Source organism: Podarcis filfolensis, assembly GCF_964270895.1.
Source record: "Podarcis filfolensis genome assembly, chromosome: 6".
Taxonomy (NCBI): domain Eukaryota; kingdom Metazoa; phylum Chordata; class Lepidosauria; order Squamata; family Lacertidae; genus Podarcis; species Podarcis filfolensis.
This window is the reverse complement of record NC_139609.1, coordinates 93,233,698-93,304,702: the sequence shown is the minus strand read 5'-3', so window position 1 is coordinate 93,304,702 and position 71,005 is coordinate 93,233,698. Positions and strand designations below refer to the sequence as shown.

General features: G+C 46.2%; 2 protein-coding genes across 3 annotated transcripts; one reads left to right on the top strand and one right to left on the bottom strand.

Annotated features, from left to right (window-relative positions):
• Positions 1-13,382: 13,382 nt before the first annotated feature.
• On the top strand, positions 13,383-47,705 carry PRPF6 (pre-mRNA processing factor 6). 2 transcript variants are annotated; one of them, XM_083618457.1, is made up of 21 exons: positions 13,383-14,009; positions 16,054-16,222; positions 16,404-16,522; positions 16,724-16,802; positions 17,137-17,313; positions 19,056-19,211; positions 19,952-20,046; positions 20,930-21,086; positions 23,959-24,121; positions 29,710-29,828; positions 31,153-31,371; positions 32,134-32,256; positions 34,164-34,285; positions 35,278-35,416; positions 37,588-37,707; positions 38,407-38,583; positions 39,194-39,327; positions 39,428-39,519; positions 42,235-42,349; positions 44,725-44,851; positions 46,110-47,705. In XM_083618457.1, exons 1-21 carry the CDS (start codon positions 13,783-13,785, stop codon positions 46,260-46,262), a joined length of 2,982 nt encoding a protein of 993 aa, XP_083474583.1. In that variant the 5' UTR covers positions 13,383-13,782; the 3' UTR covers positions 46,263-47,705. The 2 variants fall into 2 exon arrangements, 1 of the variants encoding a protein (XP_083474583.1); XR_014549164.1 differs by having other exon boundaries at positions 13,613-14,009; positions 44,725-45,429; positions 45,963-47,705.
• A 12,762-nt stretch (positions 47,706-60,467) lies between these two features.
• On the bottom strand, positions 60,468-70,150 carry LOC310764807 (ammonium transporter Rh type A-like). The gene is given in 4 exon segments (XM_083619306.1): positions 60,468-62,260; positions 65,618-65,626; positions 65,628-65,693; positions 70,038-70,150. Coding segments are annotated over 4 exon segments (1,620 nt in total). The 5' UTR covers positions 70,134-70,150; the 3' UTR covers positions 60,468-60,811.
• Between the last annotated feature and the right edge of the window lie 855 nt (positions 70,151-71,005).

Sequence of the window (71,005 nt, the reverse complement as noted above, 5' to 3'; positions counted from 1 at the left end):
GTAGACGGCGAATAGAGAGAAAAGAAACTGAATGATACTTCACTGAGGTGAACTGAACAAAAACAGTCTATAACTTGAAGATAATCTTATTTACAGGGCTCACTGAGACAAGGGAAACATAATTAACCACACATACTGGGGTGAAACCTCCTTCCAGAGTATTTTCCCCTTCACCTCCTCTGACTGTTAAATTGCAACCAACTTAACCATCACCCATCACAATTTTGGATGACTCGGAATGTCTGTCACCCAATTTGGCATGATGGGTTGCAGTTGTGCCAATCTGGATGACTCTCAGTATATTGTCACCAACTCAGCATGTGAGTTCCTGACGTGGAGGCGGTATCCTTTGTCTATGTTTGGGCACCGGATGCCATTTTGAAGCAAGATGGTGGGTGAAACGTTACTTTGGCATGACTTTGCCCTATTTCCCGAGGTGGAGTAAGAGGGATTTTGCCTACTTTTGCATGCCTTCGGATGCTGTGAGCCATCAGTGTGTGAGCATGTGTTGCGCACACACACAGCCCAACAACTCACAACTCACACCATCCGTTTTAAAATCACAATTTGTTTAGGTTCCTTCAAATTCCTGGGAAGAATCAGAAACAGAGAAGAACCCACATTGACAGAATTGCCCATCTCCAGTACAGTGGTACCTCTGGTTGCGAACGGATCCATTCTGGAGGCCTGTTTGCAACATGAGCAGAATGCAACCCGCAGCGGCGCATCTGCGCACGTGCGGGTTGTGATTTGCCGCTTCTGTGCATGCGCGTGACATCATTTTGTGCATCTGTGCATGCGTGAGCGGCGAAGAGCGGCAAAACCCGGAAGCAACCCTTTCCGGTACTTCCGGGTCGCTGCGGGACGCAACCTGAAAAAACGTATCATGAAGCAAATGTAACATGAGGTATGACTGTAGTAAGAAAGTCACAACAAACTCAGGTATGGAAGACTCTGAGTAAAAATGAGAGGCACAAATACAAGATGGGTGACACCTGGCTTGAGAGCACTACATGTGAAAAGGATCTAGGAGTCTTGGTTGACCACAAACTTGACATGAGCCAACAATGTGACGCGGCAGCTAAAAAAGCCAATGCAATTCTGGGCTGCATCAATAGGAGTATAGCATCTAGATCAAGGGAAGTAATAGTGCCACTGTATTCTGCTCTGGTCAGACCTCACCTGGAGTACTGTGTCCAGTTCTGGGCACCACAGTTCAAGAAGGACACTGACAAACTGGAACGTGTCCAGAGGAGGGCAACCAAAATGGTCAAAGGCCTGGAAACGATGCCTAATGAGGAACGGCTAAGGGAGCTGGGCATGTTTAGCCTGGAGAAGAGGAGGTTAAGGGGTGATATGATAGCCATGTTCAAATATATAAAAGGATGTCACATAGAGGAGGGAGAAAGGTTGTTTTCTGCTGCTCCAGAGAAGCGGACACGGAGCAATGGATCTAAACTACAAGAAAGAAGATTCCACCTAAACATTAGGAAGAACTTCCTGACAGTAAGAGCAGTTCGACAGTGGAATTTGCTGCCAAGGAGTGTGGTGGAGTCTCCTTCTTTGGAGGTCTTTAAGCAGAGGCTTGACAACCATATGTCAGGAGTGCTCTGATGGTGTTTCCTGCTTGGCAGGGGGTTGGACTCGATGGCCCTTGTGGTCTCTTCCAACTCTATGATTCTGTGATTCTATGAGTAATCTGAGAGTGAGTAGGGATGCTCACACTCCTCCAAGCAGTAATATGAGAGCCTGTAAGGCAGAGAAGACTTGTACCTTACATTTTCCATCTACATCCAGCCGGATTTCAGTCCTGCAAGAGCATCTACATGCAGAAGCATCTGTCCACAGACAGCTCTCTCTTGCTGTGCTGAGAGCAACGATGGTAGAGGTGAGCTAGAGGGCTCACAGATTCCTTTACTGCTTTATGAAGTTGACGCTGTTTTATGACTGACACTTCTGTGTCCCAAAGCATCTTCCTCACGCCAATCTCTTTCCTCTTTCCTAGGCCTTCCAATGCCTCCAGCTCTCTGATGCAGGAAATCTCAGATACTGTTATATGTGTCCTTCTTTTAAATGAGGTCTGCCCCATCTGCCCCATGTCTTAATTGCAAATGCAGAAAAAGAGCAGGCTTTGTAATTAATCAGCAAAAAAAGGGGGGGAGGATCTTAAGTTATTTAAATGCATGTACATGCTTTTTGTTCTGTCTGGGATGAATCTATTAGGATTCTCCCCACTTCCTTTGTCAGGGAGAAAATTGCTGTTTTTCATGGGCCAGATCTCATCTGGCGCTAAGTGGCATCACTTTAGTTGATTTAATGGAAGCTTTCCTGTTTACAAAGAGTGGGTATCTGGCCCTTTGCATCTATTTTCCGGTATTGTGGCTTTGTACGATGCAAGCTGCACCGAGAACAAATTTTTCTTATCAGATCCTGCCTGTCACAGGACTCTTGTTGTTTTCTTTATGTTAAATAAAGCTGTTGGAAAATTCAAAGTTTGATAACTATTAGGAACATAACCAGGGCTCCTCACCCGTAGCAAATGTCCCTCTCCCGCAAGTTCATGAATTGCATTAGCAATTCTGTTGACCTTGGATTTTGGAAGGGCCCACCAACACAAATGAGGAACAATCTTCACTGAGAGTTTTGCCAATCTTACCTCCACACAGGTTATAATGGAGTTGGTATATAGGCAAAACACAAGTGCAGCCTGCAACAAAATGTTGCAGTGTGTTCTCTTTTCTAACAAGAGGGCACTTCTTCATGATGCCAGCCAGCCAGCCAACCATGCCATCCTCCAAGAAATTATATGAAGGATAGTATCTCTGGTGGGGACACATTGTGCTCCTTCCTGGGTCCACCTTTGGTCCCCACCCTGAGCTCAGCTCTCGCCTGTGGCTCCTAGAAGCTGTCAGCATGTGACAGCAGCCACACCCTGGGAACGGCTTTGACTGGCTGGCTAAACCAGGTGAGGGTAGCCGATGGGTCTCAAACCCTCGGTGAGTTAGGGACTCACCCTGCATGCGAAGACAGGCTCTGATGAATAGAGCAGAGCAGACCAATAGCAGGTCCAATAGTCAAGAAGGCGGTTTCTGCACATGATGTGGAGGAAGGTGATGGGCACATGGGGCTTGTCAACCTGGGAAGGTAGCCCATCTAGGAGAAGGAAACTCTGATTCCGTTGCCTGGTGGGATATCTGGCTCCTTTTGGCTCTGCCTCTCATTCCCTGGCTCCCATAACTTTGCTGAGATGCCCTTGAGCAAATGTTGCTTTTGAAATCTAGGCCACCACACCCACTGTTTTCCTAGCATTTAGATAATCAGTAGAGAAGGGACTAGGACAGGCCAACGGTGGCGAGATGCAAAAGATACTAGGGCACCCAGCATACCCCTCAACTGCCCTGGCTAAATCAAGACATCCTGTTTTTAGGTGCCATGCTCTCATGTAGGGCATATGACTAGCATGGGCGTGTGGCCCAGAAGACATGCTCCCGGTTTTTGGTGGCAACCAGGAGAGGGTATTTCAGCACATGTAGCTTGCATGGTAAATGTGCTGAGTGCTGACATTCCCTCTCTGGTGCATCCATTAAAAGGAGTGGGAGCTCCTGCACATTTGACCACTTCTAGCCAGGTCAAGGCATTTCCAGACAATGGTGATGTATGCCTATTTCCTATTGCTGCCTCATCAGCTCTCGGGATTGGACTTTGCCAATATCTGAGGGTGGATGTTTGGCAGGGTATTGCATAGTGCAGTGGTATCTCGGTGTACATACGCTTCAGGTTACATACGCTTTAGGTTACAGACTCCGCTGACCCAGAAATAGTACCTCGGGTTAAGAACTTTGCTTCAGGATGAGAACAGAAATCGGGCTCCGGCGGCGCAGCAGAAGCGGGAGGCCCCATTAGCTAAAGTGGTGCTTCAGGTTAAGAACAGTTTCAGGTTAAGTACGGACCTCCGGAACAAACTAAGTACTTAACCCGAGGTACCACTGTAGTTATTTTATTATTATTAAGTTTGTATATAGGGACGCAGGTGGTGCTGTGGTCTAAACCACAGAGCCTAGGTCTTGCCGATCAGAAGGTCGGCGGTTCAAATCACCGTGACAGGGTGAGCTCCCGTTGTTCGGTCCCTGCTCCTGCCAACCTAGCAGTTCAAAAGCACATCAAAGTGCAAGTAGATAAATAGATACCGCTCCGCCGGGAAGGTAAACGGCATTTCTGTGCACTGCTCTGGTTCGCCAGAAGCGGCTTAGTCATGCTGGCCACATGACCTGGAAGCTGTACGCCGGCTCCCTTGGCTAGTAAACGAGATGAGCACTGCAACCTCAGAGTCGTCCATGACTGGACCTAACGGTCGGGGTACCTTTACCTTTTTAAGTTTGTATACTGCCCTACACCTGCAGGTCTCAAGGCGGTTCACAAGATAAAATCACGATATAAGAACACAAAATACATAATTTAAAAAACCCAAAAATAATTCAGTAACTTCCCCCCTCCAACACATTTTAAGTTATAGCATTTGGGGAAGAGAACCAAAAGGACAGCCTGCTACAAGAGCTGCAACAGGCACCCCATAGTCATCAACCTGTTTTCTCCTGCTCCAGAGGGCAGACCCTGGGCCAACGGATTCAAGTTACAAGATAGTTCCGACTAATCACCAGGAAGAACTTTCTGGCGGTAAGAGCTGCTTGACAGTAGAATGGACTCCTTCGGAAGGTGGCGGCTTCTCCTTCATTGGATGCTTTTAGGCAGATGTTGGATGGCCATCTGTCACGGATCCTTTGGTTGGGCCAGATGACCCTTGGGGAACCTTTCCAACCAGGGCCGTCTTTATCCGGGGGTGCAAGGGGTGTGGGGCACCTGGGCACCAAATTCTGGGGGGCACCAAATGTATACTTACTGTATACCGGTCCCTCTCAATTGGCGGCAGTGAAAAGCAATGGAGTGAAAGCCCCCACCCCTCCATTGCTCTGTTACGCCGTAGCACAAAATATTCCCAACGAGTCAGGAAACAAAAGCAGTCTTTCTACTGCGTCGTTGTTACAGGTGAGCGATTTCTCCCCTAAAAGAAGGTCAACAACTTTGGCTTCCCCCCTCCCAAAAAAAGCTTAATAAAAGTTAATTTGGGGACGCTGGGCGGATCTTTGCACCCTGGTGGCACATATGCTGAAGATGGCCCTGTTTCCAACTATGACTCTGTGGCTGGAACTGCCCAGCATTCGCTTCCTCCATGTTCGTCATGTCTTGCAGAGTCTGGGCATGAGAAGAGGCATCATACCGACTTTGCAGCAGGCCAAAGCTGTACAGGAGAGAGTCCTCTGACACATGTGGAGGTCCCAGGGACAGGGCAGCATACGAATGCTGGTGGAACTCGCAGTTCTGGAACAGACCTGCTGCAAAATTATTTTCCTGGGAGAAACAGTTGAACTGAAAACCTCACCACGGTCCCTCTCCGCATCCCATCTCTCTCTCCAGCGCTTGCGGGGTGGGGGAGAATGTCACTTGTTTATTGATGTTCCAGGTCTTAACACATTGGCTGGAAAGTCCTGGGCGCTCTGCCAGCACTGAGCAAATAATAATGAATAAGAATGTCACTGATTTCAGCCGAGAACAAACGAATTCTCAGAACCACTCAGAGTCCTGAGGAGGGAGCCTGGACTCATTACTGGTGACATTGAAACCTCCTTTGATAGCTGTATGGCATTTTGAGTCATTTTCTCGCTCTCCATCCCTACGGGTTTGGTGATTAAACGGGGTACCATTCCTTTTTCTTGTGGTTGTTGCAAAACTTTGGAAGCCAGAGAGATTTTCTAGGCGCCAGACTTGGGGTGTGGAATATTATTCCGCCCCCACCGTCCCTGTTTCATTAATCTATTTGTTTTTGTTTTTAAAGACCTCTCACATTTATTTCATAATCACTTAAATAATATTTGTTTCATTACTCGTGCCGGTTGTCTTTTGGCACAGACTAAGTTTCTTCCTTTGACCAGCAATTTGGCTAACTCCTATGGCAGATACTAACAGACTAGTTTTCTGTGGGTGCTCCTGGCAGCTGCCATTTTATTTTCCCCATAATTCCATGGAAGTTGCATTGTTCTGGGGCATTCTGGGGAGGGGGCTGGCAAGTCTGCACTAGCAGCTGCCATATTTGAGCAGCTGCCATTTCGCCCTAGGAATTTCCCAGAATGCACAAGTTGCGCCATTATGCAGAAACACAAACTCTGGAGCTACTGACAGGCAAAGCGGTCCTCGCGCACTCCTAGAGGCAGCATGGTGTTGTGGTCAGAGTGCCGGACTGGCACCTGGGAGACCAGGGTTTGAATTCCCACTTAGCCATGAAGCTCAGTTGGTGACCTTGGGCCATTCAGTGCCTCTCAGCCTGACGTACCTCACAGGGTTGTGGTGGGGATTAAAGGCGGAAGCGGAGAACCATGTCTGCCACCTTGAATTCCCTGGAGAAAAACGTGGGTTATAAATGCAATATAATGAATAAATGAGATGAATGACAAATGAGTGTGGAAAAGACATGGGCCTCTCATATCACTTTCTCCAGGAATAAGAAAGCAGCTGGGGTGGTTGTGCTGAAGGGGAAGGCAGTTGGGGAAGGTTGAGGAGAGAGTTAAGCAGCCTTCCTCTTGCTATTCTTCCATTCCTAATAACAATCTCTGATGTTGCTTTTTAGCAATAAAGCAAAAACACTGGAAGCCTATTTATGCATTGCCAGCATATGGTCAAGTCTGGCCCTTCAAGGGGTACTTTATAACAGAATATTTCACACAAACAGCTGGTGTCTGATGTGTAATGATTTTTTCCCCAACCACTGAAATAGCTCAATATAGCAAAATCATTTTTTTAGGGCATTCCGTATGCTTTGGGGTGGGGGAAGAGTCTCATATGAACACATCTGGCCCACCTCACCTCCATGAGCCACATGGCATCTGTGCATGGTGTGAATTAATGCCTTGCCTGTCTGCCTGACAGAACTGAAGACTCCTCAGAGGTGCAAATAAGGAATGGAATGATGCAGAGCAGTGAATTCCTGTTTTGCACTCAAGCATGGAACATTGTATGGTGAAAGGTGAAAAAACAAAAGGCCAGAAGGTGACAGCAGCCTGGCTTATGAAGCTACAAGAGCCAAATAAGTCAATAAACGTAGATACTGTTTATTAAGAACAGGGGTCAGTAAACTTTTTCATCAGACCTTGTCCCTCAGACCTTGTGGCGGGCCTGACTATATTTTGAAAAATATAAATACCCTGCAAGCCAGTCTCTCCAGCTGCCTCTGGACCTGGAGGAAGAACACATTCTGCATGTGCTCAGGAGCGCATCTCAGTGCCTCCCACTTACCAGCATTGTTGACGAGCAGCAGCCGCTCCATTGGCCTATCCCCTCGGAGCTCCCAGGCGGTGTGCACCACGTGCTGTGCCCCGCCGCCTGAGACCAGGTCGGCAGGCAGGCAGTGCACGTGGAGTGCCGGGCAGGCGACGCGCAGCTCACCCTCCAGCTGTTCCAGTGCGGCTGCCAAGTGCACCAGCAGCAGCAGCGCCGAGCTGGGCGCCAGGCGCAGGGGCAGCAAACACACCAAGCTTTGGCTGAAGCCCTGCGACACACCCGTCACAATGCCCATGGCGCGGCCCAGACCCGCCACCCGCCCTCTGGCCTTTCCATCCATGGCAGCGCCGGGTTTACCTCAGCCACGGGCAGCAAGGCTTCAGATTGGCTGCAGAAACTTCCTGCAGCCAATACAAAGCCAAGCCAGTGTCACCGCCGGCCCAGAAGCTGTGCCAGCGTCGCGGAAGACAATCCCCGCGTGGCGAGGTGTCCGCAGCACGAGGGGACTGACCAAGTGGGCAGCAGGGTCCGGGGGCCAGACTTACGAGCCTGGAGGGCTGTATCTGGCCCCCAGTTTGCCGACCCCTGATTTAGAGCATTTGTACCTTGCTCTTCAGCCAAAAAAGTCTCCCAGATTGGCATACAGTCATACCTCTTGTTACGTTTGCTTCAGGCTAAATCTTTTCAGGTTGCGTCCCGCGGTGACCCGGAAGTACCAGAAAGGGTTACTTCTAGATTTTGCCACTCACGCAGACGCTCAAAATGACATCACGCACATGCGCAGAAGCGGTAAATCACGACCCGCGCGGACGCAGGTTGCATTCTGTTCATGTTGCGAACGGGGCTCTGGAACAGATCCCGTTTGCAACCAGAGGTACCACTTTACATACAATCAGTTGAAACAAGGCAGTCCCTGACTGCAAGGCTACAGTCAAAAAGTAATATGTAGTTATGAACCTGACTGTCCATACATAGACGTAGACATGACAGTCATTTGGGGAGCATTGATCACTTGGAAAAACAAAGATGGGGGAGGAGGAAGACAAACTCTCTTGCAACTTTGTAAAAAAGAAAAAAAGAAGCTTCTAATGCCTGATCACCTAGAGGCCATTTTCACTCACCACAGGTGACCAGACAAGTGACTGTTTACAAAGAAGCCTAATTAGGACTCTTAAGATATATTATTATGCCTGTGCTGCTAAGGTCCCTTTAGCTGCCATTTATACCTCCTTGAAAGCTATTAGTGCCCCACTAGCAGTCTCTCTTTCTCTTCCAAAGTAGAGCGGAAGGACTGAAATCTAAAAGCTTTGCAAGCACCCCGTGGCTCCCTTCAAAGTGCTATTTTGTGTGCTTTTTGTCTCTGGAAAATTTAGGGTAGCTTTTACAAAGTTTCCTTTGAAGAAGAGAGCATAGGAGGCTTCCCCTGTGTGTTTGCAATAGTATGCCTGTTTAGAAATACACACATTTGAGCAGGCATTGTAAGAGGCACAGAAGCCAGCACACAGGCAGACAAGGGCAGGACAGGACATCAGCACTGGGCCACAAATTCTGAAACCAACTCCCTGCAGGCAAAAAGCCTGAACATGCTCTCTCTTTCAACTCCCTTTTTTGAGCACACATTTGCTGTTTAGACAAATGCGGTTTTGGTCTTCACCCGACCAGTTGTCTCCCATCAACAGCCGAGATTGGTCTGATTCAGCAGAGTTATTATGTGTTTATGAATTTCCATGAGCGTGGAATCACAGAAGATGAAGTAGATATAACTTCCAGAGGAAAGAAAAAGGCTAGCGCAACTAGACCAGTAGAGAAACCTTTCTTGAAACAGGAATATATCTGTGAAATTGCTCTCTCATCTGACAATGGTATCAATTTTCATGGCTCCAGAGCAGTTATGATATATAAATGGAGTTTGCTGTCAGATTAAACACCTTTGCTCCAGCATTTAATGAAGAACAGGCTTGGTTTACTGCTCTGCATCACCTGAGCTATGGATATTATTTCTTAAATAAGCAAGGCCAGGGGGAAAATCATCCACACAGATTAAATTTAAACTTCATACAGAAGAGCTAAAATATATTGATTTTCTCATAAAGGCCACATAGTTGAGAATCCTCCCCAGTTACTGAACAAAGCTAGGCTAAGATTGCTCGGTTGAAAAGCGTATAGTATTTTACTCAAGCTGTGAAGAACTTGCCCCCTTGAGGGCTGAATTAATTTCGGCCAGAGGTTTTTAAAAGAACAAATGGAGAAAAAGAAAGAAAATAGAAGAAACGGGAGGTAGGGGGGAGAGGAGAGTATGAAGCCTTCACATCTTCTGCTCTGGAAACTGGGGCAGCATCCTAAGTGAAAGTATCAAAAAAGTAACCTTTAGCTTCCTCTGCAACCTCCTATGGAAAAGGTTATTTAGGGGGAGAGGGGCTTTGTTAAGTACAGTACTCCATCCGGCAGAAAGCAGAACAGAGATGCCTGCAAACCTTTTTGTGCAAAATGCCCCTCTGAGTTTTTATACGTCCTATGGTGCCTTTTACACCTGACTGAAATGTTTGGCAGTCGGTCCCCAACAAGGATGTTAGCTCTGCTCTGCAAGCAAAAGGTCCCAGGTTCAATCCCAGGTAGGTAGGGATGGGAGAGACCCTTGCCTGAAATCCAGGAGAGTCGCTGCCAGCCAGAGTAGACAATACTGAACTAGAAGGACCAATGGTCTGACTCAGTATAACGCAGGATCCTGCATATTCCTGTGTTCATTTCAGGGGGGTGATGGGCCTTTAATTCACTTTTTACTGTGCTCGGGAGGGCAGAGAATGTGTGTGCTGTGCTGTTTAATTTCCACGCTGAAATTCATTTATGCACACTAGCCCAAATGCAGATGTTTGGATGTGAATAACAGAATCAAAGAATTTTAAGAGTCAGAATGGGGGCTACTGTTCAGCCGTATGACTCTTCAAACTGATGCAAATTGCGTGCTGCCTGGGGAATTTCTGATGTGTTCTAGAGGGCAAGGCTAGTTAGGCTGCTTACCAGCCCTTTCACAGTCTGGTGTCCACTGAATGATAATAATAATAATAATAATAATAATAATAATAATAATAATAATAATATTTTTTTATTTATGCCCCGCCCATCTGGCTGGGTTCCCCCAGCCACTCTGAGGAATACAGGGCCCAATCGGCATTTACACATTTGTAAGGATGCAATCCTGCGCATGTTTACCTAGGTGTGAACCCACTGAGACATACTGACGGTAGCTTGCATACATGCAGAAGGTTCCAGGTTCAATTTCTGACCACTCCAGATGAAGTACAGTGGTACCTCGGGTTACATACGCTTCAGGTTACAGACTCCGCTAACCCAGAAATAGTGCTTCAGGTTAAGAACTTTGCCTCAGGATGAGAACAGAAATCGTGCTCTGGCGGCGCGGCGGCAGCAGGAGGCCCCATTGGCTAAAGTGGTGCTTCAGGTTAAGAACAGTTTCAGGTTAAGAACGGACCTCCAGAACGAATTAAGTACTTAACCCGAGGTACCACTGTAACTGGATGCAAAAGATCCTGGAGAGAGCTGCTGCCAGCCAATGTACAGTACTGATTAGATGAATTTTTAGGGTTGTATTCTGCTAAGTTTTACTCATAGGCCTATTCCAGTCTATGGATCTAACTTAGTCATGTTCTGTAATTTCTACTCTGAGCGAAACTTAGATGACTACCACCCATTGTCTTGATGTTGTGCAAGGCAGTTTATGTCATTAGCTCAGAAGGTTTGGAAAGAGGGTTAGGCAAATTCACAGAGGATGAATCCCAGCCCGCTAACAACCATGATAGCTAAATGAACTTCCATGTTGAGAGGCAGTGTACCTTGATCCAGATGCTCCGATTGTATATTTTATCTTTATGAATGCTGTTTTTATTGTGTTATGTTATATGAGCTGGTCTTTGACTGTAATAAATAAATTACTGTAAGATGCTACTGGAAGGAATTTTTTTATTTAGCCCAAAGGCTATTCATCAGTAAATAAGGATTTGTTTTAAGTTTTTCATGTATGCTAAAACTCAGTCTGTTTTTTTAAATCGTTTAACCACATCAGTTAACAAACATGGATACATATGCTATAATGTTATTGTTTTAATTAAATAAATTGTTTAAGTTGTTATTAAGGAAATGATTATTTTTCTCCTTCCAATAAAGTACAGCAGAAAAGTTGTCCAAATATAAACAATAATTTCATTATTATCTGTCTATGTATTTCTAACAGTATAACCAAATCAGTATTTTTTGATATAACTGTAAAAACTACTCTGAAAATTTATTATTCCAAAAACGAAACCTTCATCTGATTGTAAATATTAAGATTATACCAGCAAGAATGATTCTTTCTGTAAAAAAATGGTTTAAATCAAGTCTTATTGACTAGGGATTTAAATTGTAATTTAAATCAAATCCACCCTGCAACTGATGGAAACAGAATAAGACGAAAAGATGGATTGGTTCATCAAGTCTCTTCGTTTCCTTATTTATTCATTTTTATGTGTTCTCTCCTCCTAGTGGTGCAGCAATAAAATTGCTAGCACATTTGCAAAGCTTAAGCAGGGCCTGGTATGGATTCAAAATAGATGGAGGTCAGGTGTTGAGAAATGCAACTTTATAATTCTACAGTAAAAATATTTATATAGCACTGTATCATTTAACATCACAAATACAGCATAAATCATGTAAAATAATTAACACAACAATAAAACAATTATAAAATATAAAAAACTATTAACAAACTAAACAATAAGCAAAACAGCAATTAAAAAATAAACTAAATATCACAATTACAGCAAAAATGCGCTTTCCACTTTTTTGCTGCAATCTGCTTTTAGCTGTTTGTGCATCAGATGTCAAGGAGATAAACAGCTAGGTGATTTTTAAAAGGCACCTGAAGGTTCAGGAAAGCTTTTCCGTGTTTGATACTGTATTGTGTTATCACTATTTTCTGTTGGGCAGCCACCCAGAGTGTCTCAGTCAGATGGGCGGCATATAAATATAAAACAATAACAACAATATATTATTATATTACTATACTATATTGAATATCAACATATCATTATAAAAATGCTGTTGTAATAAAATGTGCAGGTGCCAAACATTAAAATATCAGTTAGGACCAACACCAATATAACTTTCAGTATCGACCAATAGGGATATTTCAATATGAATATTACAAAAATAAGCAAAACAAAATAAAACAACCATATATTATTATATTACTATACTATATTGAATATCAACAAATCATTTTAAAAATGCTAAAAAAAATTTTCCTTCCAGTAGCACCTTAAAGACCAACTAAGTTAGTTCTTGGTATGAGCTTTCGTGTGCATGCACGAATTAGTTCTAGTTAGTTCTTGGTATGAGCTTTTCGTGTGCATGCAATGTCCTGGGACATTCTATACAAGATCTCAAAGTAGCTGTATTACTACAAAGGAATTTCAGAAATAGACTGGAAAGAGAAGCTGCTGAATTGCAACTCATTACCAAACTTAAAACCATGGAGAGACCTGGTCTGAACAAAGACATTGGATTCTTATCTCATTATACATGACAAAGCCATTTTTCACCTTCTCACCCCTTGCTTTTTCCTGTAAGACCTATTGCAGTCGTTAAGAGTCGTCAACAGGCTCATCACAGCTATCTGCCAATCACCCATTCCCACCACCCTTCTGAGTAATACCCCTCCCCACCTTCTCACTATATAGAAGGATCTGGCAACTTCTGTTTCAGTGTATCTGAAGAAGTGTGCATGCACACGAAAGCTCATACCAAGAACTAACTTAGTTGGTCTTTAAGGTGCTACTGGAAGGAAAAAAATTTTTTGTTTTGACTATGGCAGACCAACACGGCTACCTATCTGTAACTTTAAAAATGCTGTCGTTGTAATAAAACGTGCAGGTGCCAAACATTAAAATATCAATTAACATCAACACCAATATAAGGTAACTGTCGATATGAATATTACAAAATAAGCAAAACAAGAGAATAGAAATATGCCAACCATCGCCAATGACAGCAAAAGGGCGCCTTTCCGCTGCTGCTTTGAGCGCGGCAACTTTCCGGGTGTGTGGGAAAGCGGCGTACAAATAAATAAAGCACCTAATAATAATAATAATAATAATAATAATACGTAATAATAATAATGACGATGAATTAAGTAATAAAAAACAGCGGCGGCGCCCTGTTTCCCTCGCCGGCTTCCTTCCCTCTCGGCGCGGCGCCGCCTCCCTCCCTTCCCGCCCTCAGAGTCCCCCGGACGCGACCGAGGCCCAGCGAAGCTCCCGCCGCCTGAGGAGAAGAAGCCGCGAGCCCGCCTACCTGAGGCCGCCCCTCCGCGAGGGAGGCGGAGCAGGACCGGCTAGGCCCGGCCTCCTCGCCGCCCTCTTCTCGCTCGCCTCCCGCCGCGTCTTCTCCTCAGCCGCCATCATGGCTGCCGCGGCCGCTTCTTCGTCTTCGTCGGCCTCCTCGTCGGCCTCCGGGGCCTCGGCTCCGGCGGGCTCCAGCGCGGCGGGCTCTGGGGGTGGCGGCGGCGGCGGCGGAGGAGGCAGCGCTTCGGGCCTGACGGCTTCTCTGACGGGCACCATGAACAGGAAGAAGAAGCCCTTCTTGGGGATGCCCGCGCCGCTGGGCTACGTGCCGGGCCTGGGCCGAGGGTGAGTGGGCCGAGGCCGGGCGCTAGAGTTGGGCAGCGGCCCCGGGAAGTGGGGGCGGCGGCGGGTGGGCCTCGGCCCGGCTGCCTCCTCGAGGCCTCCTCGCGCGGGCCCTCCTCGGGTCAGGCTTTTCCCTCGCCGCCCTTGCAGCGTTTCTTTGCTCGGCTCTGAGGTGCCCACGTTGCGCGTGGAAGGTGCCTCTGACCATACGCAGAGTGCCTTCTCCGCAGACCAAGGCGCGCGTGTTTGCGTGGGGCCTTTAAAAGGCTTCAAGGGCCCGACGCCTAGAGCATGTGCAGAGTTCCCTTTTGCTTCCCGATTGTACCCATAGGCAGGGTGATTTCCTCCTCAGAGCAAGGCGTGTCTGTGTAGCCTTTGAAAGGCTTCAAGGGCCCGACGCCTGGAGCATGTGCAGAGTTCTTTTGGCCTTCCGATCCCTACATTGCAGGGGGCTGGACTAGATGACCCTCAGGGGTCCCTTCCAACTCTGTGATTCTGTGAAAGGAAACAGCACCCTTCCCTGAATAGTACTCTTTCCCCCCCATTTTTAAAAATTGGCAAGTTACGAAAGATAAGGAAATAATGAAAACATGCTGTGAACTGCCCTGAGATCTGTGGATGAAGGGCGGTATACAAATTTAATAAATAATAATAATAAACTCAGCCTATGGCTTTATTATTACTGTATTACTACTACTACTACTAATGTATTTGCCTTTCATTTTTTGGAAAGTCTATTTATGTATATTTTACTTTTTTGCGTTTATAACCCTGCTTTTGGGAGAAGGGTGTTGTGTCTCCTCTTTCCCCACAAAGCTCAGATACGCTTTGCAACCTAGGAAGTTTCTTTTAACACTAACTCAGCTAACTCCATTGTGCCCCAGTGCAGGAAAATGTTCAAAAACAAAGCCATGTGCTTTGTGTCAGAGGACGGTGACTCAGGTCTCCTTCCCTGGATAAGTTTTTGTTTGAAAATCCATATTGGGCATCTATTTATTTATTTTTTTATCCTGACATGTTAACATTGGCTGCAACGAAAAGCACCACAGCAGCAAAAATTAGCAGATTTCTTGGGATATTTTCAGTCTCAGAAACATTTTTGGTTTCCCAAAAGCAAAAACAAACTTAGTCTAGGCACTTAAAGTTGCCTCAGTTGCCCATGGGAAGCCGAGTTTGAGCACTACAGTGCTCTCCCTACTTGTGATTTCCAGCAATTGGCATTCAGAGGTATGCCAATATAGGATGGTCATCTGTTATAGATGCTTGAGTTGAGATTCCTGCATTGCAGGGGGTTGGACTAGATGGCCTTCAGAGGTCCCTTCGAACTCTACAGTTCTGTGATTCTATGGGTGCCAATATTGTGCAGGGTTAGACACTCACTGAAGACCTGCTTCAGTATTTTATATTCAGTATATGTACGCACTTAAAAGATGTCCTAGTGTTTTAAAAAGACAGCAAAATGAATTGGACTCCTTGGCAGGTTTTGAATAAACATACACAAACTTATTGATTGATAACATGGTAGATAGATAATATAAGGATTTATATAATTTTATAATATGCAGAGAATAACATGTGTTGAGAAATGAGAGAGAGGAGCTGAGGGAAGAGTCTGTGGGGGGGAGGCAGGGTTTGATGGGGAGTGGGGGGAAAGGGGAAAAAAATAATGAATATGATATGTTTTGATATATTATGTTGAAATTCTTAATAAAAAACTTTATAAAAAAGAAATACGTCCTAGTGTGATAAAAAAGGTGATAAAAGTTCAAACTATATATATATATATATATATATATATATATATATATATATATGTATAATTTAAGGCACACTGGTAACCTTGGAAAGTAAAGATTAGCTTTTAAAATTTGCAGATGTTTTGCTTCCTGAGCATCCAGGGACCATTCTCCCTTGCTACAGTTGAGGGGTTATTGGCAAGCCTGTTGTTTAGGTAGGACTTGGAGCAGGGTTTCTGAATTTGAGGGACTGTTGCCCAGTCCCTTGTCTGCATTCCCTCATACTGAACTGGCTGCTTTCTTCGGTCTAGTGCTACAGGTTTCACTACCCGCTCGGACATTGGCCCTGCTCGGGATGCAAATGACCCTGTGGATGACCGCCATGCTCCGCCAGGGAAAAGGACCGTTGGGGACCAGATGAAGAAAAACCAGGCTGCGGATGACGACGATGAAGATCTGAACGACACCAATTACGATGAGGTGATGCATCTTTGGCCTTACTGTCTTGATGGACATTAATGGCAATGTACACATAAAGCTACATTGTGCTCAGACCATTGCCCCCTTTGGCCTGTCTACTCTTACTAGCTGTGGTTCTGTGGGGTGTGCTTAGTGGATAACGGGGTTCTTGCAGTTAACACTACCTTTTTGTCATTCGCAGTTCAATGGATATGCTGGAAGTCTGTTCTCCAGTGGACCTTATGAAAAAGATGATGAGGAAGCTGATGCAATTTACGCTGCTTTGGATAAAAGGATGGATGAAAGGAGAAAAGAGAGAAGGTAGGAGGTGATTTTTTTCAGCATTGAGATAAATGCTGGTTGTATCTGGGGCCTCTGCACTGGAACCTTGCCTGTTGCTTCTCTGGTTATATGTTTGGCCTGAACATGGGGTCCTGAAGTATTAAAAGTACTTGCTATCTCCCTTTTGGAAATAGGAATGGGTGCCTGCATGGTTGACTCCTGTGCTTTTTTATTTTTTAGAGAACAGCGTGAGAAAGAAGAGATTGAAAAGTACCGAATGGAACGGCCAAAAATTCAGCAGCAGTTCTCAGATCTGAAAGTAAGGAGAGAAAAATGTGTGTGTGTGTGTTCTCCAAAGGTGAAATCAGAAAATTACGTTGGGGAGGAGGGGAGTCAGAAAAATGTTTGTGTAGCATGTGTTGGATATCAATTATTAAATCAAAGTGGACCAGTGAATAACATAGGACTTCAGCTTGGGAGACCTGGGTTCAGGTACTGACTCTCCAGACCACTTGGAGTGTCTATTCCTCATTCACACACCAGGAATAACTTTTAAGAAGTTGCGGATGAAAAAGAGGGAGAAATCAAAACTGTATTTCAGTGACACACTGATTTCAACTATGGCACTGTAATTTTGTCTGCATTTTTTGTAGAGAAAACTAGCTGAGGTCACTGAGGAAGAGTGGCTTAGTATCCCTGAAGTTGGTGATGCAAGGAACAAACGCCAAAGGAATCCACGTTATGAGAAACTGACTCCTGTTCCTGACAGTTTCTTTGCAAAGCACTTGCAGTCAGGCGAGAATCACACATCTGTGGATCCCCGGCAAACGGTGAGAAAGCGGGGGAGGGATACAGGTCCACCTGAGAGAGGTTTCTTTTGTAACATAGTTTTTGTTCATTTTCATCTTTAAACTGTTTAACTTGGTTGCATTGAGAGCTGTCTTTGTTTACATTAGAGCATATGACATGCAACAATTACATAAAATTAAAATAAAAGATAAAACAACAATAGGCACTTGGTCAAACATTTCCGAGTATATTAACAAAGTTGCGACAAGGTGTTTATACCAAAGTTATTACAGATAGGAAATAATGTATAGTAATGTTTTATTGTTTAGATTGGTGATCATAAGTAAAAAAACATTTTGTCTCAATAACAATTAGAATTTATAGGAAGGGGGAAGGGGAAAAAATAAAATACAGTGGTATCTCGGGTTACATACCCTTCAGGTTACAGTCTCCGCTAACCCAGAAATAGTACCTCGGGTTAAGAACTTTGCTTCAGGATGAGAACAGAAATCATGCTCCGGCGGCGCAGCGGCAGCGGGAGGCCCCATTAGCTAAAGTCGTGCTTCAGGTTAAGAACGGATCTCCGGAACGAATTAAGTACTTAACCCGAGGTACCACTGTATGTGCTTCATGCACAGCAGACTGTGCTGTAAACTGTGGATACTCTTCCATCATATGGCTCATTATTTGTGTAATCATTAAAGTCACACCAGACTGCATAAAAATTGTCGTAGCAACTTTAAAGTTAATGCCTATAAACATTCCTCTGCTTATGGGAATGGAAAGGAATTGGCTGCTGCAGGTCAGGGACATTATTTGCATTGAATTCTTAATTCCATCCACCCCTGTGAATCCAACATTTTAATCTGGACACTGTCTGGTTTGGGCAACCTATGAAGGGAGGAGAGCCAGTTCCCTTCAAATCCTCAGTGTGATCAGAAAGATCATGTGCTGCAGCTTTGCCTACCTTTTCGGACTTCAGGTGGGGTATTGTTTATTTGTATGCTCCCCTGAATGAAAAAAATCCTCATACTGTTGGCCCAGTTCTATGGAATGATCTTTCCCAAGAGGTTCATCAACGTTCCTCTGTTTTCATACTGCTCATCTACTATTTGCTAGTGTGGACGTAGGAACATATCCTGGATAGTTTTACCATTTTGTTTGTTTCTGCTTTTCTAGATGTGTCTTATGGTGAGTTTTTATGACATTCTTTAAATTGCATTCTATAAATTACATTCCATAAATAGCAATGAGCCACCTTGGGTGATTGTGGGAAGGTTTTGTGTGGAATCAGTGTTGCTTCTAAGTGGATATCATGGTTCCAACTTCCTGTCTGATATATAAGGATAAGCTTAGAAAGTTCGCTAACCCTTCAGTCAAATTATCTTTAATATATAGCTAGTTGACTAGTTTCTGCTAATGCAGCAAAATATGTCTGTGTAAAAGCCAGTTTCCAACATTCTGTCATGTTTTAGCCTTCACCCCAGTGATATGTTCTGGTGTCCTGCTTTACTTTCTCTAGTACAAGTGAGAAAACTAAAGCCCTGATCATGGAGGCAGTAGTACAGTGACAGCAAAGCTTTCTGTTCCCCTTGGTGACCATCATTTTGTAGTGAGCCCTGGCAGTATATAATCCTGTACACAACCCACTTACCACAAAGATGAGCATCCCCTCCCCTCCCACTAAAACTGATGGCTAAGATTATGGTGGAGACTTGGGTGTTCTTTTTGCACTAGAGACTTTAACTTATTTGGTTTTGCCCCTTCCTTTTTTAAAAAACAGCAATTTGGTGGGCTGAATACTCCCTTTCCTGGGGGCTTAAACACACCTTATCCAGGAGGAATGACACCTGGGCTGATGACTCCTGGGACAGGTGAGCTGGACATGAGGAAGATTGGCCAAGCTAGGAACACCTTGATGGACATGCGACTCAGCCAGGTAAGCATCAAGGAACAAAGTGGATTTTTGTTGCTTATTAAACCTGACAAACGAAATTGGGCCTTAGAACTGTCAGCTTTGGCATCCAGAAAAGTGAGTGCTTGCCATTGAGAGGTTATTTTTCAGGGTTATTCTCCCCAACCCCAACCCCAAATATAGGGTTGTTGGAACAAAGAGTGTAGGGGGGGGTTCCCAATTCTGCACAACAAAGTGATCTTATTTTCTGAGTTTCTTTTAAGTCTGTTTGTGTGCACGTTAGTGAGGCTTGAGTGATAAACTTTAATGACGCTGGCTACAAAATCTGGGCCTGCTGAAGAGGCCAGAGACCATCTTGGCAGTGGATCCTGGAAGACCTGCTCCCTGCCTTGCTGGGCCTTTTCCCTACCTGTCTTGGGAGGGCAGGGCCTTGATTGACTCCAGCTACAACAGCTGTTGAAAAACCTCTTGGGCTGTGTTATTGTCTAGAGTGTTTTGTTTGGGTTTTTGTTGTTGTTAATGATACTCATTTTTGCACCTTTGTTTTTAGATCTTATTATAATTTATGCAGAAATTGTTTCAGTTTGGTTGTGTGCTTTTTGACGCTTTTTATTTGTTTATGGTTTTTGTTATGTTTGTGATTGTGTAAATCTTGTCATGTTGTAAGCCGCCCTGAGCATGGTTTTAACTATGGAAAGACACCATACAAATAAAATGATGATGGCGATCAAACACTTGATTAATCATTGGGTTTACATCTCCAGGTGTCTGACTCTGTGAGTGGCCAAACGGTGGTGGATCCCAAGGGCTACCTCACCGATTTGAATTCTATGATTCCCACACACGGTGGAGATATCAAGTAAGTCAGTGGGTGCACTGATTTGGCTATTAGATTTTCTCGTCACGAGAGCTGGGTTGGTGAGCCTGTGGCCCTCCAGCTGGATGTTGTTGAACTACAGCTCCCATCTGCCCCAGACAGCATAGCTAACAATCAGGAATGATGGAACCTGTACTCCAGCAACATCGGGAGGGCCATAGGTTCCCACCCTTGGTGCAAGAAGGCCCCTTTGCTTTGAGTGATCTGCACATGGTTCAGGGTCCAGCCTTTGTTTGTGACACAGAATGCAGAAACCACTAAGGTGGGAGGTACCTGACAGAACGTCAACCCCCCCCCCCAATCCTGTTTCCAGAAGCAAGGATTCAAAGGACTGTGTGTGTCCCGTAGGTCCTGTTTGGCCATTGCTTAATGGGGCAGAGTTGACTAAAGTGGGATGTGCAGGTTTCCCAGAAGTTGGTGCCAGCGCATAGGCAGACCCTGCTTGCACACTCTCAAGTTGCCTCTACCTGGTTTGCCTCCAAGAGAGCATCTTTGACTCTTACAGATTGGCAAATCAGGTAGATAATAATACATGTGAACATATACCACTCCCTTAGTTTGCTTCAATCCACACCCGTGCCTCTTTCTCCTCTAGCCCCTTGTCTTTGTTCTCACAGGCAATTTTTAAAAATCTCCTATCCATTCCACCATCTTCCAGACTCTGCTTGCTAGCTCGCTTCCTTTGTTCCTTTGCTTCAGTCCTGTAACCTTCCCCACAAACCGTGGGCCCTGTTCTGTCCTCACCACTTTTATACCTTTGCCATATGATGACATTTATTAGCCAGGAGAAGTCTGTAGTGTCGGTGAATTGGTGTGATGTAGAAGCATGCCAAATTATTCTCGGTTCATTTTCTTCCCTTGCCAGTGACATCAAGAAAGCACGTTTGCTTCTGAAGTCTGTGCGGGAGACAAACCCTCACCACCCACCAGCCTGGATTGCTTCTGCGCGCTTGGAGGAGGTGACTGGAAAACTGCAGGTAGCACGGAACCTTATCATGAAAGGGACAGAAATGTGTCCCAAGGTGAGCATTCCATTTTCCAGGACTCCTCCTTAAGTACCTGCGCTGGTTTCTTGTCACTTTGCACACAAAATAAATTATCTTGATCACTGTGACTTAAGACAGTGGTGGGAACCCTTCATGCTATAGGCCTAATTTGGCCCATGAGGCTGTTTACCCCAAGCTACACCCCCCCAGCCCCACACCTGATGTCATATGTGATATTGGACATGGCATAGGTAAAGACGGGGATGCAGGTGGCACTTTGGCCTAAACCACTGAGTATCTTGGGCTCGCTGGTCAGAAGGTTGGCGGTTTGAATCCCCGCGACGGAGTGAGCTCCTGTTGCTCTGTCCCAGCTCCTGCCAATCTAGCAGTTCGAAAACACACCAGTGCAAGTAGATAAATAGGTACTGCTGCGGTGGGAAGGTAAACGGCGTTTCCGTGCGCTCTGGCTTCCGTCACGGTGCTCTGTTGCGCCAGAAGCGGCTTAGTCATGCTGGTCACATGACCCGGAAAGCTGTCTGTGGACAAATGCTGGCTCCCTTGGCTTGAAAGCGAGATGAGTGCCACAACCCCATAGTCGCCTTTGACTGGACTTGACCATCCAGGGGTCCTTTACCCCTTTTTTACCTAGGTTAAAACACAACTGTAGAGGCAGAATGGGGAGCTTAAAGTCTGCTCCCAGTTGCTTCTTGGCAATGGGAATGGGAGCTTACTTGACAGCCCCTGTCAGCTGATTGATATTGCCAGTGCACCCCACCGGGACTGGAGGCACTAGGGAGCTCCCAGGCGGGTTTGCTCCATTGAAGTTTTCCATTTGCTGGTCTACTGCCCTTAGTACCGCAATATTGTTATGAGAGCGCTTGGACTAAAATTGTCAGCCAAAAACTTTAATTTTCTGGTTTATCACCACAACAGTTATTAACACAGGGCTTCAGTAAAGCAAATAATTTAATTAGACAGTGCCTATATCATATTGAGCAACAAAATAATTTGGCCACGGTAAGGAAATTATTTTCCACCTAGTCATTTTGACGCGTTGGCACCCTATTTGCAAAATTTAACAATCCCAAAATGCAGACACGCTTTCACTTCAGCAAGATTGAATATACTGCCTTCGGCTGTACTTGAGGGTCGCTTTCAAAAAAATTCCGTTGGAAAATCGGTTATGTCCATGTGGAGATTGGCAGTTCTGAGTCAGTGACTCATGTGCTTCTGGCTTCCACTCTTTATATAAAGATTTGAGGAGTGAGGTTATTACCCCTCTATTATTGTCCATGTCAGGATGCTCAACCATTGCTACTGTGTCCTTCTAGCAGATCAAGATAACCAGGTGACAGCAAAAACTGCCAACATTTTAGCAGGGGCAATTAGAATAAGATCTATTATTTGATTATTGATGTAAACCCCCAAAATGTTTTTTGTATAGTTAAGTTTTTATCTCTATCTTCATTACATTTTATTTTATTTTATTTTATTGCTATGGCCAGTGGCTGATGCAAATAAAGATTCTTCTAATCTGGTGCAATTTATTTTTTTTAATCCACTTGGGAAAAGCAGCATTGTGGCTCTTCCTTACAGCTGCTTTTACATGCTCTGGGGAAATGTCAGTGGTGATTAGGCAAACACCTTAAGCATTGTGATTTGAGGTTCCCCATCCTGCTTTCTGGGCCCTCATTATTCTTTCTGCTTATTAACTATTTTGCTCTGCTTGACACATCTTTACTTTCTGTTTTCCTCCACTCTGTGCCACCTTCTGCACTGGCTCTGCTACCACAGATGACCAAGGCAAAATGTGTTTGGGGCTATTTGGATTATGGCAGGGGTAGGGAAGCTGTAGCCTTCCAGATGACGTTGGACCACCAGGTCCCATCATCCCTGACCGCTGGCCATGCTGCTTGGGGCTGATGGGAGCTGGGAGTCCAGCAATATATAGAGGGCCATAGATTCCTTGTCCTTGGTTCATGACGGGAGAAGATGGGGGTTGGAGGGCATGAAAGAGGACTCTGCAAATTATTGTGGCCTTATTTAGTTTGATGAAGATGTGGACCCAATGTGCGATGGCAGTGGAAAGGGCAAATCCATGCTAGGGATAAGTGGAAAAGGAATTGAAAATAAAACTGCCAGTACAGAATGTTACGATCAGGGAATCTAGAATACTGCCACCTGAATGAATTATGCCAGTACATATTTAACTGTATAATTCCATCCTGCTTCCAGAATCTAGTTTTCAAAAGAATTTCGGATTCATTCCATTGGTCAGAGCCAGCACACACAGGCCTCTGGTGCTACTGACAAGAACAAATGCCCGTGTTTGCTTTTTTCCTCCTCCCTGCACAACCCCATGCCTTTTGTGTCCTGACTTCTAGATTGTAAGCCTGTAGGCAGGGACTGAATTTTTACTGATTGCTGTAAACTGCTTTGGAAGCCTTTTTTCTTCTTCATCTGAAGAGTGGGAAGAAAATCACTTTAAATAAATAAATATTTTGGGAAAGCGTAAAAATATATATGCCAACATTGTAATGCCTATTATGCAAATCTGTGGTGCGACCGCATGTGGAGTACAGTTTGAAAAGGTTCAGGAAAGGGCTGGTGAAATGATCAAGGGGATTAAGCAACTCCCCTATGTAGAGAGCCTGCCACATTTGGGACTTCTTAGTTTGGAGAAATGGCAAGCAAGAGGCATTATTGCAAGTAAATGACACATTCCAGCCAGACAAAAGACTCTAGGGTGGTGCAGACAGAGCAGGGCCAGTGAAGAGTGTGACTTGGGGTGAAGGCATAGGAAGGGTCATTCAGGCCAGGTAGAGGCCTGGAGGCCCACCTTGAGCTTAACCTTCTCCATCCGTTGCTTAAATTGCAATCCAGTGTCTCTTTCTCCTGGTTGCCACAGAGTGAAGACGTCTGGTTGGAAGCTGCCCGCTTGCAGCCGGGGGATACTGCTAAGGCTGTGGTGGCCCAGGCCGTTCGCCACCTTCCACAGTCAGTCCGGATTTACATCAGAGCAGCAGAGCTGGAGACAGACATCCGAGCAAAGAAGCGTGTCCTTCGGAAAGGTGAGAGAGAGAGCGCTGCCTTTGAAGTGCTGCAGGGTTCTTCCTTTGAAGACAAGTTTGGAAAATACTTTTAGTTCAGGGTGCAGCTGCTGGGCTATTTACTAGGACTGAGCAAGGGGACTGCATCTCGCCTGTATTGAAACACATGCCTTGACTCCTGGCCTGTTTCCAAGCTCACCTCAAAAAGTGTTGGACGGAAAAGTACTTGCCTTTTTAAAACTTATGCCCCGAGTCCTTGTTAGACTGTTTTTACCCCACACAACTCTGCTCAAGTCACCAAGATCATTAACTGGAGGCTCTCCTCTGTTTGCTCCATTCTTCGGAAGTATGTTGGCTGCCAGGTAGGGAGAGGACCTTTTTGGTTGTGGTACCTTTGGAATTCCATCTCTGAGGTAGCTCACCTGAGACCTGCTTTAATTTTTTTGCTGCCAGGTGACTCTCCCAATTCATTGTGCTTTCATCTGCCGGCTCTTTTTTGTCTCGGTGGTTTGATAGAAGGCCCCTAGGAAGTAAGGGATGGAAACAGGCAGTCATAATGTACAACCTAGATGGCCCCTTGAACAAGATAGACACACAGATTTTTTTTTTTAAAAAAAGCTGTCATGATTTCAGCTGGGGATCCGCAGATAGTCCTGGTTCAATACCATGCTTGTCCCTTCAGGGTGGTAGGATGATGGTGGTTGTGGGGTGTCTAATCTCTGCTACTCGGCATGGCCCGTATCCAAAGCCAAAGGTGCCGCCTGCCCCTTGGAACTTGGAAGGCATGAGTTTGCTTCTACTGCACTGAGCTTGCTAGAAGCAACTATAGTAGGTGAACATGTAGCCCTCTGGTTATAGATAGGCGCTTGAAAGGAGAATATACAAAGACCAAACTTTCAAAACTTTTGTAATTAGTTAACATATACCAGAAAATGTTGGACTATGTAAGTACGTATTTACATAGAACACTAGTAAATTCTTACTTTTCACCCCAAAGGCAGTGGGGGAGGGGAAACCTTAAGTTGTATTTTACTCCTTCTAAATATTGTGCTGAACCTTAAGCTTCCATTGTTCTCAGGAGTTAACAGAGTCTTAAGAAATGCTAACCTTTTTGCTTGAAGCTGCTTTTACGTATTCTGTAAGTTGCTCTTCAGTGGCTTGGAGAAATTAGAAATGACTTAGCCACATGGGCTGGACCTGCTTATATGGGTCTTTTATCCCCAAAACTGGCACCTTGTCTCCCTGTGGAGTGCTCACCTGTGGTTGAAAGGCCATCTGGTTAGGCCATGTAAATGTCAGCCTAGCCGTGCAATGGGTTACTCAAAAGCAGGTGCTTTGTGTCTTGATGGCAGGTGAGAGTAGTAAGGGTGGTCTCTGGATCGGGTATTCATTTTGTGTTACCTGGGCATATGTGATAAAGCCACAGTATGTGAGGCGTTCTTCCTGATGCGTGGGAATTGAATCCTCTCACTGCAAGAACATGCCGGTTCCTGCTGGGTAGTGTTTCAGAACATCAGGGCTTGTCATCAAGCATTTAGGGAAGTGCTTGGAGAGAGCCCCCTGCTGCGACTATAAACATGATGAAGGACGGCAAACATCCAACTAGTCAGAATGTTGTCGCAGTAAATTTCCAGGAAGCGTCCTCTGCTGTCTCAGAGCCTGAGGAAGATGCAATCATTATCTCTTGCGGGCTGCTGTGGGTGTAATTAAAGAGCCAGCACCAGCTTGATGTTTTGAAAAGGTTTTGTTTCTTAGTGCATCAAGGCACCAGTCTCTTGCAGCTCTTCTGTCTCCTCACCCGGCTTTTTCTGCCGCATGTGTGAAAGACCAGTTGTGATGAATGACCCACTTCGAAAAGCGTAGTCAAGATCAGGAGGTTCAGAAACCCAAGCAAGACCAATTTCTGTAAAGGCTTACAGTGGTAACTCAGGTTAAGTACTTAATTCGTTCCGGAGGTCCGTTCTTAACCTGAAACTGTTCTTAACCTGAAGCACGACTTTAGCTAATGGGGCCTCCTGCTGCTACCGCACCACCGGAGCACGATTTCTGTTCTCATCCTGAAGCAAAGTTCTTAACCCGAGGTACTATTTCTGGGTTAGCGGAGTCTGTAACCTGAAGCGTATGTAACTTGAAGCGTCTGTAACCTGAGGTACCACTGTACAAGAAACTTTATTAAAAGCCAAAGTCTATAAAAAGGAAAAGCTCCAAACAATTACACAAATTAAGACTGCTCAGAGGCTAAAAAATAACAAAACTGTATTATCTAGCTAGCTGACACTTACACATAAATCTTAGTAGGCTGAGGCAAAATACCTTCTAAGGTCTGAACAGGCGCTGACCTTCCATGATCAGATAACTGCTTATGCTCACCCCAATCCCATTTTTAAGGGAACACTGACTATGGGAGTTCACCCTTTCCGCCCAAATAAATCAGCACCTGCTCCTATCATGTGTCTGTGATTACCGTTCGATACTGGCGTTGAGGCCTTAATGAGAGACAGCTGTGTTTAAGCTGATTATTCTAGCATTTCTAACGAATTCCCACACAACCCGCATGCTAGTCTTAAAGGGAGAATATCACCACACTCCAGTTATAAGGAAAATGAAAGATACCCCATTTTCTTCTTCTTTTAATGGTCTTACTTTAAGGTTAAGCAGCAAATGATCTAGCTCTGAATTGTGCTCAGCTTTTTCCCCATCCACCTTCAATCCCTGTGTAACCAGGTGATCTGGAAGGGGCAGAGTGAACAAAGTTGGAACACATTTTGAGAGTACACACTTGATGCACGTGGTTGGAAGTGGTGTGTGGTTCTCATGTGACGTTTTTAACCTGGGTGCTACAGAAATGAGTTCAGTATAGAGGATTGTGTTCCACCTTTCTGATCTAACTGGCTGCCTCCCAGACAAGGATGGGGCAAGTGGCATGTCCAGTGCAAGGACTTGAGCTTGCAATAGCTCTTTGATCTGGTGACCGGAATACCTCTTGAGTCCCATAAAAGCTGCTAGATTAGGCCTGTTTGCTGGTCTGACCAGCTGGACTTGATCTTTCCATATTGTCTCACCGTGAGGCTCAGCAGAGTCAAATTCCCCTAGTTAACCAGGCTTTCTTCCCAGCTTCTGGTTGTCTTTCCTTCCTGGGAAAAGACGGTTTTTGCATTCTAAGGATCGACATCTAATTTGCGGAATTAGTATTGGCTTAAACTAAAGACCCCTTGAGCCAAGTACTTGTTCAGCCAGTAAGCTCACTCAGTGCTTTTTCTTTGCCCATAACTATCTCACAGGGTGGTTGATATGATAACCGTTCTATTTATTCCACCCTGAATTTCTTTTGAGGAAGGGTTGGGCAATTAATAGGTAATAATCCAAGTTGTGGGCCATCCTTCCCCCACCATGCATAATTAACAATGCATCCATTGCCACCATTAGTGTAATTAATGCATCCATGCCTCTGCATTCAAAGTTGCACCCGGTGTCTCATGGGGCTGTAGTGACATGAGTTAGTGACCGCTGCTGTAGACGGCAGCCCCGCATCTCTTTCTCTCCCCTCTCTACATGCATCAATGTAAAAAAGTGTGATGAGACATCTTCGTTTTGAAAGTTTCCCTGCCTCAGCTTGCTTCAATGAGTTCTGTTTCTTGGAGCAAGAGAAGTTACGGTTGTCCCATGTGTTTGTATGCATTGCTAAACATCATGGCAGGAGGGCAAGGGGAGACATGGAGCCACTCCCCCCTCCCACAACTAAAATGTGTACTATGTTGTTACACGGAGTATATCATTTTCCATGAAGAAGATACAGATTTGTGGAAGTTGAAAGTTTTAGTCCCAAGGTCTTGTGATTTTTTTGTCTGGCTTTGGTTGCCAAGACCTGGTTCTGCCTACACAGCTGAAGTGCTCAGCAGCAATTGGTGAGAATGAGTGTTCTGGTTTGATTGTTTTATAGTTAAGGTGCCCAGGACATCATGACGATGCAACAGCAAGTCATTCTTGCCAGCCTTCTTCCCAACCTTACGAGCTGGGTGGTGGTGAGCGGGGATTGCCAGGGAATTCTGGGGACGGTTTTCTTCCTCTTCTCCCCAACCCCACCAGAAGCTCCAAGGGTGGAGGGAGGCATTGCTGTTTATCCTGCTCCCCGGTTAGGATAGCACATTCACCGAGGCAAGCAAAAGGGTGGAAACCCCGTTCAGGCAGATTGGGATTTTGCCCATAAAATGGTTTCATTCAGTTTTCTAGGTTATCCACATGCAGGAAGAAAGAGGACTCTTTCTGTTGCCACCTTGGACATGAGGTTCTGCAGTAGTGTTTGAAACGCCCATTGTTCTAGACACATTTTGCGACAGGGAGTTTCAATATCACAAGCAGTTTCTGAGCTCTGAATGCAGTGCTGCACCTAAGATTTCAGATTAAAACTGCAGAGTGGGAGGAAAGGAGGACCTTTTTCTGCTTCCCCACTTCCAGCTACTTTCTGAAGACTGGAGAAGAGACCCCCCTAAAAATGTTTATAGAGGGGGTGGGCAGGGGAAGGACTACTCCATGTGACAAATGAACATAATACTTTAGCTGCAGTTCATTCATTTTCAGCTTTGTATTCTTGTTATAAAAAAGTGTGCCTAGATGTTCTGTTGTTGCGCCCATAACCTAGGCTTAAGGTGCCATTTAGCTCTTAGCTTTCATATCTTAGTTTCTAACGCTGTTCTGCAGGTCTGCTGAAAAGGCGCGTGGTTAAAATTGCCTTTTTAGAGTCTCTTTTCATAAGCAGAGGGAGAGACTGCCCTGGGTTGCTGAAGAAAATCATCCTTGGGCTCAGCAGCTTTTTCTTTATTAAAGCCAGGCCTTAGCATTTTAAGAAAACTTTTCCAAAACAATCTGTTTTAGGGGCACGGTATTGATTGCTTTTTGGAAGAGTGTCCTTTAAAACTGCCCGCAACTATTTTGAAAAGCAAAGCAGCTAGTTGTGTGGGTCCATTTAGAGAAATGTTCCAAACAGGAAGTGAGAGGGAAATAATAATGCCTTTTATTAGAACCAGCCCAAATTCACAATGTGCTGTTGAGCGTTTCAAGTTGTACAGAACTTCTTCCTCAAGCAGGATGTTAAGGCCAAAAAGAAAAGTAAGGGAGACAAGAGATTTAAGTATGCATTTGGTCACAGAGGAAGCCTCTGCAGAATTATTAGGTTAAGATTTGAGGTTTTTGCAAAAAAAAAAGAAGCCTCAGATTATGCTTGCTAAGGTTAACAGTTGAGCTGTCATTCAAATCTGCCTCTTGCACTATTTGATTCTATAATAACTTTGCCGTCTAAATGTAAGAAAGCTGGAGATGGAATTTTAGAAAACGTCAAAGCTACAGAAGAAATAGAAGCTAAATAATTTTTCCTCCCCGTTAGGGCAAGTCTCCCTTTTTTTAGGACAGCATATTCCCACTTCCCAAATCTAGTATGCCGCTGACAGTTTTGTCAGTCATCACTGGCAGTTCACCTGCACTCTTCAGAGGTTTTGCCCCTTGTGGTGAATCTGCAAGCAATGCTCTAGTGATCGTTTCCAGGTCATCAGCCTACTCTGGATACGACTCCTTCAACCTAACTGATCTTTTGTTTTCCTTCTACTATTTTCTAGCACTGGAGCATGTTCCAAACTCAGTCCGCTTGTGGAAAGCAGCTGTGGAGCTGGAAGAGCCTGAGGATGCCAGGATAATGCTCAGCCGAGCTGTGGAATGTTGCCCCACCAGCGTGGAAGTAAGCTGGCAAATCCCTCCCATTCACCGCTTCAATCTGTGCTCTGGGTGGTCTTGTAATAAGACTGGGATGAAAAATCTCAGATGACAACTGTGGAATTTGAGGGCGGGGAAGACAGTGTCCCCCAAATGAATATGAACTGGGGTTTGTTGTTTGCCACTCCCCAGTTTTGCAGTGGGAAGGACAAAGGATAGGTTTCCCCCATCTCTCAAATTCATCTGAGAACTGGATGGGAGATCAACTTCCGTGGCTACTGGGAAGAGTTCTTTTTTTGCTACCACTGCAAATTTCATTCACTCCCATCAAAAGTATCACATCCTATTTTACCACTCTCAAATAATGAGTGCGCATGCTTCAGTTCGGCTATGCTGCATCATTAAAATCCAGTCGAAGCCCCTAATAACATAAATGTAATCCTAGCGATTTCTCATCTGTATGGATCTCATTTCGAATGTAAAATGCAACCCACTGGGCAGGCATAGGGGAGCAGGGGGAGGAGGAATAACAGAATCATAGAATTAGAGACTTGGAAGGGCCTTCTAGTCTAACCCCTGCAATGCAGGAATGTTAACACGCGGTTTCCCCCATCCGATTCGGAACCATACCAGACCCTGCTTAGCTTTGCAGATGTGCTAGTAGTTTTATTGCTGCAGTCCCCCCCCCCTTGAATGTGCATCAGTCATACAATCCTCTTGCAAAAAGTTAAATGAGCAGTAATCTGTAAATCTGAACTTCTAAAACAGATCTTAATTTTCAAACGCTTATTGTGCTATTGCAGACTTAATACAGGCAATCTCTTAACCATGCCATAAGAGTGGTGGAGCGGGCTCTGGTTTTGCTTGTGCTTCCTCCTGTGTTTTCGTTTTCTAGTGCAAATTCCCCTGCAGGCCTTGGCTCTGGTTAAGTATCGTGTCAGCACCAGGGTTACTCACAGTAACTCCAACCAGCGTTTGAAGCTGCTTAGCAAGCATTGGTTATGGCAGTGGAATGTAGCAAAACACCAAATTAGTCTCCTTTGGGTTCGTTCTGGTAGTTGAGTGTTTGATGGGTTTTTATATTTCTCTTCCTATCCTTGAGATGTTATGTGAGATTTTGCTGGAGATAGACTAGTTAGCTGGGGTGTGAATAATTTTTGGGCTTTTTCTTGCTGTTTTTATAAATTCCATTTTTTATTTCACTTTTGGCTATTCTTGTAATCCATTTTTTATTTTTAAAAAAGGGGGGAGAGAGAAAGAACAGACATTGGAGAATCAACTGGTGTTACCTCTGCATGGTGATGAGTTCTATTGCCTTAATGACAACCCTTTTTGCCCTCGCAACACAGCTGTGGCTTGCCCTAGCGAGGCTGGAAACGTACGAGAACGCCCGCAAAGTCTTGAACAAGGCCCGCGAGAACATTCCGACAGACAGGCACATCTGGATCACAGCTGCCAAACTTGAGGAGGCCAATGGGAACACTCAGATGGTGGAGAAGATCATTGACCGAGCCATCACCTCGTTAAGGGCCAACGGGGTGGAAATAAACCGGGAGCAGTGGATTCAGGTACTGCTTTGGATTGTCGCTTTGGAAACCCTATTTAAGAATGACCTCGTTTTTCACCGTAACATGTGCTCAAGGTGGATGCTATGGGTATAGCTGGAGGGGCATTCAGAAGATCTCACCCTGGGTCTGAGTGTCTCCCATTTTGTCTACGAAAGCTCAGACAGGAATAAATGTATCGGACCTTAAGGTATTCCAGACTGGCATCTGCCAAAGATGGGTAGAGTGGGAAAAGGCAGGAGAAATCCCAGATGCTTTCCAGGAGTAACTGTGGTGAGATACAGGGAGTGCTGTGGAAGAGGAGAGGTAGATTTTGTTTTAGTTTTAAAAAAGAGGCTATAATCCTATCCACACTTACCTGGGAGGAAGCTCCACCGAATACAGCAGGACTTTTTTTTTTAAAAAAAAAATTTTTTTATTCAAACTTTTCAACGTAAAGGTAAAGGACCCCTGACAGTTAAGTCCTGTCACGAATGACTCTGGGGTTGCGGCGCTCATCTCGCTTTACTGGTGGAGGGAGCCGACATTTGTTCGCAGACAGTTTTCCGGGTCATGTGGCCAGCATGACTTAAGCCGCTTCTGGCGAAACCAGAGCAGTGCACAGAAACTCCGTTTAGCACATCAAAGTGCAAGTAGATAAATAGGTACCACTATGGCGGAAAAGTAAACTTTTCAACATACAGTACTATAAAAACTGGCTGTTGCTTCACTGTCGAGTCCCAAATTTCCCGTGCCCGGCATGAATTGTAGTGATGTTGCTTCTAGGATGCAGAGGAGTGTGATAAAGCTGGGAGTGTGGCGACGTGCCAGGCAATCATGAGAGCCGTGATTGGGATCGGGATTGAGGAAGAGGATCGGAAGCACACCTGGATGGAAGATGCCGACAGTGTAAGTTCAGATCCCAAGTGCAAAAGTTTGCTAACCCTGGATCAGCTGCATAATGTGTGGTACTGATGGGTAAGGATAGTGAATCTAGAGAGGAGAGTGGTGTCAACTTTCTAGGATCGGTGGCTGGAGGTAACTTTATTTCTGAGCCTCCCTGAAGGCCATGGTGCTAGCTAATAAAAACTGATTCCATTAGTATTCTGATGTGTGCAGAAGCTCTGGTGCACAGCTGTATTTTGTGGAACTTGACTGCGTAACCTGGTGCGAATATGTTTAAGAAGCGTTTCTCATTTCTTAACCTAGAGGGCTCTTTTGTTATGCATACTCTCTCACACATAGACCTATTTTGAGCACAGCATCAACTGTGCCTCATCACAACCAATTCCAAGTGTCTGGATTCCAAAAAAGCAACTTGAGATGTGACTACATGCCCCTCCGTGAAGTCCTTGACCCAGAAACTCCAGTGGGTGCAGAATGCCGCAGCGAGACTCCTTACGGGGTCTTCGCTGCGAGATCACATTCATCTGGTGCTATACCAGCTGCACTGGCTCCCGGTGGAGTACAGGATCAGGTTTAAGGTGCTGGTTTTAACCTTCGAAGCCCTATACGGCCTAGGACCCTCGTACCTACGGGACCGCCTCTCCTGGTATGCCCCACAGAGGAACTTACGGTCTTCAAATAAAAACATCTTGAAGGTCCCAGGCCACAGAGAGGTTAGGCTGGCCTCAACTAGAGCCAGGGCTTTTTCGGCTGCGGCTCCAACCTGGTGGAACGCTCTGTCACAAGAGACAAGGGCCCTGCAGGACTTGACATCTTTCCGCAGGGCCTGCAAGACAGAGCTGTTCCACCAGGCCTTTGGTCAGGGCGCAGCCTGACTCCCTCCTTTGACAGTCTTTACAAAGCTTTAGTTTATGGTTGCCATCAATTTTGATTTTAATTAATTTTTATAATGTTTTTATAATGTTGCACTATTTTAGTGTTGTTAGCCGCCCTGAGCCCGGCTTCGGCTGGGGAGGGCGGGATATAAATAAAATTTATTATTATTATTATTTTATTATTGTAAAGAGGAGATTTGCTACATTCTCACTCCTTTCTCGTGTGTTTTGCATTGTGGCTATTGCATCCAATTTTAGGGCAAATCGCAAGGTGATACTGCTTCTTAGTCTGGGGCAGTTATCCTGGACAATGATCAGCCTGATCAGAGTGATCCATGATCACTCTGAAGTATTAAACTGGACTGGAATCCACACACATCCATACAAGGTGGGGGGAAATCAACCCTCTTTACCACTCTAGAATCATCTGGTTGACAGAGAAACTAATACACAGAAATCCCTTTTGTTGAGTGTGTACACACAAAAGTCATGAAACGACAGATACCGTATTTTTCGCCCTATAGGACACACTTTTTGCCCTCCAAAAATGAAGGGGAAATGTGTGTGCGTCCTATGGGGCGAATGCAGGCTTTCGCTGAAGCCTGGAGAGCGAGAGGGGTAGGTGGGCACCGACCCCTCTCGCTCTCCAGGCTTCGCGGACCTCTCCGCAAGCAGCGGGAGCGCTCCCGCTGCTTGCGGAGAGTTGCCTGCATGCCGAAGCCTGCGCGCGCTGAGATCAGCGCGCCCAGGCTTCGCGGACCTCTCCGCAAGCAGCGGGAGCCAGCGCTGGGCTCCCACGGCTTGCAGAGAGCTGCCTGTTTGGGGGCTGGGGTCGGGGGAAGCTCGGGCCTCCCCCGCCCCAGCCCCGCGCCTGGGGGGGAAATAATTTTTTCCCCTTTATTTCCCCCCCCAAAACTAGGTGCGCCTTATGGGACGGTGCGTCCTATAGGGCGAAAAATATGGTGCATAAACGTTGACCAACTTTGCTCTTTGTCGCAGAAGCCCCAATAGTTTTGTGTTCTTGTGTTCCCACAGTGCGTCGCTCACAATGCGCTTGAGTGCGCCCGGGCAATCTATGCCTACGCCTTACAAGTCTTCCCCAGCAAGAAAAGCGTGTGGCTGCGAGCAGCCTATTTCGAAAAGAATCATGGAACCAGGTACGTCACATTCGTGGTCCTGCTTGATCCCAGTTCATCATGATGGTTACTTTTGCAGGGTGTGTGTTTGCTTTTTCACCTGTTGCATCTTGGGAGGGGAAACCCCTTTTGTAGATAGGCCTATCCCATTTAAGGAAGAAGATCTCTGAAATATTCTTCCATGATCCTTCTCATATTTGTCAGGGAACTGCCATCAGAACTGGGGGGGGGGACACAGAGGGGCAGTTGTGTTACAGGGAGCCTCCGAAAATCTTGCGAAGCAGTTCCTCTTCAGGTGATGAGTGATGAGGAAAACCCCACCTCTAGTGGGGAAGAGGTGAAAGGACCAGAGGATGCTGGTGGGAGCCTCAGCACCACTTCTGGCAAAGCCGGCCAGGAGGGAAGCACGCCCCCTCCGTCGCCCACCCTGCGCAGAAGTCTAAAGTGCAAAGAGGGAAGGAAAAGGCTGGGCGTAACAAGGCTTTTATGCTGGAGGAGGTCCAGGAAACAGGCACTCCCGGATTCTGCTAGCGATTGAGGCAGACATGAACTTTCAAGTTCTGCACTGTAAATAGTTTGCACCTAAATAAAACCGGTAAAAGACAGGTTGGAGTCCTGCCTGGTTACTCGTGAGCCGCCACCCTTGCCATCTGACAGATTCATTTTTTAAAGAAGTATTGGTTACTGTGTATTCCGCAATATATTAAGTAGATGGCTTGAAAGATGCTTATCGGCAGTGTCTTCTGGAAAATGCGAGCTATCCTTGCTCTGCTTCTTATTACTCACCTTTTCCAATGAACCACATTGGAGAGTGTTTTCCAGAAGCTGATTTTGTAGTTTTAAGTGGGCAGCGGTTTGTGTCGTGGTACAGCATTTCCTGAAACCACCTTGATGAAATAAGTGAGGAAAGGTTATGGCTCTGGGCTCTTGTGACGGTAGCAATGGCTAATACTGGCTGACAATACGCGGAGCTCAGTGTTCTGGGTCACTGGTGCTCTTGTTCGTCCCTGCAGGGAATCCTTGGAGGCTCTGCTGCAGAGGGCCGTGGCTCACTGCCCCAAAGCCGAAGTCCTCTGGCTCATGGGAGCCAAATCGAAATGGCTTGCTGGAGACGTCCCTGCCGCCAGGAGTATCCTGGCTTTGGCTTTCCAGGTGAGTGTGTATCTCTTTGCGCGGCCTTCGCTGTGTCCATTATCATGGGGACAAGATGTGATGCTACAAGCAAGAAGCGCTCTCTGCGTTGAGGGATTGTATTTTGTTCCATGACAATGAAATGCAGCGGGATCCTATAGCTGAAATTTCTTAATCACCAGAATCCAGAAAATCCACTATGTGCCCTTCATATTTAAATAAAATGTTGGCTGTAATACCCTGACTTCTCTTTACCCAATATTTTGGTCTTTTCACTAAGTCTCTTGGAAACTTGGATAGAAGATTAAGCATATTGCTAAATCTTTGTCACAAGTGCTCCAGCACTGAGCAGCCTTCCCCAGTGACTGCTTTTTGCAAGAAACAGTTGAATTTTAAAGATTTATATATCACCCTTCAGTGGAGCATGCAGAGTGGTTTAGAAAAATGAGATAAAGATACAAAAAATAAAAAAATGCATTAAAAGCTCTGGGGAAATGAAAAATGCTTGATAACTAACAGATTATCGTGTTGGCAGCAGGTGGGCCTCTGGGGAGTCAGTTCTGCATGCAGAGTGCCACCATGTTTTAGCATTTCCTGCAACATTACAGGGATGAAGGTAGCCTTGCCAAAAGGCCATTTCTTGAGGTTTGGGCCTGTCACACAGGACATGGGAGAACTTCAGTTTCTTCACCATTTTACACAAGCATCTGTGCTTGATCACTTTGAGGAGATTCTTGCTCACCCCAAGCAAGTGGCCGTTTTCAGCTCTGCACCAGTGCTGCCTGTACATCTCGATGAACTTGCTTGCGCTATTAGAAATTGCACCTGCCCACTTCTCTCTTCTAGTGTGACAAAGGCCACGGCATCAGGGGACTGAGCCTGGATCTTGTGTGGTTTTCTGTGCCAGAACTGGTGATCAGAAGCCAGTAGTGAACCTATTTCATACTCTGCTGCTCATAGGAAAACTGCCAGCCGGATTGTTTTATTTGAAGAGCCCTGTTTTGAGTGTGCTAATGAATTCTCAGGATTGACAGACAAATATTTCTGAGTAGTCATTTGCTTGTTTAAATGCCTTTGTTTAAAAGCACTTTGCCTGGAGGGAAAGTGCCTGAGCCAGCAGCAGCTCGCTTTGAGGTTCCCAAGGAAGGAACCCGAAGGAAGTGTGAAAAAGAAAGAGGGTTTGCTTTGTTGCTGGCCTGGTCAGACAAGGAAAGTCCACAGTGCTGCCTCCGCTGCTCCCATTGGAAAGAGGAGGTTGGCATCGCTGTCTTGTCCCATTTGAAGCAAAAGTGATGTAAGTTGAGTGGGGCCATAAAACAGAGAGCCATGCGTCTATGACTCCACCCCCATCGTTCTGCTCGGATGCTGAGGTCCAGCACCAAGGGCCTTCTGGCTCTTACCTCACTGTGAGAAGCCAAGTTATAGGCAACCAGGCAGAGGGCCTTCTTGGTAGTGGCACCTGCCCTGTGGAACGCCCTCCCACCAGATGTCAAAGAGAACAACAACTACCAGACTTTTAGAAGACATCTGAAGGCAGCCCTGTTTAGGGAAGCTTTTAATGTTTAATGCATTACTGTATTTTAGTATTTTGTTGGAAGCAGCCCAGAGTGGCTGGGGAAGCCCAGCCGGATGGGCGGGGTATAAATAATAAATTATTATTATTATTATTTTATTTTATTTTATTATGTGTGTCTTTGATGAGGCCTGTCATATTTTGCATTATTAGGAAAATTACATGTTTCTTAATTTTTGTATAATTGTTTGTGTGTGTGTAGTGGCCCCACATTTCTCTCTCTATTCTCTCTCTCTCTCTCTCTCTCTCTCTCACACACACACACACACACACACACACACACACACACTGGGAGGAGTGGTGGGATATTGGCACGAGAAATAAATAAATAAACCCCGTGTTTGGTGAGTGTGCCATTTCAGCACTGTAGCTCATCCATCAGAGATCCATTGGCAGCTTCCACTGAGCAAATCAGAAGGTGGTATCCGATTCCTGAACTGCCAACAGGACTGTGTAGCGTTGGGCTTTCATGCACCATGCTCTGTGAAGAACATGAAGTGCTACCTCTAATGGAATAGAGCAAGAACAGGGCTGGTGGATCTCAAAGAAGCAACATCCTTTTAACGTCCACCACTTCTTTCCTTTATGTATATTTGTCTGCCCTTCTGTTATTATTCAGGCCAACCCGAACAGCGAAGAGATTTGGCTGGCTGCTGTGAAGTTGGAATCTGAAAATAACGAATACGAAAGAGCAAGGAGGTTGTTGGCCAAGGCTCGTAGCAGCGCCCCAACAGCCAGGGTAAGCCAAACGTAGCTCTGAGGCTATTTCATCATTGAAACCACCTTTACAGAACTGGACACATTTCTCTGTCTAGTCTAATGGTGATGGTTTGAGCAAAGGGTCTTTTTCCAATCCTTCATCATTCAAGTCCTTCAACTGTAGGTGCTTGGGATTGAGCCTGTGACCTTTTACAAGGGGAAGCATCCGCTCTGCCACTTAGACATGGGACCAGTTACAGTCTGGGTCTTTTCAATAGATTTGCTTGAGTTGCTTTTTAATATTTTAAACATCTTGCTTCCCGAGTGTTCATTGTCCAGTAGAAACTCGATTAAATTGGTTGAAATGAGCAGCCAAACAGTACAAAAACTCACCGTATTTTTCGCTCTATAAGACGCACTAGACCACAAGACGCACCTAGTTTTTGGAGGAGGAAAACCAAGAAAAACCACTGCTGCGCAGTGAAAGCAGCAATCCCTCTTGCTGTTCTGGCTTCTGTGATAGCTGCGCAGCCTGCATTCGCTCCATAAGACGCGCACACATTTCCCCTTACTTTTTAGGAGGGAAAAAGTGAGTCTTATAGAGCAAAAAATACGGTACTTATGGGGCATAATAGCTCTCGCAAGCTGTGGGTGTGTTTGGACTGGAATACGTGTGGTCTGGCTGTGACAGTCTTTGAGATGATCTCTCTCTCTCTTCCCCTCGCCTTCATCCTCTTAGGTCTTCATGAAGTCTGTCAAACTCGAGTGGGTTCTTGGGAACATTGCTGCAGCTCAGGAGCTCTGCGAGGAAGCGCTGAAGCACTACGAAGACTTCCCTAAGCTGTGGATGATGAAGGGGCAAATAGAGGAGCAGGAGGAACTGATAGAAAAAGCCCGAGATGCCTATAACCAAGGGGTAAGGGCACAACCTGCTTCCTTTTCCTTTTCCTCTTCCCCGCCTCCTCCTCATTCCTTGGGGAGAAGATGGAAAGCTCCAGCAGTAGCCTCTGCAGTCGAGCGTCCTTGTGGAAAGCCAAACAGGAGCAGTAGAGGTCAGGCTCCTGGCTCAGACCATTGCAGCCACTGCATCAACCTTGCAGTCGGTGTCAACGTTTTATCAGGCATGCCAGCAGTTCTTCTCTCACTCCCACCCCAGTAATTCTTGCATGCTTTTGCGTTACTGTTTGGCTCGGACAGATGTTGTCCGTGAGGATTAATGAGATGTTCCGGGAAAGTGACTGACTAGCGAGGCTGCTCTTAAGTATCTGATCGATAAACCAGGCTCTCTATAGATGTGCCCAGCTTGGACTTGTTAACGGGAACAGTTGCCTAAGGACAAATAAATTCTTCTTGTCCCCACCCCCATTCCATGATGGTGCAGAGATAATTCCTCCTGCAATGAAAAGAGTCCAATCCAATCAATACAGTTTGTAGCCACAGGTCTTTTCAGCAACCGAAGTGTCTGTGACTGCAGTTGTGTGCGCAGTTGTGGCTCCTTGAGTAAGGCTTTATTCCCTTCCAAACAGCTGAAGAAATGCCCTGGTTCCATACCCCTTTGGCTGCTGTTGTCCAGGCTGGAGGAGAAGGTCGGCCAGCTCACCCGAGCCAGAGCCATCTTGGAGAAGTCTCGCTTAAAGAATCCAAAGAACCAAGACCTGTGGTGAGCAAGAGAACCTACGGAGATTTCATGTCTTTCATTTCTTAGAAATCTCCTGCAGCTTTGCTAACCTCTTGAAACGTGGTGCTTTTCCCTCCTGCAGGTTGGAATCCGTGCGATTAGAATACAGAGCTGGACTGAAGAACATCGCCAATACGCTGATGGCCAAGGCTCTGCAAGAGTGTCCCAACTCAGGTGACAGAGGGGTCATTTCTTTTTCATGTGTTGGCCTTTGCTTAACCTTTGAGTTGACTTCTTTTAAAAACACAACCCTCTCAATTAGCACCACAACTTTAGGCCAGCAAACTAAAGCAAACTCAATGTGCCCACCCTTCATACTGTGTGAGGCCCCCCCTCACATGATACCTGTCTGCAGTTTGTACTTCCATAGCATCCTTTCCCCTGTCCTGGCCATTAGGACAATCATACAGTGCGAGCAGGATCTGTGGTTATTCCCTCAATGCCAATAGATATTGGGCAATCCATGGGTTTGAACTTTGATATTGCCATGCCTCTTTCTGGTCTGCTAAGCCCCAGTCTACGAAGGCCTCATTCTCCTTCAAAACTTATCAGATGTCTACCAGGTGGTGCATGTTTCAGTTTCCTGACACGTCTCCCTCTGGAGGCTTGTACTCAGTCTTGTTTGCTTATCTCTGGAGAGATGGGAGCTGATGCTTGAGAGAGGCTCTGTGTGGGTCTGTCTGTGGCAGTTAAAATTCTCTATGGGTGGTCCTAATGAATGGCTGGCTTGCCTACACCAAAGGTGCCCAGAGCAACCTTAACGCTTATCTTCTATGCCAAGCCGCCTCCTATGGAGAAAAAGCCCTCCTTTGATACTAAGCAAATAAAGAGATTGAAAACGGTCAGTTCGGCCCACCAGGGCTTATTTCTTAGTTCTTGAATGTTGAGAAATGAATGCAGTGACTGAAAAAATGTTCTTTTGTAGTAATCACCGGGATGTTAAAAAAATAAATCTTTTTTATCTACGTAGTAATTAAATGAAGGAAGGGGCTGATTTTGGGGGGGGGGGTTGGTTGCAGATGTAGGATATAAAGCCCTTTAAAACAGGCAAACTCTGCGCTCCAGATGTTTTGGGACTACAATTCCCATCATCCCTAGCTAACAGGACCAGTGGTCAGGGAAGATGGGAATTGTAGTCTGGAGGGCAGGTTTGCCTATGCCTGCTTTAAAACAAAGAGTCATGAAAGCACATCTGTGTAGGTCTCCTTTGCAAGATTCAGGTGTGCTGCTTGAGCTCATCCAGGCTATCCAGATGGGGTGATGGCCGCAACACAAATCAACACAAATCAAGCCCCTCCCAACCCACACGGGATATTTCTCCTTCAGCCCAACCCCAAATGGGCAGCTTGCCTGTGTTGCTTCCTTGCACAAAACAGGGTGTCATGCTCCGAGTTGCTGGATTTCACGGTTTGCTATTTGGATTCCCGCCCCCCTCCCCATGTATTGATTTTTTACGTCCTTTGCGTCAGACCTCTGGTCCACCTAGCTCAGTCTTGTCTACAGTGCTAAAGTCAAGTATGGAAAAACAGCGATAAAACTCAAAACTCAAGCTTGTTAGAAAGCACAGGGAAAAAGAGTCAAAACAAAATTCAGGCCAAACGGTTATTGTAACTGCAGAAGTTTAATCAAGAGGGCGGCTAGAGAGAGACCTTTTGTGGCAAGGAGTTCTGCACCGCAGTCGCAGAAATGGCTCACCAGGTGGTGCAAAGCTGCTATGCTAGCTTCCTGGCAGGTACAAAGGGTCACTGTTGCTTACCTGGGGGAATGAGCTGGTGGGGAGGTCAGCACAGTGCTTGAGTGTTGCATTGACTGTTCCATTGTGGTTGCATCACACCAACCTCCCCATCACCATCCCAACCTCCCCTCCCCAGTAAGCAACAGCGGTTCACATGATAATAATAATAATAATAATAATAATAATAATAATAATAATAATAATTTTTATTTATACCCCACCCTCCCCAGCCAAGACCGGGCTCAGGGTGGCTAACACCCGATATAAAAGCAAATTGATTGAAATACAACTTAAAAACAAGATTAAAATACAACATTAAAATATTAAAATACAACCTCATTTCAATGGAAACTCAAATCAAAAACTTTTTTGGGGATGAAAACGTCAAGTCTTCGCCAACGCTAACTTTCCAGACTGGTCCTACATGGGCCAGAAAAAAGCCAGGGAAGTCCCCAAATAGGAGTTCCATCACTGGAGGGGAAATGAAAAAAGAAGAGGGGGAGAGAATCAAATTGATTCCAAGCCAAAGGCCAAGCGGAACAGCTCTGTCTTACGGGCCCTGCGGAAAGAAATCAGATCCTGCAGGGCCCTGGTCTCATGAGACAGAGCGTTCCACCAGGCCGGAGCCAGTGTTGATAAGGCCCTGGCTTTGGTTGAGGCTAATCTGACTTCCTTAGGGCCCGGGACCTCTAAGGTGTTGCTATTTATGGACCTTAAGGTCCTCTGTGGGGCATACCGGGAGAGGCGGTCCCATAGGTACGAGGGTCCTAGGCCGTGAAGGGCCTACTGGTAAGCTCACGTTTCAGCTCCACTCCACCTGGCGAGGTTGCTTCTGAGCAGGGACATGCAAAAGGTACAGGTGAGAAGCATCATTCAGAAGCACACTGTTCAGTTTGGGGATCACAGCAATCGAATCCCTTCTGTTTGTGTTGCCAGTATTAGCACCCGCAGAGGTTTTAGTCTTCAGAGAGATGCAGAAGTACCGAGCATCTGCTGGCAGCAAATATATGCAAAATTACCTAAATTAAAACGGTGGAGTCTTTTTGTGTGTGGGAGCCTCCTGGCTTGAAGATTATAATACCTGCTGTGAGTAAGCAATAGCAGCTTGCCATTGTCTGTTATCTGGTCCGACTTCAACCTTCTTTGACTTCTAGGAATCCTGTGGTCGGAAGCAATCTTCCTAGAGGCCAGACCTCAGAGGAAAACCAAGAGTGTGGACGCTTTGAAGAAATGTGAGCACGACCCCCACGTCCTCCTGGCCGTGGCCAAGTGAGTAACGGCGTCTGCTTTGCAATCTGACTTGCAGGGTTTATAAAGCCGCCTTTAGATAAGAAAAGTCTGGAATCCTAAGTTCAGGTCCCCCTTGGTGGACTTTGCTTAAAGGCTGAGCGATCAAGAAGTTGCATGAAGTTAGGAACAGTCGGCACATGCTCTGCACAGCTCTTCTTCCCCTTGCCTCCTTTTCCTTTCATACTCCCAATTTCCCATTTTTAAAGACTTGTGGTAAATCACAAAAAATTATGTGTTGTGTTAAAAACAGTCAGTAAGCATTGTACAAATCTTGGATCTCCAGCTTGAGCAGCTTTTAATAAGTTGAAGCAAACTGCATATGATTTGATTTTGGTGCATATGTTGGAGTGGCTGATGTTGGATTATTTATTATTTATTGACTTACTTATTTAATTCCATAAAATTTACACAATGCTTGATTGTAAAAAAACAAACACACAATTGAAATGATTTACAAAGAGATAAAACAGTAAATTCACAACTCTTCTTGAAAATGTGCAAAAGTTTAAATATGAAAACAGGTTAAAATTCCCTCAGCTGTCTAAGCAACTTGATATGCCTGTCTACACAGGAATGCTTTTAGCACATTTGTCAGCCATTATCAAGTACTGCAGTGGCTTTGAAACTGTGTTATGAGAATATCAGAGTTTTCCTTGAATAGAAAATGAGTAGAGGTGGACACAGTCTTCTCACAAAGGCAGCTTGCCCTCCTGATAGTCCCCTGTTAACGCACTAGGGAGCAATGGCTGTGCTCTAGCATGCTCTCCCTATACAGACCCAACAGGCCTGGCCAGCATTGCCCCGTGGGGCTGAAGCATTTGCCCCTCGGAACCGCCTGCAGTTTGCTCAAGTTCTGCTACAGACACTCAGGAGTGGGGTTGTTTAGTACATGACCCGATCAGCACTACTAATTTGTTATGATAAGTTAAATTTGCTCAAGGTTTACTTGGCTGTACATGTATCTTTGAAATGATTCCACCCCACCCCCAACTTTGTTAACTTAAAAAATCCCAGGGCAGATGGATTAAAGATAGCAAAAGGGTTAGGAAATTGCACGAATGGAGATAGAAAATTTTCAAAACCACTGGAATGTTTGGCTTGGAGAGTCTAAACTCCAAGACAAATGGGTAGGTTCCTGAGAGATTTCAGGATAAATGAGGAGTTACTGTAGTTCTCTACAAAAACCGCCTAGCTTTTGCTGGTCATTTAAGCAACGTTTCATTGCCCTAGTGACCTGTGTCCCTGCCCTGTGATATGATGCAATCCATAATAATCAATGGGCTTTCAAATGACTTCTAAGAGCATCAGGTGTGAATCTTACAGGTAGTGTTTCTTTCCTCTGTCAGCTACAAGCCAAAGACGCAAGCATGCAGCTCAGACTTGCAGGCAACCTTTCTATCAAATCACAGCAAATGAGATTTGTTGGTCTTGACTGAGCCTGTCTTTTGATGTGCATAAATTGACCCCTGTCACAACACAACAAAACAAAAGCCAGTGCAGCTGGTTCATTGGGGGACAAATCTTAAAACGGGCACAAGCAGATTTTTAGAACATGCAGGCTGAAAAGCTCTGGAATTAAGCATAGCCCTTAGTTCTCCCTCCACAGCTGTGCCTGGCTGCTTCCCAGGTGGATTTTCCGTAGTTAACAGCTGTGCTCTGTTGGAGAAGGGGATCTCATTTGGTTGCAGACTTCAGCATTGTACACAGTCCACCAAGCATGTCTCTTGACGCAGCTCCCATTCATTTCCACGGGGCATGCACAGGAACCACTTCTGCGGCACTGTGCCCATCGTTCGTTCGATCGGCAATCTAAACAGTCTTCCATTTCCCAATCCCCCTGCTGGTTGGCAGCAGGCCGAGTTAGGTCTGTTTGTGTGTTTGCAGCAGAGTTGGGGCACCTATTGCCCTCCTAGTATTGCTGGGCGTTCAGCTACTGTCAGCTTTGGCCATGCTGGCTGTGGCTGATAAATATTGGGGTCCCGGCAGCATTTGGAGGGTCACTGTTTCTCTGTCCCTCATTTATGGGACTGCTGTGCAGGTGTTGAGTGGAGTGCTGCGGGGTGGATGAGCATTGCACAAATAAACTAAAGAGGGTCCATTCTGGCTCAGCTAGAGATGATTTACTGCTTTCCCTGGAGCGACTCATCTTTTAAAAGGCAGCTTAGCATTTGCATTTTATCTCCTTGCAAAGGCCAATATAATATTCTGAAGAGCATTCCAAAAGTTGTTGCCTCTGCATAGGCTGTGTGACTAGATACTGGTCAAGGCAAATGCCCCGATGCAGAATGTGTTATCAGAGCGTTGTTGCTGGTCTCCCCAGCTCACCTACTTCTTAAACTCTCTTTCCTCCATAGGTTGTTCTGGAGTGAACGTAAAATAACCAAGGCTCGTGAGTGGTTCCATCGGACAGTGAAGATCGATTCTGACCTAGGGGATGCCTGGGCTTTCTTCTACAAATTTGAGCTTCAGCATGGCACAGAGGTAACTTCAAGGGATCTGCCAATCTTTAATTGGACCCACTGAGGAGATTTTGCTGATTTCCATTTCCAAGTCTGCAAAAGCTGAGGCTGAGCAGGATTCCATGTTTCTTGGGAAGGCGCTTCAGTGATCTTCTGGGGAGGGTGGGCAAGGATCTCATGGGAGTTCCTTCGCCTGCTCCATATCTCTCCCCTTGGACAGGGCCTGCCTTTCTCGAAAGAGCACTTCTTGATGGATGTCACTCCCTTCCTTTCAAGTGCTTCAGCCGTTCTCCGGCAAAGGCCTTTTTAAAAAAAGGACATGCTGGGCAATGTACCTGCTGTTTCATACGTGGAAGCTGGGTGCAGTACTCCCAGCCTGTGGTTCCACAACTCCTTGGGCTGATCTCAGGGCATCCCCTTTGCAACCGTGAGCTTTTCCATTGGCCCCAACACTGCCAGTCATTTCAGCAACTGAATGCACATGACTGAGGACAGTGGAATTCTTAGAGAGGGGTGGATTGGCCTTCTCAGCCCAGGGAAACTGAACCCACATTATCGGGCAGAGTTTAGGAAGAAGATTGTGCTTCCTTCTAAGCTGCAGTCCTTCTTTTTTTTTAAAAAAAGCATTTATTAATTTTCCAATAAAAACATCCAATTAACACATCAAATCAAATCCAATAAAAATAAAAAAGGTCCAATTGTCTTCCAAATTTTGTAATAATTTTGTTTTGACTTCCCACGGTCTGAATTTCGAAGCGCATTCAACATCATAGTTCTGTCTCTCATCATCCTTATGAATAATTCCATGTCCGATTTTTCCCTTCCACATTTTGACTCTGGTTCTACGATCCTCATTCATGTCAGACAACAGATACTTTTTTTTTCTATGGAGTGCAGATTTGTCTGTATATTGTACTCCTTCAGCTATTTTTTCATCGCACCGCTTCATTTAATTGCATCCAATTTCAAAGTTCTGTCCAGCTCTTTGAGAGTTGTTATTTTGGCAGCTCCCAGATCGTTAATCTTTCCCGTCCAGGTGTTATCAAAGAAACAGAGAGAAATTTCCTTCTGTAACCTCCTTGTTGATTTATCTTAAACAGACTGTTTGCAATGTAGCCATATATCTAAGCTAGTCCTAAATGCACATACCAGTGAGTGAGCCTCACAGAGTGCAGTGGGACTTCATTTCTGAGTAAAGATATCCAGAATTGCACCGTTCTTGGGGATCCTTCTGGACGTCAATGGTTAAAGCTGACTCCTCTGCTGTTTTCTCCCTGCAGGAGCAGCAAGAGGAGGTGAGGAAGCGTTGTGAAAACGCAGAGCCGCGCCACGGAGAGCTGTGGTGTGAGGTCTCCAAGGACATCAGCAACTGGCAGAGCAAGATTGGGGAGATCCTGGTGCTGGTGGCGGCCAAGATAAAGAACACCTTCTAGAGGGGAGAGGACGCTTTGTTGAGCCACGCCGTGGCCTCTTTGCTTGACTTCCCCCCCCCCCCCTTGGACTTCGTCCCCTCAGGCTATGGCTCCTGGAAGGAGTCTGGAGGGCAGAGAAAAGGGGGTGATTTCCCCCCCCCCACTGGTCAGCTTTAAAAGGAAAGCCAATCCCTCCCCCAAGCGCTTCTTAATGAGCAAAATAACGATTGTGTAGGGAGAGAGCTTTATTTACCATCTTAGCCATCCTGAAGCATGAATAGTGGGAACCTTGGCCTGTCAGCTGGCAAGCATTTTATTTCACTCTGCCTGGACTCCACCTGGTGTGTTACCTCTGAAAAGCAACTGAGCCTTTTTAGTTTTCCAATACTCAGTTTGTCTTACTGTGTCCTTGATGAAAGTGACTCCTAGCTGTTTAGAGCATGGCAGCCTGCAGAACACAAACAGTGAAATATAACCTGTTTTCGAACGAGTTTAGCTGTCCTGGTGTTCCACAAGGGGGGTTCTCTCTGACAGAGAATGTTAGGGATCTTTAAGGAAAGCCTAAGACCTTTCCCGGAGTTTTCAGAGCTTATTGTGTGGGAAGCTATGATGTTGAAACCAGTTCAGGTTTGCTGTGTAGATGTGACCCCATCGAGGCCTGAAATGCCATGAGTGCTCAAAGACCCACAGATGGCAGTAGAAAGGCAAAAGTTGAAAAGGTTGACTTCAGGATGAGAACTGTTTGGATCTCAGTGGGGTTAGGACAGAACCTCAACAAAATGCCTTTAGCTACATTAAAGTAGAGAGACTATTTTGTCAATTATTAAATTTCTCTCTCCGGAATTAAGACATGTCATCTTTCTTAAGAGAAAGGTATCACAGGAGTAGAACAGCAGTTGAAAAATAGACTTTGCAGTCCACATGCTTAACCATAGACGTCGGTGGCATAAGGCTGGAAAAGCAAGAAGGAAACCCCTTTCTGTGTCAGAAGAGGCGGCTTTTGAGGAGGACAGGTGGGTTGGTGAGGTCTGTGGGTTGTACACAAAGCCCAGCAAGAATGTCACCTGCACACATCCCAGTGCAATGAATGGGTGCAACACAATTGTCCCAGCAGATACGTGTGAACCTCCCATTCATTTCACTGGAACTTGTATAAATATGTCCCAATGATGGGCGTGTGTGGCTGCCTTGGATGAAAGCCTTTTTTTCGTGTAGATGGATTTTTAAAAAAATAAACCCCAGCTTGAGTCCCTCCCACAACACCACACCAAAGCTTTCCCATCCCCAGATGTAACAATCCAGCATCCCTGACACCATTTCTTTTCCCAAAACGTCTTCTGTGTTAAGATATATCTTGTGTGTTTCTGGATGAGACCTTGGTTGGTTTTTTTAAAAGAACATGAACCAATGATGGTTGTACATAGTAAGAAGCTGTAAAATACAATCCTGTTTCGTTTTGTGATACTTTTTTTGACTCTGATCTTCATTGCGTGTGAGAGATGAGTGCGGTTGTTTGGAGTTGACCAAAAAACGTAGGTGGGAGTGGAGGCAGAGTGCTTACTATAGGAAAACCTCTAAAGTGGTAAACCCCTAAATTAGTGATGGGGGAAGGGGGCATGGATGTTCAGACATTCAGTAGACTAGCCTTTTCCAATGTCTTGCCCTCAAGATGTTTCGGACTGAAACGTGCGTCACCCCCAACCATGGAAGGCCCCAGGCTGGGAGATACGTCACTTGAAAATACAGCAGGAGTAGCCCATGTCATGCCTCTCAGATGGGAGATGTTGTCCAGCAATATCCGAAGGTCGTCACATAAGTTTCCCCAGCATACGCCATGGGGCTCTGAGACCAATCACACTTCTAATGTTTCCAGGTTTCCCTTCTACATTCAGAAATGGCATGGAGAAGAGGGTAGGAGCTAAGGCTAAAGCCGCCCCATGCTCGATTCTTCATTGTGATCTCTGTGCAGGCACTCACGAGAGAACCTGCATGGGACTCTTCAGAGCCTAAAGGTGTTTGGCAACTTGGTCCGTCCTCCATGTCTAGTGTGTGTGCCTGTAGAGGCGGAAGCCCAGTTTACCTGTGACAGCCATATTTATAATACTAAGAACATCATTTCTTTTGGGTGATCTCCAAGTGAACTGGGCCCGTGTTGTCTCTCTCTCTCTCTGCTTTTCTCAGTGCTCAAGAGGGGATAACTGCTAGAAGCAATCAAATGAATGCTGAATGGGGCATGTTAATCCTCTACTTGGGCTAATAAGTGGGCTCTTTCACTACACCACTTTTGGGTGGCGGTGGTTTTGTTGTTGCCAAAAGCCCTCCCCCCACCCCACTCTTTATGTAGTTACACTTCTTGTTGGACGTGCCAGATTTGGGAGTACAATCTCTGGGAAAGGATTGGGAAGCGAAACCCTTAAAAAGCCGCCTCTGAAGATTCTGGCAAAATAATTGGGTTCAAAACAATTAGATTCTCCTGGATCTTTCTCCAAACGACAGGGCAGTGTGTATTTTTATGCCCAAACGTGATTTTTTTACTGTAATTAGAATATCGAAAGCACAGCCCTGTTTGTTTGTGTGTGGTTTTTTTAAAAACGGCGGCTTTCTGTCAAATGTACATGTGAACTATTCACTTCTTGTTCCTGAAGGGCAGATTTATTTACCTCCAGCCTCCTCTGCTGGTGGAAAGAAAGAAGCGCATCCTCCTTGACCATCGTCTCAGTGACTTTGGCGTTTCCTGTGAAATCCTTGGGAGCCTTTGCCAAGCTGGTCAACGCAGGATTCTGCCTTCAGTTTGTGTCGTTGTGCCATAAACCGCAATGCTGGCTGAAGGCTGAATTGTGCAAACGGCAGTGAATAGATCCAACTTGCTTGCAGTGGGCTGAGGCCCAGCAAAAAGGCTGTTCCACTGCTGTATCTCCAAAGATGGTTTGGATGGGGCAAGATCCTGCTGATACACATGTTGCAGGTCTTGAATTGTGGGTGGTGGGAATGCAGAGTGAAATGGACAAGATCTGCCAGAGGAAAGAACTGTACCTCAGTGGTACAGCATGCTTTGCTCAGGGAAGGGCCCAGGTTCAGTTCTTGCCATCTGCAGGTAGGGCTGAGAAAACGTGTCTAAAAGCTTTGAGAGGTACTGCCAGTGTTGACAATGCTGAGCTTAGTGGATTCGTGGCCTGACTGTTTAAGGCAGATTCTGTTCCTAGAGGTCACTGGAATCTTTTCCCCATCAGCTATAGATCAGCCATGGGACGTGGGTGGCGCTGTGGGTTAAACCACAGAGCCTAGGAGTTGCCGATCAGAAGGTCGGCAGTTCGAATCCCTGCGACGGGGTGAGCTCCCGTTGCTCGATCCCTGCTCCTGCCAACCTAGCAGATTGAAAGCATGTCAAAGTGCAAGTAGATACATAGGTACCGCTCCGGCAGGAAGGTCAACGGCATTTCCGTGCGCTGCTCTGGTTTGCCAGAAGCGGCTTAGTCATGCTAGCCACATGACCCAGAAGCTGTATGCCGGCTCCCTCGGCCAATAAAGCAAGATGAGTGCCGCAATCCCAGAGTCGGCCACGACTGGACCTAATGGTCAGGGGTCCCTTTACCTTTACCTTATCTATAGATCAGCCACTGAATTAGTATGGGCGCCTGTATAACTCCTGTGTAATTTACTAGATGATGATGATTACAAAGAGAGAGAGAGAGAGGTAAGAATGGTATAAAAGAAAGCCGCCTTCTGTAGGTTTTTCTAGCTGCACTGATGGATAAGTAGCTCACTCGGGCTTCAAATGGGAGCCGTGCCTTGAAATGTCAAGACTTGAACCTGGCGTCTTTCACTAGTGGATCGTAGACTTGCAGAGTTGGAAGGGGACACCAAGGATCATCTAGTCCAGCCCCCAGCAATGCAGGAATCTCAACCAAAGCATCCATGACAGATGGCCATCCAGTCTGCTTAAAACCCTCCAAGGAAGAAGAGTCTACGACCTCCTGAGGGAGATTGCTCCACTGTCGGAAAGTTCTTCCTGATGTTTAGTCGGAATCTCCTTCCTTGTAACTCGAAGCCATGGGTTCGAGTCCTACCCTCGGGAGCAGGAGAAAACAAGCTTGCTCCATCCTCCATGTGACAGACCTTTAGATCATGAGTAGGCAAACTAAGGCCCAGGGGCCAGATCCCACCCAATCGCCTTCTAATTCTGGCCCGCAGATGGTCTGGGAATCAGCGTGTTTTCACATGGGTAGAATGTGCCCTTTTATTTAAAATGCGTAACTGCCTAAGTAGGAGAAGTGATGGACATTTTCCAACGTTACGCCATTGAGTTGGATTTGTGGTGCTGCAGGGGGGTTATTGTGGTCTATATTGTGCCTTTGAAAACTTAATTAAAAAAAGCGCAACCCATTGAGTGTAGAGCTAAGGAGCTACAACACATTTGACTTAATGCACTCGTTCAAAACAAAACCATCCATTGCCCTTGTCTAAAGGATCTCCTTTAAGGTTTGGAATTGCCCAAAAAAGATGATAAATCATTTTTGTATGCCACAACTGCAGTAAGAATTTTGTTAGCGAAGAATTGGAAAACACAAGAAATACCAACAGTGGAAGATTGGCGGATGAAGATGATAGACTTTTCGGAGCTGGCCAACCTGAATGGAAGAGTCCGCGACCAGAAGGAGGAGGCGTATCAGGAAGAATGGATGAAATTTAAAGACTATTTAGCTAAATATGTTAAGATAACTTAATTGGAAAAGCTTGCAAATAATAGGCTTAGGATTCAAATATGTAAGGAGAAGATTTAAGATGTTTAAAGTTAAATTAGAAAGAATGAAAGATGTTAAGATATCAAGTTAATTTTTTGAGAAAATCGATTTTGGAAAACTGTTAAAATGATATACAATGAAATTCAACCAAGGGGATTTGAGGAAGTCACTTGATAATGTTACCAAGATTTAAAGAGGATGTATGTATGTTTGTTTGTCTGTTTGTTATGAATTTCTGAAAATCAATAAAAAAAATTGAATAAAAATAAGGGATCTGCTTTGTGCAGAAACGTCCACATTAGAGCATATTTCTATACTGTGCAACTTTTTTTAAAGCTTTCCCTCACTTGGACCTTGCTGGCCTCAACACCAAGGGGCAGTAGAGAGCCGTCCAGCGTCTCTTCCTGAAATCTATACAGATGTAACTTCATGCTCCATTCCGAATTTTTTGTTTAACAATTCTTTTAAAAAAGAAAGGAAAGTCAGAACCTCCCTACAGTCAATTCAAACAGTGCCCTATTTATGTGACTGTATTCAGTGAGGGGTTGGAGTCCAGGCCAACTCAAAAAAGGGACACAAGCAATAATTGGCAAAATTGAGGTATGTGCGGCAGATGAGCTCCACTAGGGTTGCTTAACCCCACAGGAAAAGGTTTGGCGGCTGAGAAAGAGGGCAGGCCGTAGCTCAGTGGTTACAGCACCTGCTCTGCATGCAGAAGGTCGCAGGTTCAATACCCAGTGGGGTGGACAAGGTGTATTGTCCCTCTGTCCGCAACCCCAGATTGCTGCTGCCAGTCCGGGTGGACAATATTGAGGCAGATGGAACCAATGGTCTGACTCGGTGGAAGGGGGCTTTCTGTACCCCTTTGTTCACTTTTTGCAGAATAATTGGGGGACGGGACACACACAGGTATGGATCCTGCCCGGTGAGCATGAAAGGGGAATGTGCAGTTGGTAAAAACGGTTATTTTGCCAAGGTTTCACTTTAAATAGTGAGAGTCTCCCCGCTCTTTTTTGAGCGTATTTTGAATAACACACTGAAAATCGGCCTGAGAACCATCCACAAATCATACAGAGAGCAAGACAGAAACCTGATACTTTACCTGCTGCTATGTTTTGCTTCGGTTGGAAGTCTCTGCAGTCTTGCCAAATCAGGTGAAAATGGTGGGTGAGGAAAGACACTCACTCATTCATACCCAGACCCTAAAAGGCAGCACTTTCTGACAATTGCTATATATTTAATTATATTTATTTTACTAGTTCCCCTCCCGTGCCTTTCACAGCAGCCCAGCACAAGAGACATTTTAGCAGGAGGAAGGTTTTGTATGGTGTTTATTTTCCTGGCAAGGAAACAACTGTTGTCAGAAGATTCCCCTGCTAAATTTCCACAACTATCCACTTTAAAAAAAACAAAAAAACAGGCACAGTCAGTTAAAAGAAGAAGTGAGGAGTCTATCACTAAAGCAGATAAGCAAGAGCGCTCTGGAGTGTTAAAATACATACTGGAAAAGTGTCTGAAGCAGAAACTCGGGGCACTTCAAGACTGTCGTGGTCTTAGGGTGGCATTCAGACACATCGTGGCAAATTCAGGTTGTGCAATTAGTGCTGCAAACCTGATTCCCCAAAATTCATCCATCCGTGTGTGTGTGTGTGTGTGTGTGTGTGTGTGTGTGTGTGTATTGTGTCTTTTCCCCAGAACTGGGGCAGGAGACAGCTCACAAAATTTAAAACGAACACGGATAAAGCACAGATAGCTAAAAACACAGCAAAAAAAAAAAGTAGGTAAATGACAACAGAATTCAAAGCTGATGTAAAAAGAAATCTATTTTAATGCAGGTAGTAAAAAGGGGGACATGATGGGGAAATGCGCCTGAAAGTGTGGGAGAGAATAATTGAAAGGGACTCTGAGGATCATCTAGTCCAACCCCCTGCAGTGCAGGATAAGACTTCTTTGGCAACGGCATTGAATCTCTCTGCAATCGGATCAGCATGAATGCTCACTGAATAACCAACATTGCCTAATCTTCCTCGAAACATCAGGATGAATGCTCCATAGACAGGCAGCCTTCTGTTCCCCCTTCCTCCTTCTTGCAGTTCCTCGGCTGCGTTGCCCAAGCATCAAAACGCTTCTTTAAAAAGAGACCTTGCTTTGCACAAGAAGGAACCCGACAGGATCAGGCCAACAGCCCACCTTGTCCAGTCCTCCTTCAGTGGCCGATAAGATGCTTTTGGGAAGCCTGCAAACATAACCTGAGCACTCGAGATCCCGGACAACCGGTGTCAATTCTTTTGATCTTGGCGTTTTCATAGCTGGTATTCATTCGTAGCCTTATCTTCCATGAAAGACACACATGCCTTTAAAAACTACCGTATTTTTTGCTCTATAAGACGCACCCGACCAAAAGACACACCTAATTTTAGAGGAGAACAAGAAAAAAAATATTCTCTCCCTCTCTGCGCAGTGCCCCTTCAGCGAAGCAGCAGGAGAAACGGAGCCCCTTCCATTTCTCCTCCCGCTTCGCTGAAGGGGCACTGCGCAGAGAGGGAAAGCTGTGCAGCGCCTCTCCAGCGAAGTGAAACCAGGAGAGCAAGAGGAATCGGTGCGCACCGACCCCTCTTGCTCTCCAGGCTTCAGCGAAAGCAACGCGAAGCCTCCGGAGTGCGGTGGGAGTGCTCCTGCTGCACTTCGGAGGCTTCCCGTTGCTTTCGCTGAACCCATGGAGCCTGCATTCGCTCCATAAAACGCACACACATTTCCCCTTACTTTTTAGGAGGGGAAAAGTGCATCTTATAGGGTGAAAAATATGGTACCTGATTTTGGTGGCCATGAAGGCAGGTGAGGGTGTTTTCCAGCCCAGGGATGCTTCAGGATTTTGTGCAGCCTGCATTTTGAGGGAGACCAAGCCAATTCACATGTACACTGACACCCCCCCCAAACCATTGTGCAAGATATATCCCAGCAATCAGTCAGATATCACACTTCTCCAAATGTTGTGATGTGATTCTTGGCTGTAAGAACGTTCATGCACGAATGCAGAAGATACGGAGAAAATGCACATCTTCTTTCCATCTTCTGTTTTGATTTTTACAAATTATTATGTCATTGAAAAGCAGGCATGGGAGGTTGCCAATTTCGGCGGAGGGAGGCAGGATGCTTAACCCTTCCCAACATTTCTCAAAAACCGGTACTGGGAACTGGAAGAAGACCAGGAAGCGAAGGGTATCTCCCCCAACCCCAATGCTATTCCGCTCCCAATTACAGCCTTCGCTCTTTTGTGCTCAGTCGGAGGGGAGTATGGGAGTTGCAAGTTGCTAGCTTAGTCCTGAAAGGGTGGAGAAAGCAGGGGTGGATTTCCTCATAGCAAAAACAATGTCACCAAATGTCCTCAGAGGGATGATGGCATGGAAACTCAGGACGGAAGGAAGGAAAGAGTGGAGGGGGCAGGAGAGAGAGAGAGGAGAGGCAGGGAGAAGGGATCAGAGCAAAACAACCGGAAGAAGGAAACAGGGACAGGAGAGTCTCACCAAAATAGCAGCGGAGAGGGGGGAGAAGGAGGCGAGGGAGGTTTCCTCCCAGAGCAGCCATGGGGGGCAAGTGAGGGGCTGGGGTTCCTGAGGAAGGCCCAGGAAAGCCTTCAAGGCCTCTCCGCATGCACCTGCGCCTGGCTGGAATACTGCATACAGTTCTGATTGCCCTTGGAAAAAGATATTATATTATACTTATACTGCACTTTCTCCCACCCCACGCGTGACTCTACAGATTGCGGAGAACAGGGCAACTGAAATGTTGGGATGAGAATGAAAGTGGGGTTTTTCCCTACAAGGAGAGACTGAAGCATCTGGGGTTTTTTCTTAGGTGAGAAAGCAGACAAAGAGGAGGAATGATACTGGCGAGTTCTGCAAACGCGGTAAGGAATCTGGAAATCGCGTCCGATGAGGAATGCTTGATAGCTGCCTGCAAATATCCAAAGGGCTGCTTTGGAGCAGATTGGGCAGACGTCCCGAGTGCAGGACTTCGAGCCAAGGGATGTAAATTGGAGGGAAGCCGTTTGGGGCTAAACATCAGGGGAACTTTTCTAACTGAAAGAGCTGGACTCCTAATGGCCAAAGCAGTGGCACAGGCTGCCTCAGGACTGGGTATTTAAGCAGAGAACGGATGCTCATCTGCCGCAGAGATTGTAGTTGCATCTTGTGTTGCAAATCCTGCTCTGGCTGAATTTATTTTATTCCATTTGCCACGACTCGATGTTTTTATGCTTCTGTTTCCCCGGCTCATGTGTGATTTTTATTGTTTTATTGTTCATATTTGCTGGAATGATTTACTCCCATGATAAAACAGAGGCTCGTTAGCCACCCTGGATCATGGTTGCAGGTCCTGAACTGAAGGGGCAGCATGTACATGCATTTCCGATTAAATAAAAAAATAAATATCCTCTTCCAGCTTCTCAGTTCTGCAAGCACACGGCCCGGTGATTGTGGTTAATAAGAATTCGTGGGCCAGACTTTCGGCAGACAGTCCTGATTTTTTGGAGCCATTTAGGGAGGGTCCATCTGTTGTCCTCTCGCTGGCTCCAGACAGACAAAAGGAATTCCGTTCAGGATGTGGCAGGATGGGACAGGCTGAGAGAGGGCAGGCAGGCAGGTGTGTGAAGTGCAGAACAAAGGGGAAAGGGGATAGAGAATCCCTTGGGTGTGTATGTGTGTGAGGACAGAAACTTTGGATAAGGGATGACTGCCTGCAGCTCATAAGCAGCCCCCATTACCTGCCCTGCCCAGTGTTTTTAAATAGGTATCCTGGCCACCAAACCTTGCAGATCAATTCAAGCTTCATATAGTGCAGGCTCCCTCAAACTTGGCCCTCCAGATGTTTTTGGCCTACAACTCCCATGATCCCTAGCTAGCAGGACCAGTAGTCAGGGAGGATGGGAACTGTAGTCTCAAAACATCTGGAGGGCCGAGGTTGAGGAAGCCTGATTAAGGTTAAGGCCGTACCTCATGGAAGACAATCTTACTCGGCTATGAATAATTACCAATGAAGATGAAGTTAAGAGCCTGCTGGATTGAACTAGTGGTCCATCTATTCCAGCATCCCATTTTCATAGTGGCCAACCAGATTCCTGTATGGAATCTGCAAGTAGGATTCGAGCACAAGGACATTTTTTTATAGTTTCCAGCAACTGGCATTCTGTGGAGGCAGAGCAGAGTCATCATGGCTAGTCTTCTCCTCCGTAAATTTGCCTCATCCTCTTTTAAAGCCACCCAGGTTGGCAGCCCTCACTGCTTCTTGTGGGTGTGAGTTCCCCTGTCTCTCTGGCTTAACAGGCTTATTAACAGGGTTTTATACAGCTCCCTTGCAGGGCTCTTAATCCAGGCCTGCGACAGGTTGTCTCCTAGACCAAAGGGAAAGCCGAGAGGGAGTGGGGGAATCTTATATTTAGGAGGGAGCTACACAGTTCGCACCATGCCTGAAGAAGGAGCATGTAGAGGTCTACGTCCTTGCCTCCTGCAATGGCACTTTCTATTCCTACCCACCAGGCATGGATCAACAAAAGTGTTAGTTGATGTGTGTGTTCTCCTTCCCAGGACAGCCATCAGCCAGATATGAAGACCAGCGACTGTGGTTTATTAGGTGTAACTTGTAATCTATAACACCGGTCTTGAAAGACCTACGTTGGCTCCCAGTATGTTTCCGAGCACAATTCAAAGTGTTGGTGCTGACCTTTAAAGCCCTAAATGGCCTCGGTCCAGTATATCTGAAGGAGCGTCTCCACCCCCATCGTTCAGCCCAGACACTGAGGTCCAGCACTGAGGGCCTTCTAGCGGTTCCCTCATTGCAAGAAGTGAGGTTACAGGGAATCAGGCAGAGGGCCTTCTTGGCAGTGGCACCTGCCCTGTGGAACGCCCTCCCATCAGATGTCAAGGAAATAAGCAGCTATCCTATTTTTAAAAGACATCTGAAGGCAGCCCTGTTTAGGGAAGTTTTAAATGTTTAATGCTGTATTGTTTTTAACATTCAGTTGGCTGGGGAAACTCAGCCAGATGGGCGTGGTATAAATAAATTATTATTATTATTATTATTATTATTATTATTATTATTATTATTATTCGGCTGGGCTGTCTTGTGCCCAAGTGAAGGGTTTTTATTTTGTTGTTGTTTTATTTTTCTGCCCACTTTCAACACAATACTTTTTGATATTTGCATAAACATGTAATCCAATAAACATGTGTCCTCAAGTGGCAAAATAGAGGTATAGCTATGTGACATAGGTCGAAGGGTGAAGCTGTCTGTTCTGGTTTCTTTCAGTTTCTGATATTTCAGTTCTCTACATTTTCCCACAGCTGTTTGCTTTCCCCCTTTTTAAAGTTCCTCCTGAAAAAAATCACCAGCAATCTAGTGCAAATTTCTCTTAATATACACTTTTTTTTGCATGCAATTTTGTCAAATATACCAGTTTTGGCAAAGCGATTTCTCCCAATATAATGCATTTTTGTAGTTTATTTTCATTAATATGCATGTTTTTTTCATGCACACTAGTATGTTTTCATGACCCTAGTATGTTGCATTTTAGCACACCTTCTTTGGCCGGAAAACTGCCTTGCAGAATTCAGAGCAGTGCGAATTTTCAAAGGATAGCTGTATTTCAAGATGTGCATTATTTTGGAAAGCGTGGGTTTTATGGGTTTGGCTTTGAATTTCTCCCGCATTCCACACAGGGTGAAAAAAAGTGTGAAAAGACATAGCATCCTAGTGTAAGGGATTCCACAGCGGACTCTCGACCTATAGCATGGACCTCTGCTTAAAAACCTCCCAGGAAGGAAAGTCCATCGCCTCTCGTGGGAGTCTGTTCCACTGCCAAACAGCTAGTACTGTCAGAAAGTTCTTCCTGAGGTTTAGTCGGAATCTCCTTCCTTGTAACTCGAAGCCATGGGTTCGAGTCCTACCCCCGGGAGCAGGAGAAAGCAAGCTTGCTCCCTCTTCCATTTGACACCCCTGGCCAGCCATGTCTCTCCAGAATTTGAGACACAGGTCTTTCTGATCTCTGCTTAGCAGCCTTGAGCATCACATCGGGGGCCTTTAACATGTAAAACAAAGTGCTATAGATACCAATTCCATGCTAGTTGGCGTGAGCCAGTGTGGTGTAGTGGTTAAGAGGGGCGGACTCGTAATCTGGTGAACCGGGTTCGCTTCCCTGCTCCTCCACATGCAGCTGCTGGGTGACTTTGGGCTAGTCATACTTCTCTGAAGTCTCTCAGCCTCACTGACCTCACAGAGTGTTTGTTGTGGGGGAGGAAGGGAAAGGAAAATGTTAGCCACTTTGAGACTCCTTAAAGGTAAAGGGGCCCCTGAACATTAGGTCCAGTCGCGGATGACTCTGGGGTTGCGGCGCTCATCTCGCTTGACTGGCCGAGGGAGCTGGCGTACAACTTCCGGGTCATGTGGCCAGCATGACTAAGCCGCTTCTGGTGAACCAGAGCAGCGCATGGAAACGCCGTTTACCTTCCCGCTGGAGTGGTACCTATTTATCTACTTGCACTTTGATGTGCTTTCGAACTGCTAGGTTGGCAGGAGCAGGGACTGAGCAACGGGAGCTCACCCCATTGCGGGGATTCGAACCGCCAACCTTCTGATCGGCAAGCCCTAGGCTCTGTGGTTTAGACCACAGCGCCACCTGCATCCCTTTGAGACTCCTTAGGGTAGTGATAAAGCAGGATATCAAATCCAAACTCTTCTTCTTCTTCCTCTGACGCACCACCTCCGTACCCTCTGGTACTCTCCATATACCACACAGACTCCTGAGGTTCGCTCCTCCTAGGCCTCCCCATGGCATTGCATCCCCCCCCCCCCGTTGCCTCCTGCCTCGAAAGGAGACGGGATTGTTTTTCAAGAGAACGGTGCTTTTTTCTTTTCCCCAAGTGGAGGAGTCAGCGCTGGTGTTCCTTTGTCAGGCTCTGCACAGCATTTTACGCTGACAATTAACAAAACAAACACAGGCCGCTCTCGGGTCTGTTTGCGATTATTTGCCTTAACGATTCCCCAGCCTCGCTCTCGGGCCTTCTCTCACGCGTGGCCCTGCGCCAAGCGGGGGGGGGGTGCGCCGTTGTCGAGTACGTCTTCCAGAAGCTCTTCTGCTTTTTGGTGGTGGCTTCTGGCTCCACGAGGAGGACCTGGAACGTCCCGGCATCTCCCAGAGCGCTGACAGGGCGCCAACGCGTCCTCGGCCCAGTCCCTGGGGTGCCTCGTGAGTGTGGGAAGCTTCGCTTCCTCGCAAAGACCTCCTCGCTCATGCGTCGAAGCGCCGCACGCCGAATATTCAATATCCGTAACACACTGGACCCAACTCTCCTCACCCTCTGGTGCATATACAGTGGTACCTCAGGTTACAGACGCTTCAGGTTACAGATTCTGCTAGCCCAGAAATAGTACCTTGGGTTAAGAACTTTGCTTCAGGGTGAGAACAGAAATCACGCTGCGGCAGCAGGAGGCCCCATTAGCTAAAGTGGTGCCTCAGGTTAAGAACAGTTTCAGGTTAAGAACGGACCTCCAGAACGAATTAAGTTCTTAACCTGAGGTACCACTGTATGTGTATGTTGCCATCCGTCTGCCTTGAGATACAATGGAGTATACCTCCACGGGTGAAGTCAAACGACTGCATTTGCAGCACCGAAGTGAGCTCCCTGGGGCTCAAGCCTGGGCAGTGTGGATGGAGGTCCTGGGCTGCCCAGATGACAAGACTCTCAGCCTCTCTGATGTGGTCCAAGGCTCTCTCTTGTCCCACTACCAACTATTCCTCTGATGTCGATGGGACGAGAGAAAGTGCTTAACACCTGGTCAGGTGTGTGTGTGTATGTGTGTATGCAATTTCAAGTCCAATACAGTAAAAATGTCCATGAAAAATGTCCGCGGTAACTAAAAGTTGCCCACCCTTAACATATCTGCTACCAAAGCCCTGGCCTAGTCATTTTGTCTAGTCCAAGAGAAGGGGAGGCTAAAACAACTCATCTTGGAGCTGCTAAAATAGTTGGGGGAAATCAACCTAGATGCCCCAGCAGCTGACAACTCTGTGCTACTGTTTAGTTATTTAATTCACCGAAATTGTAAATACTTGCATGCATTACCATGTGTTTAAATCTGATGGGTTGGTAGCTGAATTCTAGAGAGTTCTCTAGACGTTCTCATGTGATTGGCTAACATTAGTCACATGAGAGATATTTAGTGAAGGAGAGACTTCATTTTTATGTGAAGCAAGATGACTGTGTTTTAGAATCCACTGTGAACACTGCTAAGTTGAATAGAGTGTTGGAGCGCTTATTCTCTGCTTGGAAGAAAAGAGAGCTAAGCTGCAGGAGAAGGTGAAAGCAGAAATATTTCATAGGAGCTGCATGGCATGGCCTAACTGAGATGCAGAAAACTGAGTGCTGAGCTCTGGAAAGAAAGGAAAATGCAGTTGTTTTGGAAGTTAGAAGAAGAGACTGTAAACCCATGCTTGGAGAAGCATGTGACTGTAAATATTATGTTGTAATTCAACAATAAGTTTCTGCAAGTCAAGTTTTTGAATGTTAAAGTCTGGACAGTGATTTAATTTCCACAGAAAGGTGTCAGTCATATATATGATTTGAGCTTCTTAGCTGCGTTTTCGCTGCCCTCACTTCAGAAGCTACCTCTGTGTTTGGGTCAATTGTCCCATCTGCCTCCAAGCAGGAGGTCCTACTTCAAATCTTCCAGCCCTGACAGCACGACACTCCAGGAAAACCATGGCAAATGTTACTCTCCCACTCAGTGATGCCCTTCTGTTTTATTTCTGCTTTGAAGGCACAAGCAGACAGACCCTCAAGCTTTGTCCTTCAGGGGCACCAGGAGGTCACCACCAGCCTGCTCAACACTCGAGTTCTCCGTTGACTCTTGGATCTTGAAGTAAAGAGCGTCGTCAAAGCAGAGTTGGTCAGGCGGCTGTGCTAAAAAAGGCAGTTTCAAAACCAACCCGGTGAAGTAGCCACCCACAAGGGATATGAGTATGGAGACACCAAGACCTGCAGCCTGGTGGAGAGCTTGCTGCGTGGCGCTCCTTCCCACGTTCTCCCCCACCAAGGTTGCCTCCAGGGTGACGTTCCGTGGCAGGAGGCCACGCTGAGGGAAGACCTGGTGAAGACGAGGTCCGTAGGCCTCATCTGGCACCAATAAGATGGCTACGATTCCACCCACAGCGCCAATGATGCCTGGTAAGCCGTGAAGGTTGTGGATTCCACACTGGTCCTGGAGGCGAACTCTAGTGGCCAAGAACGGTGACATGTACTTGAACCCAAGGATGCAGGCTAGCGAGGAAACAATGCCCAGGGCAAATGCCCCAGCTGGTGAAATGACCATGTCTGCTACCGCGCCAATGGCCACACCTCCGGCCAACGTGGCGTTCTGCAGGTGGCACAGGTTCAGTTTCCCCTTCTTCTCCAGGAGGCTGGAGGTGGCAAAGGAGGTCAGGGCGCTGGCACTGAGAGTAAGCCACGTGTGAAGCACAGCCCTGTGCTGAGCATCTCCTTGGTGGGCGAGGACAGCCACGAAACTGGGCCAGAACACCCAAAGAAACATGGTCCCCACCAAGGACAGAAGGTCAGAGATGTAAGATGGAGTCTCCATTGGATGCCCCAGCTGCAATCCCGGCCGGTAGAGAGCGATGGAAGTGCCCAGCCCGAAATAGCAAGCAAAGACGTGGAGGGTTATGGTTCCTCCAACATCCACTGCCTGGAAATAACTCACGATGAGCCACTCGCAGGCCACGTAGAGCGGGATTTCGCACAAGCTCATGAGAAGAAGCTGGATGGGGCTTGTTCGACCCAGGATGGCCCCAGCAGAGATGAGGACCGTCACGGCTGCAAACTCGGCCGTGAGGATGTTGTAGAGGCCGAGGTGGACTCTCCCATGTTGGCCGTAGTGTACGAAGCCCTGGACGACCAGGGCCCACTGGGTGGAGAAGTTGGCCAGCAGGAAGTTGCAGGCCACGGCGCTGACTCCGTAGCCCTTCATGAAAGCCAGCAGCAAGCCCAACCCCACCAACAGCATCAGCTGGATGTCCTGGAAGAGGGGGAAGATGGCGTAGACCTGGTTGGCGGATGGGTCAGCATCAGTAGGCTGGCTGGCGGCGTCCGTGTGCTCATCGTATGTCACAAAGAGGGCAAAGATCACCAGCACAGCTCCCTGGAAGAGGAACAGCAAGGCAGGCAACCGACAGCGGAGGCTGGTGGAGAACACTTTGGACATCTTGCAGCAGGAGACGCCAAGAAGATCCTGCAGAAAGGGGAACGCAAAACCACAAGGTCAGCCAGTTCATTGGCAAGCGCTGTAGTCAGAAGTAATTAAAAATGCCTGCCATATTCTTGTTGGCATCAGATAATAATAATAATAATAATAATAATAATAATAATAATAATAATAATAAAATTTTATTTATACCCCGCCCTCCCCGGCCAGAGCTGGGCTCAGGGCCGCTAACACCAATAAAATCACAGTAAAAGCATAATGGGGGGGGGGGGACCAATTTAAAATACAGGTTAAAATGCAATTTAAAATGCAGCCTCATTTTAAAAGTAGCTGATAGATCAAAACCATAAGGGGAGGGAAACATGAGGGTCAGACTGAGTCCAAACCAAAGGCCAGGCGGAACAGCTCTGTCTTGCAGGCCCTGCGGAAAGATGTCAAGTCCCGCAAGGCCCTAGTCTCTTGTGACAGAGCGTTCCACCAAGTTGGGGCCAGTACTGAAAAGGCCCTGGCTCTAGTTGAGCCCAATCTAACCACCTTGCGACCTGGGACCTCCAAAATGTTGTCATTTGTGGACCTTAAGGTCCGCCACATGGCATACCAGGAGAGGCGGTCCCGTAGGTACATGGGTCCTAGGCTGCATAGGGCTCTAAAGGTCAAAACCAGCACCTTAAACGTGACCCTGTACTCCACCGGGAGCCAGTGCAGCTGGTAAAGCACTGGATGAATGTGATCCTGCAGCAAGGACCCCGTAAGGAGCCTCGCTGCGGCATTCTGCATCCGCTGGAGTTTCTGGGTCAGCTACAAGGGCAGCCCCACATAGAGCGAATTACAATAATCAAGCCTGGAGGTGACCGTCGTGTGGATCACGGTGGCCAGATCTGGGCGAGAAAGGTAAGGGACCAATGCTTAATATGATCTCTTAATAAGATCTCTCTTTCTGCCAACTCTCTCTTCTCCCCACCCCCGTCTCTTTGGTACCCCTTTCTCCTTCTTCTTGTCTGCAAACTCTTTCAATCACTTTTTGCTACCCCTTTCTAACTCTCTCTTCTACTTCTCCTCTATCTCTCCCTTTGCTCCCCTTCCTTGCTCTCTCTTTCTTAGACCTCTTCTCTCTCGCTGCCACCATTTTTTCTCTCACTCCCCCTTTCTGCTATCCCATCCCCTTTCTTTCTTTCTCTCTCTTTCTGCAAACTCCTTTGGTCTCTTCCCCCCAACTCTTTCATACCTTCTCTTTCTTGCACCCCTTCCCTACCGCTAACAGATTAAGGTTGAATCCTGACAAGACAGAAGTACTGTTTTTGGGGGACAGGAGGCGGGTGGGTGTGGAGGACTCCCTGGTCCTGAATGGGGTAACTGTGCCCCTGAAGGACCAGGTGCGCAGCCTGGGAGTCATTTTGGACTCACAGCTGTCCATGGAGGCGCAGGTCAATTCTGTGTCCACCTAGTACGCAGGCTGAAACCCTACCTGCCTGTGCACTGTTTCACCAGAGTGGTGCATGCTCTAGTTATCTCTCGCTTGGACTACTGCAATGCGCTCTATGTGGGGCTACCTTTGAAGTTGACCCAGAAACTACAACTAATCCAGAATGCGGCAGCTAGACTGGTGACTGGGGGCGGCTGCCGAGACCACATAACACCAGTCTTGAAAGACCTACATTGGCTCCCAGTACATTTCCGAGCACAATTCAAAGTGTTGGTGCCGACCTTTATAGCCCTAAACAGCCTCGGTCCGGTATATCTGAAGGAGCATCTCCACCCCCACCGTTCTACCTGGACACTGAGGTCCAGCGCCGAGGGCCTTCTGGCGATTCCCTCACTGTGAGAAGCCAAGTTACAGGGAACCAGACAGAGGGCCTTCTCGGTAGTGGCACCCGCCCTGTGGAACGCCCTCCCACCAGATGTCAAAGAGAAAAACAACTACCAGACTTTTAGAAGACATCTGAAGGCAGCCCTATTTAGGGAAGCTTTTAATGTTTGATGCATTACTGTATTTTAATATTTTGTTGAAAGCCACCCAGAGTGGCTGGGGAAGCCCAGCCAGATGGGCGGGGTATAAATAAATTGTTGTTGTTGTTGTTGTTGTTGTTGTTGTTGTTGTTCATGTTGTTGTTATTACCCGTCTTTCTTTGCCACCTAGGATCCTGCATCACAGCCCCACTGCTAGATTGGAGATTGCACTACTCAACACAATAAGATATTAAATCTTTTTTTTTTTAACCACCATATGGGAAGACCCGTGGGGAAAAAAACAGACTGATAACTTCCACATCTGATGTTCTGGTCTAAACGCTGTGCTTACGGTACTGTCACTGTTTATCTTTTATTAGTAGCATTAAACATTAACCAGCGATAGATTCGGAACTGTTCAGAAACTGAGCTTCTTTTTCTGCAGCACTCCCAAACTGCACGTGTTTTTCGATTTCTTGAACCATTAAAAGACACGTGTGCAAATACAAATGTTGCCTGCTGCCAAGGCTGCCACCAGGATGCATGTGTGCACTGTTTCATAGGCTTCTGGCATTACTGACAAATGGCAAATAAACCTAAGGACCTAAGAAAATCCTGGGTGTGTGTGTGTGTCCTGGCCTAAAGCCCGACTTGTTCAGAATCCTGTCCTCACAGGGTTCAAGCAGATGCAAGCAGGACCTGAGAGCAACAGCAATCTCATGTCCAATTCCCACTTCTCGAAACAATAACATATACTGAAACACATCTATCCTTCAATATCTGTAGTCCTTTCAATGCTGCAGTGCAATTCTCCAAGCCGGTAATGTGCACATAAATGAATGCATTAGGGATAGTGTGTATAAAAATGCTTGTGCAAATGAAAGTAGCACATGAAACACACTCTTTTAGGGGGAACGGCTTGGGTAAATGTACACATTAAGCAAAATTGTATACAAAATTAGGACTAAAGCACACTAAAACGCTGAAAGGCTTTTCCCGTATTTTCCTGTGTATTAGACAAGGTTTTTTGACTCAAAATTCATGTCAATAAAATTGGGTTTGTCCTATACATGGATAGTGGCGTGGAGGGGAAGCTGGGTGCAATTCCCCCTAAAAAAAGCTCATAACTTCTTTGGACCATGTCCCCTCATTTTCTTTAAATTTAGTCCCCCAAAATTGGGGGCGTCTTATGCATGGGGGCGTCTTATGCACGGAAAAGTACAGGGATGCAAAAGTACAATTCTCTCTCTTTCTAAGACTGCAAATCCGGAGTTTCCTGCAGGGTATAAGGAAACAAATGATATGCACCCTTGCCAAATCCAGCTGTTATTGCTGCACGATTTCTGTTCTCATCCTGAAGCAAAGTTCTTAACCCGAGGTACAATTTCTGGATTAGCGGAGTCTGTAACCTGAAGCATATGTAACCCGAGGTACCACTGTACTTGCCTGACAGCAGGAATTCAGAAGCTTCCGAGCAGTTCTCTCTTCTAAGCCAGTTTGGGGTTTGCTTCACCTGTTGCAGAAAGAGGAAAGGAGCCGTTATGTCTTGAGGAGAAAGAGTGCTCTGACGAGGTTTGAAAGGACACAGACAGTGCTTACCTCAGATTCGTAATAAATACGACATGCCTGCTGATATGGACACTCGGCACCTGATCCCTGTTTTCCGGGAATAGCCAATGGGTGGAAAAGGGAGGGGGATTCCAACTGTCTATCCCACTTCCATGTGATGGTTGGATCTCCGGCATAAAGCCTACAAGCGATCGCTGAACAGGTGCGACCGAACCCATCCAAGGACTGATAAATGATTTGTCCTCACCTGTTCTCTGCCTTGCAAGCCCCAGAGGGCAAAGTCTCCGCTTGTGTCTATTCGTGTTGATAACGATCAGACATACAGCAAAGAGAGGGAGCATAATCCTTTCATCTCCAGCAGGCCTGCGCTGCTTTACTTATCTCACAGAAATGGGAAGAGCTGTGGCCCAGTGGGTGAACATCAGCCAGGTTCAGTCCTGTGCAACCCCTGCTGGGGTTGGGGAAAACTCTTGGGAACCACTGTCAGATATATACCCCTGCAAGTTGCAGCATGTGAACTCCCTCAAGAGGATAGGGGAGGGGAGCGAGAGAGAGGTAAAAGAAGAAGAAGAACAAGAGTTTGGATTGGATATCCCGCGGGTGGTGCTGTGGGACGCGGGTGGTGCTGTGGGTTAAACCACAGAGCCTAGGACTTGCCGATCAGAAGGTCGGCGGTTTGAATCCCCACGACGGGATGAGCTCCTGTTGCTCGGTCCCTGCTCCTGCCAACCTAGCAGTTCGAAAACACATCATAGTGCAAGTAGATAAATAGTATTGCTCTGGCGGGAAGGTAAACAGCGTTTCCATGCACTGCTCTGGTTCTCCAGAAGCAGCTTAGTCATGCTGGCCACATGACCCGGAAGCTGTACGCCGGCTCTCTCGGCCAATAAAGCAAGATGAGCGCCGCAACCCCAGAGTCGGTCACGACTGGACCTAATGGTCAGGGGTCCCTTTACCTTTAAGGAGTCTCAAAGCGGCCAACAATCTCCTTTCCCTTCCTCCCCCACAACAAACACTCTGTGAGGTGAGTGGGGTTGAGAGACTTCAAATAAATATGACTAGCCCAAGGTCACCCAGCAGCTGCACGTGGAGGAGCAGAGACGCAAACCTGGTTCACCAGATTATGAGACTACCGCTCTTAACCACTACACCACACTGGCTCTCTGGTAAAGGACCCCTGGACAGTTAAGTCCAGTGAAAGGCGACTATGGGGTTGCAGTGCTCATCTCACCAGCGTTTATCCACAGACAGCTTTCCAGGTCATGTGGCCAGCTGGACTAAACCGCTTCTGGCACAACAGGACACCGTGACGGAAACCAGAGCGCCCAGAAACGCCGTTTACCTTCCCGCCGCAGTGGTACCTATTTATCTACTTGCACTGGCGTGCTTTTGAACTCCTAGGTTGACAGAAGCTGGGACAGAGCAATGGGAGCTCACCCCGTCGCGGGGATTTGAACCGCCGACCTTCTGATTGGCAAGTCCAAGAGGCTCAGTGGATTAGACCACAGTGCCACCTGCTCCTCTCAAAAAGAGAGAGAGTCTGAGACTGACTATAGAACCTCAGTAGGATATACTGGGATGGAGCATGATATGTATTTTCCAATAATGCAATAAGGGTTCAGAATCTCTCATTTGGTCTACATTTACTATGACACAGAACTGAAGTTGGAAGGGGCCTGCGGGTCATCTAGTCCAACCCCTTGCAATGTAGGAATCAACACTACTGAAGAGTTAATACTATTATAAAGTTTTAAGCTAGGTTTGTTGACGCTTCTGAACTACATCAGCGGGATATTTATTTTCTGAGCCTTTCCTTGAAGTTTTTGGTTGTTTAAAAAAGTTACTTCTATTTTTTTTTCTGGGACTAAATCAAAAGCTGGAATGGCTTTGTAATTCCGGGACTGTCCCTGGAAAATCGAGACACTTGGAGACGGTGTTGAGGGCCAAATTTGCTCTTGATGTCCCTAATCCCACGCCACTCAATTCTGGTGTCTATTCCAAAGGCAGATCATCAAACTCTCCAGAGATACATACCGGCCCCTGCCCTGATGAGCTTCTTGCCTTCTCCCAGAGGGATGGGGAAGTAAGTCTTGGGACTTAAAGCCTCAGCCGAGTCAGCCTTGTTCTGAATGCTTTCGGCTCCTCTGTGGCCTTTTATAAACGTCCCATCAGGTTAAACAGGTTCCTTCTGACCTATTGCCAGTCATTAGTGAGAGCACTCCAGAGCCGGTTTGTCTCCGGAATGCGCTTCAGGGATGTTAGTACCACTTAGAAGTTGGCAGAAATAATCTCCCCACCCCGACCGCAATTCAAATATGAATGCTGTTGTCAGGGACTCGTTTATATTAGCATTGTAAATCATAATTGGGATGGAATGCTCTGCAATTGCAGCCTGGCCAAAGCAGCCTGGCATTTCGAAAATTAAGAGGGTCTGTCGCTGGTCGAAAATGCGCTCTGCGTGCAGAAGGGGCCAGTTTCAGATCCTTGCCTTTTCAGATTTTCATTTTGAAAGGGGATCTATGATTATAGGGCTAGGGGAGAAAAGGCCCTTTCTGAAGTCCTGGAGAGACATTGCTGGTTAGAGAAGACCAGTTTCTGTCAACCTGGTGCCCTCCAGATGTTTCTGGGCTCCAGATGTTTCTGCATGCCAAGGGTTGGTGGCCTGGAGAGGTCACAGGACTAACTCACTCGCCTTGCACACCCATTGCCCGAGGGTCCAGATTGTACAAGATGCTGGGTGTGCACAGGATAACCTCCAACTTTTCCCCAATGAAAATACGGACGTCCCATTCCATAATGGTAATTTTACTATTTATACCCCACACATCTTACTGGGTTGCTCCAGCCACTCTGGGCAGGTTCCAACATATATAAAAACATAATAAAACATTAAACATTAAAAAAAACCTTTCCCTATACAGGATTGCCTTCAGACGGCTCGGGGGCCGGATAACTCCATTTGTTGTTGTTGTTTAGTTGTGTCCGACTCTTTGTGACCCCATGGACCAGAGCACGCCAGGCACTCCTGTCTTCCACTGCCTCCCGCATTTGGTCAAACTCATGCTGGTAGCTTCGAGAACACTGTCCAACCATCTCGTCCTCTGTCGTCCTCTTCTCCTTGTGCCCTCCATCTTTCCCAACATCAGGGTCTTTTCCAGGAAGTCTTCTCTTCTCATGAGGTGGCCAAAGTATTGGAGCCTCAGCTTCACGATCTGTCCTTCCAGTGAGCACTCAGGGCTGATTTCCTTCAGAATGGAGAGGTTTGATCTTCTTGCAGTCCATGGGACTCTCAAGAGTCTCCTCCAGCACCATAATTCAAAAGCATCAATTCTTCTGTGATCAGCCTTCTTTATGGTCCAGCTCTCACTTCCATACATCACTACTGGGATAACCATAGCTTTAACTATACGGACCTTTGTTGGCAAGGTGATGTCTCTGCTTTTTAAGATGCTGTCTAGGTTTGTCATTGCTTTTCTCCCAAGAAGCTGGTGTCTTTTACCTCGGGTTAAGAACTTTGCTTCAGGATGAGAACAGAAATCGAGCAGCAGCGGCACAGCAGCAGCAGGAGGCCCCATTAGCTAAAGTGGTGCTTCAGGTTAAGAACAGTTTCAGGTTAAGAACGGACCTCCAGAATGAATTAAGTACTTAACCCGAGGTACCACTGTATGTAAATCTGGCTCTGCGCATGAGCACGGGTTCGTGTAACCAGTTTCCTCTTGGGCTGCACAGGATGTCCCTCTCTGGCAATCGGTCTCGCCTCTCAGGGCAGGCCCCCCAAGCACTCCAAGGAACACTACCCATTGCAAGCAGGGATCCCTGGGCTCCAAATGGCGCGGCTGTCTAGAGAGAAGGAACCCTTAGCTGCTGCCAAGATGGTGGGCAAGCAGCCAAGAAGATGTTACAAAACAGCCCGGAACAATGTTCCTTTGCACACACACACACCCCCCCTCACTATGATGCACGAAATAAACAAATAAATGCCCCCCACATGCTCCATGTTGTTAGCACATTTCGTTTCACATAATTTAAGCTGGGGGTGGGGCAATAAGATTTTGCACACACGTGCGCAAAGACGGGGCTTGCTCGCAGAGCCAGGAAGCGAGGCTCAGAGAAGCAGCCCTTTTTTTAAAAAAAAACCCCGCCACCCTCGTTCTTTTTGTCCCACGCTCCCTCGTGGCTTCGTCAGAAGCCGCCAAGGGGGCCTTTGAAGCTCAGGGTGGAAGGAGCACGACATCTGGAAGAAACTTGGGTTAATGAAAACATAATCCTCAAGACGAATGCTGCCCACCTCCTGGGCGTTTTGTGTGTTCCACAGCCCTCCTCCGACGCACGGCACTGAAGTCACTCGTTTGCCCCTGAGTGGGGTCGCTCCAAGTTTTCGCATCTTCTCTTAAGCGTCCCGATTACTTGCAAATGTCACAAACTGTGATTGACAGATTGACTGGGTTGACAGTCGATCCTGTGGCCTGGCTAACTGCTTCAGACCTCGCCCATCAAGCAGGTGGAAATTGTCGTCAGGGGCCTGACAGTGTGTGTGTGTGTGTTTAGGGTTGCCCTATTTCAAAAAGTGAAGATCCGGAAACAAAAATGGCTGAGCTTTTTTGTTTTTTGCCAAGTTGTTGAGGGCCCGCCCCCCTTTGTTGTTGTTGTTTTGGCTACATCTCGACATTTAAAAAAAATAAGATTTTGAGCTGTTTTTAAATGAAATTCGCCAAGATGCACTTCTAATATGGGCTGCCATATGTCTGGATTTTACCAGACGTCTCAGCCATTTTCACCCATACACTGTTTACCAAGGCCGAATACCGGAAATTATGGCAACCCTGTTTTATCATTTTCAATATTACAAATTTTATATATATATATATATATATATATATATATATATATATATATTTAAATCATCTCATTAACATCAACTTCCCTTTCCCTCCTTCCATGATTCATTATTGTCTCCCCTGTTCAACTGCATATTCAAAATACTACTTTTCCCTTCTATTTCCACCCTATTTTATTTTCTCTGTTCCAATTATTCAAATCCTGCTAACGTTTAAAGGTGTCTGCAATGATTCTTCATATATTCCACAAATTTTCCCCATTCTTTCTTAAACCCTTCCTTCTCTTGGTCTCAAATTCTGCTTGTTAGTTCCACCATTTCAGAATATTCCCACAAATCTGACATTCATCTTTTGTTGGGACTGCTCCTTCCTTCCATTTCATTCATTCATTCATTCATTCATTCATTCATTTTATTTG

What these genes read in the sequence shown, in the direction of transcription:
- PRPF6 (XM_083618457.1), top strand. Translation starts at nt 13,783, where the DNA reads ATGGCTGCCGCGGCCGCTTCTTCGTCTTCGTCGGCCTCCTCGTCGGCC. An exon ending in ACCGGGAGCAGTGGATTCAG is followed by an intron (nt 31,372 to 32,133) that starts GTACTGCTTTGG and finishes TGTTGCTTCTAG; the next exon opens with GATGCAGAGGAGTGTGATAA. An exon ending in TCCTGGCTTTGGCTTTCCAG is followed by an intron (nt 35,417 to 37,587) that starts GTGAGTGTGTAT and finishes GTTATTATTCAG; the next exon opens with GCCAACCCGAACAGCGAAGA.